The 71,418-nt window shown below is 36.4% G+C and overlaps 8 protein-coding genes across 10 annotated transcripts in view; 3 read left to right on the top strand and 5 right to left on the bottom strand.

The window, feature by feature from the left end:
* Window positions 1-1,529: 1,529 nt before the first annotated feature.
* On the bottom strand, window positions 1,530-3,172 carry LOC121235547 (geraniol 8-hydroxylase-like). Its single transcript, XM_041131892.1, has 2 exons — window positions 2,279-3,172; window positions 1,530-2,183 (listed from the first exon to the last, which is right to left on the bottom strand). The coding sequence occupies exons 1-2, from the start codon at window positions 3,170-3,172 to the stop codon at window positions 1,554-1,556; spliced, it is 1,524 nt and encodes a 507-aa protein (XP_040987826.1). The 3' UTR covers window positions 1,530-1,553.
* Window positions 3,173-18,686: 15,514 nt separating this feature from the next.
* Window positions 18,687-20,213, bottom strand: LOC121235546 (cytochrome P450 76T24-like). The gene is made up of 2 exons (XM_041131891.1): window positions 19,950-20,213; window positions 18,687-18,989 (listed from the first exon to the last, which is right to left on the bottom strand). Exons 1-2 carry the CDS (start codon window positions 20,211-20,213, stop codon window positions 18,687-18,689), a joined length of 567 nt encoding a protein of 188 aa, XP_040987825.1.
* A 12,351-nt stretch (window positions 20,214-32,564) lies between these two features.
* LOC121235811 (nudix hydrolase 14, chloroplastic) lies at window positions 32,565-35,738 on the top strand. Its single transcript, XM_041132236.1, has 7 exons — window positions 32,565-32,859; window positions 33,174-33,279; window positions 33,460-33,537; window positions 33,839-33,931; window positions 34,108-34,200; window positions 34,551-34,649; window positions 35,360-35,738. Exons 1-7 carry the CDS (start codon window positions 32,639-32,641, stop codon window positions 35,594-35,596), a joined length of 927 nt encoding a protein of 308 aa, XP_040988170.1. The 5' UTR covers window positions 32,565-32,638; the 3' UTR covers window positions 35,597-35,738.
* Window positions 35,739-36,992: 1,254 nt separating this feature from the next.
* Window positions 36,993-40,822, bottom strand: LOC121235133 (copper chaperone for superoxide dismutase, chloroplastic/cytosolic). Its single transcript, XM_041131389.1, is given in 7 exon segments — window positions 36,993-37,526; window positions 38,879-39,060; window positions 39,063-39,101; window positions 39,755-39,889; window positions 40,000-40,072; window positions 40,356-40,382; window positions 40,475-40,822. Coding segments are annotated over 7 exon segments (969 nt in total). The 5' UTR covers window positions 40,724-40,822; the 3' UTR covers window positions 36,993-37,262.
* Window positions 40,823-46,180: 5,358 nt separating this feature from the next.
* On the top strand, window positions 46,181-48,466 carry LOC121235545 (subtilisin-like protease 3). Its single transcript, XM_041131890.1, has one exon. The coding sequence runs from the start codon at window positions 46,181-46,183 to the stop codon at window positions 48,464-48,466; it is 2,286 nt and encodes a 761-aa protein (XP_040987824.1).
* Window positions 48,467-57,861: 9,395 nt separating this feature from the next.
* LOC121236010 (subtilisin-like protease 4) lies at window positions 57,862-60,160 on the top strand. The gene is given in 3 exon segments (XM_041132495.1): window positions 57,862-58,735; window positions 58,738-59,663; window positions 59,666-60,160. Coding segments are annotated over 3 exon segments (2,292 nt in total). The 3' UTR covers window positions 60,158-60,160.
* An 895-nt stretch (window positions 60,161-61,055) lies between these two features.
* Window positions 61,056-62,925, bottom strand: LOC121236009. The gene is made up of 3 exons (XM_041132494.1): window positions 62,736-62,925; window positions 61,938-62,053; window positions 61,056-61,610 (listed from the first exon to the last, which is right to left on the bottom strand). Exons 1-3 carry the CDS (start codon window positions 62,844-62,846, stop codon window positions 61,103-61,105), a joined length of 735 nt encoding a protein of 244 aa, XP_040988428.1. The 5' UTR covers window positions 62,847-62,925; the 3' UTR covers window positions 61,056-61,102.
* A 4,132-nt stretch (window positions 62,926-67,057) lies between these two features.
* The window catches only part of LOC121236008 (YTH domain-containing protein 1-like), a 5,039-nt gene continuing 678 nt past the window's right edge, over window positions 67,058-71,418 (bottom strand). Inside the window, exons 2-9 of one of the 3 annotated variants that reach the window (XM_041132491.1) lie at window positions 70,075-70,222; window positions 69,742-69,971; window positions 69,407-69,658; window positions 69,180-69,256; window positions 68,683-69,064; window positions 68,076-68,129; window positions 67,431-67,492; window positions 67,058-67,355 (exon numbers count right to left, since the gene is read on the bottom strand). In XM_041132491.1, coding sequence (XP_040988425.1) covers window positions 67,295-67,355; window positions 67,431-67,492; window positions 68,076-68,129; window positions 68,683-69,064; window positions 69,180-69,256; window positions 69,407-69,658; window positions 69,742-69,971; window positions 70,075-70,165 — 1,209 coding nt within the window. In that variant the 5' untranslated portion in view covers window positions 70,166-70,222 and the 3' untranslated portion in view covers window positions 67,058-67,294. The remainder of the gene's footprint in view (window positions 67,356-67,430; window positions 67,493-68,075; window positions 68,130-68,682; window positions 69,065-69,179; window positions 69,257-69,406; window positions 69,659-69,741; window positions 69,972-70,074; window positions 70,223-71,418) is intronic. The other 2 variants (XM_041132492.1, XM_041132490.1) reach the window with 2 other exon arrangements.

Genomic DNA, 71,418 nt, shown 5'->3' with positions numbered 1-71,418 from the left:
TCTTGAAAATGTAAACCGGTACATACCGGTTCGATCTTAAAATTTGTCTAAAATTGGATCAAACTGAACCAATTATACCCCTAACGATAACAAAGCAACTGACGTTTGCTTGAGGGGTCATCTTTCTAGAGAAATGATAGAGCCACTGAAAAAGTGTACACCTATTTTATATATATATATATATTTTTTAATTTTTTTTACTTAATGATTAAGGATGTATTTTCTAATAATTTTTTTTATTTTTTATTTTTAAAAATGTTTAAATGAGTTTAAAAAATGTTTGAAAAAAATAGGAAAAAAAAAATGACACTATTAAGTAGGCGGTGTAGAATTTTCGGTGGCCGTAACACTACTCATCTTTAATTCTATTAAGGGTGATGCATCTTTCGACATTATATGTTCGGTGGCCATATCTAATTATGTTCGATGGCCATAGCTATAATTTGTTATCCATCACCGAATGCTACTGCTCTAATTAACAAATTAAGTACTTTGTAGACAAGAAGAAAACTGCTTTTCCTCCATAGAAATGAAGCACATTAAACAGAACTTGAACAAAGCTACTCGTGTTTATTGGAGTCATATTTTCCTGATTTTTGTAACGTTTTTAGTGTTCATATTTTTTTTTTTTATAATACATATATAAAAAAAGGTAGAAGGCCATAATTGGACGTACTGATTTCTTTTATCTCATCGTGACTATAATAACATCTTATTCTCAATTTGAGTTTATATTATCTAAATATATGTGCCACATCTTAATTAATGAGATAAAAATAGAATAATAATGTGATGTATAAAATTTTCCAATCATATATAACTCAACCCAAATAAAAAACTTAAAGTTATAACAGTCCATCGAGTTTAATACATAACTTAGACTAACCAAATTAAAAGGTTCTAGAAACCCCTAGGTGGCTTATAAATACAAAGAGCTCCATCCACGTACAGCACCACGCTTTATAAAGACGCTAAAAATCCGACCTAATAATTTTAAGGTTAGAATATTGATAATTTTTATTTTATCTAAATTATTTTTAGTGAGCTTAGCGATAAATTATTAAAATTGATTAAGAGTTTTAATTGGGCTCAATAACTAGATTAGATCATATTTAATACGAGAAATATTTTAACCATAAAGAAATTACACAAAAGTAAATTCATAAACTGGTGTGGTTTGATGCAGTACATCAGATTATAAAGTTGTAAAGTAGATCTAACAGATCATGTGAAATCACGATAGTTTATGATTTTACTTTTGTGTAATTTCTTTGTATTTGTAGCAGTTCTCATTTAGTATTTAATGAGTTAGACTCATTTTAGGATTTAAAGATCGGCCATTAGAAATTTATTTCAATTTAAAATCATCACTGATTGAAGTCTTTTACAAAATCTTAGTCACTCTAATTCAACATTAAATAAACTACTAGAACATATTTTTAAATTCAATATCTCTTCTTGGACGATGACTGCTGAATGTTTAGAACATCAGTGCACTACATGTCAAGCGTGACTGTTCATAAATATGTTGATGACATGCGACTTGAAAATAATTATTCGTTAGCTTTGGCCACAACCAAGTGAGGAATGACAACCAGCGGGTTCTGCATTGCGATTCCAAATTTGGCTCTCATGTCAATCTCTTCAGATGCCATTCCATCAGGGAGCTTCCAATCGAAGAGATGAATCAGAGAAGCGAGCAACAAGCTAAGCATTCGTACCCCAAGAGCCAAACCTGGGCAAATCCGCCGCCCAGAACCAAACGGGATGAACGAGAAGTTTGTGCCCCTGAAATCCACTTCTGCAGAGCCGCCAGCCATGAACCTCTCTGGTACGAACTCTTTTGGCTTGTCCCAAAACATGGGGTCTCGGGCTGTTTCCCATGCATTCACGATCACCGGAGTGTGCTTTGGAATGGTGTATCCACAAACTTGTACATCGATCAAAGCACGATGAGTCAGTAGCATAGGTGCTGTTGGATGAAGTCGCATCGTTTCTTTCAAGACTGATTGTAGATAAGGAAGTCGTAAGATATCTTTCTCTTGAATGGTTCGACGTCCTAATCCGATTGTTTTAGCAAGTTCTTGTTTTGCCTTTGCCATTATTCCTGGATTGCGAAGCAGCTCAGCCATTGCCCATTCCACTAAAGTGGTAGTTGCACCAGTTCCTCCAATGAACATGTCCTGATAAATATATAAACAGTACGTGATGATCGATGTAAATGAAACAAATATGGATTCCACAGAGAGAGAGAGAGAGAGAGAGAGAGAGAGATCACCGTTAGCAAAATCTTGATATCCTCGCGGTTAAATTCCTTAGGGCCATGTTCTTCGCCATGGTCAAGGAGGACATCCAAAAAGTCGTTACACCTCGGTGATGCATAGGTACTGCATTTCAAACGTCGATCAATCACCTCATCAAGCAACGCATGCAATCGATCGTAAGATACCTTAATAGTCCGCCTGATGCCTTGTAGATCGAATGGCTTTAGCAAAGGGAAAAAGTCTGAAACATTAGGCTTTCCCAGAAGTTCCAATATCGTCCCAACATGCTCCTTTAGTTCTTGAATGGCAGTTGATTTTGGATCAATTAAGTCAACTGAGAACATGGTGTTGGACAACAAACTTAGCGTGGTTCCAAACGCTAACCTCCCAATATTAATGGCTTCCCCAGTTTCACTGGCTTCAACCACTTTCCGGACCAAAGTCTCCATCATTTGGTGTCGCAGGCCTTGCAGCGCCTCGAGTCTCTGTGTTGTGAACATCTGGCTATTACATATTTTTCTAAGCCTTATCCACTTTGTATCCCCCTGTAGCCATACCATTGACAGCTCGAAGTTAGCCTCCGCGGCTACAGCATCTGGCATGGCTCTCCCTAGAAATGCTTGGTCATTCTTCTGGAGGATTTCCCTCGCCATTTCTGCTGAAGAAGCAACCACCGTTGTGACGAACCCGAGTCGTACGGTCATGAGGGGGCCGTGCTTCTTGGCCAACTTGGCTAAGGACTCGTGCGGCGTATCACCGATTGCAAGGAGGTTCCCGATTATGGGAAGGCCAGTTGGGCCGGGAGGAAGCTTTCTCTTGTTGAAAAACCAGCTTCGGAGGTGAAGATGGGCCTGGCTGCATATCAAGCAGACCAAAGAGAAAAGAAGAAAAGTAGTCAAGGTCTCCATTGTTGTCGGCGTTTGAACTAAGCAATATTTTAGTCTGTAGTTTGCAGCAAATGGCATCAACAAGTCCTGTATATAAAGGGAATTCGTGCAATGATCAGTACAGGTTAGCTTTATTTATTTACATACTTTTATCACGAAAAATGACAAGACTTTAATCATTAGCTCCAAAGTCCAATGTCAAATTATTGCTACAGTACTTCTCGTTTTCCTTGCTGGAGATTTCTTTTTAATAATAATAGGATTATCGCACTACTACTATTTATTTACTATTTTTTTTATATTTGATTTTTTTTAATTTTTAATTTTATTTAATGATTAAAAAAGTAAGTATTAATAAAATTATATATTTTTTTAATTTTTTCTTAGTGATTAAAGATGTTTAAAAAATACTTAAAAAAAAAAATAATAAAAAAACTTATAGTAATCTTGAGTAGTAATAAGATAATAAGCCTCTCACTATCTTTTTATTAAAATAAATTTAAGATATAATATTAATTTCATTAAAAAATAGATAAACTATAAGATAATAATGGGTGTGTATGTATGTGTATATATATATATATACATACATCTTTTTTAATCTTAGAGGTAGTGGACGGTGGTGGTCATGTGAAAAACGATTTGTGCATGCTTCATAACTTCTGTGTAAGTTTTTATAAAAAAAAGTAGATCTTATCTTAAAAAAAAAAAAAAAAAAAAAAAAAAAAAAAAAAAAATCTTTATTAGTGAGACTTATATTTTTACAAAAGATTCATATAAAATTTTTCTATTTAAACCTTGTATTTAACTTTATTCTTATCATATTGTGCAGCTTGGTCGGTCATTGCATAGAAAAATATTTATAAAAGTGAAGGCTTGAATTAATCACAAGTCTGGGATGGATTGGCCGCCATCTAATTTAGAAGTGGTTTGGATTCGGACATGAATTAAGATGATTTATAAATAATAAAATAAAAGTTAAATTATTTATTATATTTTGTGTAGAAATTTAAAAAAATTATTTTAAATTTTAAAAAAATTAAATTATTTATTATATTTTACGTAAAAACTTAAAAAAATTGTATTGATATGATAATATAAATTGAGATGAATTGATGTGAATTTTAAATTTAAACAAGTCCCTACCTGATTGTTCTTCCCAGCTACCTCCACTCTGAGTAGGCCCTAGCCCCTATCTTAGTGCATCAACCTTGCTTGGGTGAGCACCCCAATTAGTCCGAGTGACCAGTCCTGGCTACTGATCCGCCTATCCTGCGTGTAGATATTTCGCGAATTCGCAAAGGTGGGATGCACGAATTGCATTATTTTTTCTTCCCAATTATCGAAAAGTAATGATATATACACAATAAATTATATAATATATTATACAACAATATTATAAAATAAATATATTTTTGTAAAATTATATTATTTTTATAAGATATTTTATAAAAATACTCTTCATTTAAAATATTATTATACAATATATTGTACAAAATATTATGTGTAAATCATTTTTCATTATCGAATGGGTTGCGGCATGCCCACTTGTTTAGCTTCCACCAACCTAGATATATATATATATATATATATATATATATACACACACACATAGTTATATAATATGTAATGTTAGATACAATTTTAAATGTATAAACTTCATGCACTTTTTTTAAGAAAAAATGAGATCTACGATTAAAAAAATATATATAAATTTCAGATTTACCAAATTTTTTCGAACGGGATGGACGAAACTTATACATCCTAAAACTATAGATATCATTTCTAACCTAAAAACCCTAATCGCTCCCCTTAGTTTTTCTCTCCACTCTCTGGCCACACCCCTTCCCTATCTTTCTTTATCTTCTCGTCGTCCTCCTCTTGTCTCTTCTCCAAGACTACCCACGGCCTTGTTATGGGTTTACGTGGATTTTGAATTTTTTTTTCCAATTTTGTATATTTAAATTTGTATTACTTTCTTAATGTACATTTTCTATGGATCTCAATATTTGGGTTTGAACTTGTATATTTTGTAGTTTAGATCAGTGGAAATTGGACGGTGGGCTAAAAAATCCCTTCCCATTCTGCAGGGACAAACAATTAGGCGGTTGGTTTTAAACAAAGAAGCAAGTAGAGAAAAACAGAGGAAGTTCTTGAGAAACCTCAACCCAATTGTTCACAGATTGATTATATGGTTCTGTCTTTTCATTTCACTTTAATCACATACTTATACTATTACATTGAGACTCAAAAATTCATTGATTGAAATACAACTTTCCAAAAATAGCTAACAATAACAAACACTAATAATGGTAAACTAGAAAACTGGAGAGTTACTGGAAAACATAAATTAACTTCAATACTCCTCCTTAATTTGTTTTTTCAGCAACTCCAAGCATTGATCTGAAGAATTGAAACTTGTCTCGAGGGAGTGCTTTTGTAAATATATCAGCAAGTTATTCCTCTGATTTGCAGAACTTCAATGCAATTTTTCCATTTGATTCCACATCACACAAGAAATGATATTTGATTCCAATTTAGTTCTACCATTCTAGACATGATTTTTGACAATTGCCATAGTTGATTTATTATCACAAAAAGCTTCAGTAGATCCCAATTGTTTTTCCCCCATATCTTCAGGTATCCTTCTCAACCAAATGGCTTGGTTTGCACAACCTGCAGCTGCCACATACTCGGCTTTCAACAATAGGTTGTGCCACATTACTTTCCTTTCTCGAACTCCAGGAAAACATAGCAGATCCTAGGCTAAAACAATAGCCTGAAGTGCTCCTTAAATCATCACATGAACCTGCCCCATCACAGTCTCTAAATCCCACCAGTTTTGTATTTGATGTTTTCTTATACCAAATACCAAAGCTGATAGCTCCTTGTAGGTAGCTCAGAATTCTCTTGGTTGTTCCAAGATGAATTTGACTAGGACATTGCATAAATTTTGAAAGTAAACTAGTGGCATATAGGATATCTAGTCTAGTATTACACAGATACAACAAGCTTCCCACAAGACTTCTATAGATCGGTGCATCCACTTTCTTCCCACCATTACCCTTTTTCAATTTCTCATTATGAATTAAGGGAATAGCCACTGATTTGCAACCTGCCATGTTGAATCTTCTTAAAAGATCTTCAGTGTACTTGCTCTAAGAACAAAAAATTCCCTCAGCCTTGTAACTCACTTCCATGGCTAGGAAATAATGCATATTTCTTAAGTTAATCATCTCAGATCTTGCCATCATGTCCCTTTTAAAATTTTCAATCATTTCAATGTTACTTCTTGTAAAAACCAGATCATCTACAAAGAACCCATGTAAAACACCTTCTACACTTACAATCACTTTACACGTAGTGATTCAACTATTTTCTATGTAGCACTCCTTCTACTGGCACAAGAGTTATATGCACCATTTTACCGATACAAGAACTAATAGTGAGTAGGTTATCAGATAACACTCCTCAATGAGTGAAAAAAACACAGTACAACGCAATTATATCTCTCTCAAAACGAACAAAAGTTAATGCTCAATGCGTAGAAAAGAGAGATTGAAAGTTTTAAATGAATGTTCTAAAGCTTGTAGTTGATGTGTAGTGTGATATTTTAAAGATCTCAAGTGAGCTATTTATAGACATATAAGATTTTATTTCAAATTTAAAAAGATTCACATGTCAAAAAGGAGCACCACTCACTTTTCAAAATTTTCAAATAAAAGTTTCTCCTTTTTGCAATTGTCAAAGACAACATCAATCAATTTTCAAAATTTTCAAACCAAATCTTCTACTTTACGCTTGTGACAAAATGATTATTATTTACTTTTCAAAATTTTCAAACAAAAGCAACTACCTTTTGCATATGTAAAAAAAAAATCAATCACTTTTTAAAATTTTCAAACTTATCACGCACAACACGTGAGAGATAACAATCAATCATCTTTCAAAATTTTAAAATTCAAACTTTTAATCATGTATTGCACATGTGAAATACGACAATTAATCATCTTTCAAAAGTTCAAATTTCAAATTTTTAATTTTCAAATATATTATGCATATATGAAAAATGCAATTTGATGCTTTACGAGAAAAGATTTTTTTTTAGCCGTAATCCTATTTTGAATTTTGAAAGAGATTTAAAAATTTACTCTAAGAGCTTTATTTTTAAACTTGTTCCCTTTCTTACTCATGCTTGATATGTTGGCTCCATTATGCAGACAACTTGAGACTCTTTTATGTTTGAATTCATTTGTTATCATTGAAATCTATATGTAGCTTTATAAATATATGAAACTTGAAACATTGGGTTCAATACCATGTACCCAAAGGTTTTAAATTCTCAGTGCATGTTTATGTCATACAAAGAGACCCAAAGTATTGGGATAATCCATTGAAATTTAAACCTTAGAGATTTCTAAATAATGCTTATGGTAGATTTGATTATTCTTGAAACAATTTTAAGTATTGTTTTATTTGAGTAAGGAAGAAGAGTATGTGCGAGATAATACTAGGGACAAGACACTCAATTACATCTTAACTTTATTTTTGCATTCCTTCAAGTGGAAGTTACCACAGGGTTCAGAGACTGATGTTTCATACACTTTCGGTGTCATTACCAAGAAGAAGAATCCAGAAGTTGCAATTCCAACTCCAAGATTGTCCAAATCTAGGCTTTACACAGAATAATACAATGTGAGAAATATACACAATTGCTTTTAATTCTAGTACATACATTCTCCTTCTAACCGTTGCCTTTGGTCTGTTTGTGTTCATTGTTGTCCCTTAAACCATCTGATACTCTTCTAACCCTTGCCGAGTACATTTAAGCTAGAATTTTCTCAATACAACAGCAACAAGCTCCAAATCTTGTTTTTTCACTCTTTTAATCATTTTCCCCCATGGTATAAAGAAGTTTGTCTCAATGTATACCCATTTTTTAAAATGTATACCCATTTTTTAAATGGACTCAACACATATGCCCATATATCTGTTTCATCCTCCCTTTCATATATGGAACATAAAGCATTCTCTATGACCTTCCTTCTAGAAAGGTTCTTTTTTTTTTTTTTTTTTTTGTAGGAAGAGCATTATTAATATCTTTCCACAAGAAAATCTTTCCCACATTAGATACATTTAACTCCCATATTTTCTTCTAATCCTCATTATAATTCTAAGAGTGTGATTACCAAACAGTGTACCTCTTGAAATGACATCCTCTCCATGGTGATGTTCCTATGAGGATGATGGTTGAGGAAGTGTCAAGAGACACAATCTTTTGATTTAATCAAAAGGTTGTGTCACCTGTTAATAGTTGTGCCTTTTGCCAACCATTATCTTACCAATAGTTGTGTCCCTTGTCAACTAGTGTCTCATGGCCTATAGATAGAGACCATTGGTGCACAATGAAGGCACTCAATTCCCATTTATCTATCTCCAACTTGTGGGACAAATACCCTCAAGGTAGGGGTGGGCTCCGACTCCGACGGAGTCGGAGTTGTCATTTTCGACCTCCGACTCCGACAAAAGTCGGAGCCAAATTTTCCCTCCGACTCCGACTCCGAACGTAGTCGGAGTCCGATTCCGATCGGAGGTCGGAGCTCCGACCTCCGATCGGAACTCCGACTGAAGTTCGGAGGGAGTTCCGAATGGAGGTCGGAGCTCCGACTCCGAACAAAATTTCCGAACTCAATTTCGGAAATTTTGTTCTTTTTTTATTATTATTTAAATTTTATTGTTCAATTTCGTTTCAGATAGTGAGCAACATATATATTTTTTTTAAAAGTGAACGATCTACAAATATTTGGTTTATTCAAGAGTTTTCAATAATTTAAATATTCGTTCTGATTTTGTTACTGAATTTTGATTATATCTTTAATTTATTTTATGTCCGCCTGAAATTTAGCATTAAAAGTGCTCATGACTCATGAGTTGAAAATTACATAAATTTAAAATTTTATAAAAAAGAATGATGGTACGAATTTCTATAATTCGATTAATTTCAGTTGGATAATAAATTCTAAACGTTTGAGAGAGGATGGATAAGTACTAATAGAAATTATAGAATAAAGAGTACTTATCTCACGTCTTTGCTCGGGATATAACTACATAAATATAACTATATAAATAGTTTAAAAAGTAAATAACATGTATGATATAGCCATAAGTTATATAACAGTCTCATTTATAACGTAATAACAATATGACTCAATCTTGAAATATAACTACATAAAAATTAAACACGAATTTCACTCAAATACTTTTTGTTCCATTGGTCATGCCTGAAATGAAGATAGAAAGTAGCAATCAATAGATGAAAAAAAATTGATAATAAAAAATTGAATACGGTAAAAGAATAATTTGATTCTTACCAAGAAAGGAGGTTCTCTCAACTCCATCCCAACTCTCAAGTAGCGTCCGTTCCAGACTCTCAATCATCGGTAATTATGTTAGGGTTCACAATTAGATCTATAAAATCATAAAAAGTAGAAGTTAGAAACATTAAAAATAATTAAATCATCATTTAAAAGCATATAAACTTACCCGATTCAAGCCTATAGTTCTCGGCATCAACGCCAACGGTATCTAGTCCAATAGGCGTTTCACTTATCCAATTCTGTGTACAAACGAGGGCCTCCACGGTTGACGGTGACAATGAACTCCGATAAGCATCCAACACGCGACCTCCAGTGCTAAATGCCGACTCTGAGGCAACCGTAGTTACAGGAATGGCTAGCACATATCGGGCCACATAGGAAAGGACTGGATACTTGGTGGAATTAACTTTCCACCAAGTTAATAACTGAAATACATCACTAGGTGCCTCGACAGCTTCCATAAAATATCGTTCAACCTCAGATATACAATGCATAATATTCCTTGTTGACATGAGTTGATGATACTGCTGTATAATATGATTGCCTTTAACCCCTACAGATGGGTCAGTATCACCTGAGGAAACTGTCAATCCTGTCGGCCTCGAATGTGAGGAGCTACCAACTGCGGATGAAGGCTGAGCACTAGTACTGTAGTGATGATATAAGTCATCAACATCACTTTTTAGCAATTTAATAAACTCTGCAGCCTTCACTGCCCCGAGGACGGAATTTATCCAAAATTCTAGAACGGCCAATTTAACTCGAGGGTCAAGGATCACAGCCACAAATAGCAATCTATTTATCTTCTCAATATTCCCCCAATATTTATCATATTTGATCTTCATCCTCGTAGCCATAGCAGATAACAATCCAGCAGAGTCAGTACAACTATTTTCCAACTGGAAGTGAAGCTCCAAGAGCTCGCTGAAAAATGAGTTCGCAGTCATATATTTGGATCCAGATAGCTGCATGGTTATCTCATAAAAAGTTCTTAAAAATTCAACAAAATAACTCACACTGGTCCAATCATGTGCGTCCGTCGCACCGAGCCCCCATCCTCGAATGCTTTTTGGTACTTCTGTGCCACATCTAGCATCATGTATGTAGAATTCCATCGAGTCGGAACGTCCAAGCACAGCATACTAGAACATTTAATCTTCAGATCTTCTGCTATTGCCTTAAACTTGGCAAGCCTTTGAGGGGAACCCCTCACATATCGTACAATGTTGCGGACTCGGGTTATGGAATCATGAACCTCTTTTAATCCCTCAACAACTATGAGGTTAATGATATGAGCACAGTATCGAACGTGAATAAACTCGTGGGCCCGAATGACATCATCTCTCACCGTCGTGTTCCTCTTAAACCAATCAATTGCTGTTTCATTCGCACTGGCATTGTCAACTGTAATACATAGCACTTTTCGAATTCCCCAGTCCTTTAAATAATCATCTATCTTCGCCCCAATGGATGCACCTTTATGATCCACAATTTCTTTAAAATCAATAATTTTTTTATGTAAAATCCACTCATTGTTAATGTAGTGTGCTGTGATACACATGTAGCAGACGTTCTGTATAGAAGTCCATGTGTCAGTCGTAAAAGACACTCTCTGGCCAGTGGTAATAAACATCTTTCTCATCTCCTCATTGTCCTTCGCATGCCTCTTCATACAATCTCGCATCACTGTATACCGTGATGGAATGAGAAATCGTGGCTCAACAAAATTTATAAACTTTCGAAAGCCTCTTTTCTCAACTGTGGTAAATGGCATCTCATCAGTAATTATCATCTCTGCAAGCATGTCCCTCAACATCTTCTCACTGTATTGAGGGATGACCAATTTCTTAGTCTGTGTACCATCAGTGGCTGTAGAAGTTTGGTAACTGAGGTTGGTCTGATCAGTGGCTTGCAATCCCTTCGCTATCTTATATCGTTGACAACCATTTAGATGTGCTATTAACACACTGGTACCTTGCTTATTCGAATGGCATCCACAAAGTGATCCACAGTAATGGCATCTTGCTACTGGGTTCGCAATTTCACCAGGAATTTTGGTGAAATGCTCCCATGTCCACGACCTTTTTTAAGAAGGTCGTGGTGGTTGATCTTGCTCAATGGGCATCTCCTCCTCTTCGTTGAACATATCCTCATCCTCTATATCAACTGGGAGTGGGAGTCGACTACTCGCACAAGATGTAGCTGCTCTAGATGTAGCTGCTCTAGATGTAGCTGCCCTAGATGTGGCTCTAGGGGTGGAAGTACCCACCGGTGTAGGAGTTGTAGCATTGGCATCCGCCACATCCCCTTGTGGACGATCATCTCCACTATGTCTAGGATCCATATCATAATCAATGAAGCTGAAAAAATTAAATTAGAAGCAAAAAATTAGTTTAAAAATAAACTAGGCTAGTATTATACAATAGGACATGTATTATTGTATCATAATATATTATTGTATCGATGTATTATTACATCGAGGTTCGGTTGACTTGCGCTCGACTCAGCGGAACCCATCCAAAGAGGTTCGCTCGACGTGCGCTCGACGTTCGCTCGAGCGGAACCCATCCAGAGAGGTTCGCTCGACGTGCACTCGACGTGCGCTCGAGCAGAATCCATACAGAGAGGTTCGCTCGACGTGCGCTCGACGTGACGCTCGAGCAGAACCCATCCAGAGAGGTTCGCTCGACGTGTGCTCGACGTGGCGCTCGAGCAGAATCCATCCAGAGAGGTTCACTCGACGTGCGCTCGACGTGGCGCTCGAGCAGAATCCATACAGAGAGGTTCGCTCGACGTGCACTCGACGTGGCACTCGAGCAGAACCCATCCAGAGAGGTTCGCTCGATGTGCGCTCGACATATCGCTCGAGTCAATGTTCAATACAACGTGCACTCGACTTGCGCTCGACACCTCGCTCGAGCGCAAGTCTGCAATACAATGTAAAATTCAGGGTTTTGAGCGCCGTGTTGGGACTATATTGAATATTCAATACAACCAATTCACAAGAATCACAACTGATGGCTCCAATTCATAAGAGACGTGCTTGAATTAAATTTAGGGCTCATAAATTTAGGGCTCACCGTAGGTGGAAGCTGAACAGAGGAGCAACAAGGAACTGCAGCACGGAGGAGCAACGACGAACCGCGGCACGCTGGCACTGGGACGGAAGACGCGAGAGAGAAGGGATGGTTCAGTCACTGGGACGGGAGACGCGAGAGAGAATGGAGAAGGTGGAAGAAGAACTGAAGAAGGAAGAAGAAGAACCGAAGAACTGAAGAAGAAGGGGGGGAACGTATGAACTATGAAGGAAGTCTTCCTTAGGAAGACATATGAAACGACGCCGTTCCATATTAAGTGGAACGGTGTCGTTCAATAATTTTTTTTTAAACCCAGCTGTAAAACGACGTCGTTTTACAGCTGGGTTTAAAAAAAAATTCAGAGTCGGAGTCGGAGCTACAAGGAGCTCCGACTCCGACTCCGAATGACTATTCGGAGCTACTCCGAATTCCGACAACTCTGACTCCGTCGGAGTCGGCGTCGGAGCGGAGGTCGGACGGAGTCAGAATTCTCAGAATTTTGCACACCCCTACTCATAGGAGTATCACCATATTGTCGAATTTTCATTAGATTTTTGTCCATTTTTGTTCTTCATTTTTCTACAGAGCCTAGTCATGACAGATGAGTTAATTTGGCGCATTGAGAAGACGATAGATACCCAAGTGCTTGGTTTGACAACCACACTTGCATATTATAATCACCTTCAGAAGCTTTCGAATACAAGAGAACTTTTCCAAATTGCGGTAGGAGGCCTTGAATATACTGGAAATTTTCAATCTAGTGAGTAGCTATCATTTTGAAGAAAATTTTTGGAACATTTTTATACAAACAAAAATCTTAGGAATGGTCTTAGGGTGAGCACTTAAGAAAATTTTAGTGCATGTTGATTAGCCAAATAATTGGTTGATCATTTGTAAAGTCCTTGATAAAGTGATTAGGGAAAGCCTCAGGAATAACCTGTAGAGGAAGTATTTAACGAAAATTTAGCACAGGTCAATATATGTGTTATGTATTCGGCTGAAGTCGTCAATTGTAACAGAGATATTGATTATTGATCCAATCAAGAAGAATTGATGTCGTTCACTAATTTTTTTTAGTAAAATAAAGTCACCATTTATATGTTGTCAGTGGGAGCACATATGGTGGAGGGTGTAGTCAGATAAGGTAATGACAAAAAGGTGCCCATGTAGAGGCTTGCCATGCTTTGATGCAGGTCTGCAAGAGTATATGGATGAGAGTTGAGTAATGAAAAACTTATATTGGTACCAATGTAAAATACTCAACTGGATCATCATCGTTTTGTATGATCAATGGGAGATGAAATTCTAAGGGTGTGATCAGCAAATGGTGTACCCCTTATAATGACATTCTCTCCATGGTGATGGTTCTCATATAGGTGATGGTTGAGGAAGTGTTAAGAGACAACCTTTTGATTTAGTCAAAATATTGTGTTACTTGTTAATGGTTGTGCCTTTTGCCAACCATTGTCTTACCAATAGTTGTGCCCCTTGCAAACCAGTGCCTCATGGCCTATAAATAGAGGCCATTGGTGCACAATGAAGACGCTCAATTCCCCTTTGTCCATCACCAACTTTTGAGACAAATACCCTTACGAGAGTGTCACCATTGAATTTCCATTCGGTTTTTGTCCATTTTTTGTTCTTTATTTTTCTATACTCATGGATTTTATTATACTCTGATGGACCACTCTTTATTCTTGCTCTTCTGCCTATAACAATATGATGTATTGATGATGTGGCACATTCATTCTATAACAATATGTTACATAATTAAAATTACCTATGTAATCATCAATTTTTAATTAGATGACATAGTGAGATAAGATAGAACTACTATTCGGTCTTTAACCACCACACCTATGGTCCTATATATATATATATATATTTTTTATCGAAATTGGGTGTTCTGGAATAGCATCTTAACTAATCGGGGGGTGTGCATATGTCATAGGCCTTCAACAAAGAATTTTCCGCGATGCGCATCAGGTCATTCAAAGAAAAATCTTCCAGTTCAATGACCTCTAGAGATCGTTTGCACCCAAAGAGATTTGAACCTTAGACTTAAGGAGCATACTCCCAAATCTAAAGTCTTTACCACTCAGAGCCAACCTTTAGGGATTCCTATTGTCCTATATTATTTGTCAAAAACTTGTTATATATGGGTTGTTATCCTGTACTCTAGTTCCCTGTTCCCATTAGCCGAGATCAAAAGGGGAATTAAGCTTGGTGAGGGATTTGTCCCAAAATCTAATAGGTTTCTTGAATTTTTACCGTAAAAAAGGTTTTGGACCTGGTTTATTTATGAGGGAAGATTAGATTAAAATCCAAACTACTGTTACTTTTCCTGTAAATAAGACACAGGCCAAATTGAGCTCTGACTTAAAAATTGAAAACCAAAATGAGATCAGATGGGGGATTGTGTACACACACAATGGTAACATGTGTTAAGGTGCTTTTTAATAAATTAAAGCAGTCAATGGTAGCATTATTAATGAAGCAATCACTAATGCGCTCTAGAAAATAAGAAAACTACATATAATATATTGCAAGTCTTGTGGCCATAAATGTAGAATTAATTATGGTTGCGGCAATGCCAAAGGCCTCTGGCCTATGACACATGCAATACCCACATTTCTAAAATGAAAATCATGGGTTCCATCCCTCCTTCAATGTATAAAATAATAAATAAATTATGAATAGAAGATTAGTGGTAGCATTTATTAATGTAACTTGGGGACAGTGATCAGTGGCACCAATCAATGTTTTGAATACCGTACCGGACAGCGTACCGGTCAAGGCACTGGAACGAAATATTTCGGTACCGGTACCGTTTCGGGATAGCGTTTCGGGATAACGTTTCGGGATAGTCGATCTATAAATAAATTATATATATAAATATATATAAAAATTATATTCTAAAATAATAGTCTATATATAAATAAATTATATACAAATACATATATATATAAATTATAAATAGTCTAGTCTGAATTGAGGGTTAAAAAATAAGTTTGTAGTTTAAAAAAACGAAAAAAAAAAAAAAAAAACACAGGCCGAAATATCGGCCGGTACCGGCCGAAATATAGGTCGGTACAGGCCGAAATTGAGGCCGGTATGACCGGTACCGGCCGGTACGGCTGATATTTTGGCCGGTACGGAACAGGTATAGTACCGGTACCGGCCGGACGGCCGAAACGAAAAATTTCGGCCGTACCAGCCGGTACGGTACGAAATTTAAATCTTTGGCACCAATACCATTATTAATGCTCCATGGTGCCCCTTCTAGACTCGTCTATGGCCCCAAAAGCTGCTTAATGAAGTATTGATTACATCATTAATTCTTTACAAGAAATATTTAAATTGGGATATTTGTAAATTATAAATTTTATAATTATCTATTGCCGAGTTTTGTTTTGTTTTTTTTTTTTTTTCCCTTTGTGTACTTCTTAATTATATAAGATATTTATAACTTATATTTATTGAGTAAGTATCAATTAGGATAGTTATTTCTTTTAACATCTGAATTTAAAACTTAAAATTAATCAATTTTACATGTCCTTAATTAGTTATATGATACTTTGTTGACATAATTAATATTATAAACAACATGCATGCCTTCATACGATGATTTGCACATTCAAATCTCAATCATTAGAAAATATTTTTTTAGATCTGATTTAACATTATATATGATTATTCGAAAGGATAATGTTATGGCCACTGAAAAATGTGACTTCTGCATTTTCTGCATTATATTGATAGTGCAAATTATATTTTTTTAAATATTTAAAAAGTCCACAAATTTATTAAAATAATATTTCATTATTCATTAAATAAAAGTAAAATAAAATAGAGTATCGGTCACTTTTGGGGCACTATCTTCGGTTGCCATGCAAGTATTTTCCTATTCCAAATCTACATTTCTGACTTTCTTATTGGGGCTAACCATGCATGGAGTTATATATAAGATTAATAGAGTGGAGGAGAAAAATACACTAGTCTATAAATAAGGCCCAGCCTATCAAATCTTTACTAAAGATAAAGAGGGAATAGAAAGAGATAAGAAGGAATATGAGAGAGATATTAGAGTTGTATAATGTCCGAGGATTAGAGGGAGAAGGCAGAGGGTCAGAAGAAGAAAGAAGAGTATTTACAAAAGAGAGATCTGCCAACTCATGACAGCTGGCATGTACAGTAAGGGGTAGGCAAGCCTATAAAAGGAGATGCCTAGACTGCATTAAAGGGGACTTCTGAATTGATAAAAAAGAGACTATCTGGACGAATGAATCGATGGAAATATATAGATAGGAAGAGATCCAACCTTCTCTATACAGTGAGATATGGGAATCCATGAGTGATTATAAACTGATATATAATATTGGCCAGTGGACGTAGGCATATTGTCAAATCACGTAAATCTTGTGTCGTCTCTTTTTACTTTCACAATATTTATTTTTCATTCACTGCCATCGACGTACGAAACGCTACCGTACAGTCGCACCGGAACACTGTCGGGGGCTCCAAATAATTCACATCGCATACCGAGAATGTGAAGTTACCCAGGCCTGCGAAATACGACATCAACAAATACGTTAGGTTAGATGAGCTGGTGGTAGTAGTAATATATATATATATATATATATATATATATATATATATTTATCAGACTCTTTACGGAGGATTTATCATTAAAAATATCATACGACGTTAATTGAATTATTTATCAGCTACTAGTCCCTTGGTTTTCAACTTTTTTTAAAAAATCAACCATTTCGAAAAATGACGATAATTGAATTATTTATAATTTCTTACAAAAACTAATCATTCCGTCCATCTATATATGAAAACTTAATAGCGCAAAACGTTATTTAATATATATTAGAATAAATTTGATAAAAGTAACGCTCACAATCAGATTGAAAATTTTCTTTTACTACAAAGTACTACGATTAAATTAAGTTGGAGGGAGATAGGGAGCTTGGTGCTCCACCCCTCATAATATGATAGCGGTGACACCGTGACATGCATGGGTGTCATATGACGTTAATTTCTTTTTGTTTTTTTGTTTTTTCTAGTTTTTGTATATGACGTTTGAAAATCTTTAGTACTTTTTTTTGAAGTGTTTTTTCTTTTATTGTAAAATATGATATTCGGTAGAATATCGTATTCATACAGTAACTTAATTTACAACTCATTCTATAACTATTCAGAATGAATGATAATGTTAATTTATAAAAAATACTATAAGATCTTTTTATTTGAATTTCAAGTCATACATATATAATAGTCTTCCCTTTAAAACATAGTTCTAAGATATATTTGATGTCTATAATTACTCAATTTAATTTGGCAGCGCTAATATTGCTAAATACAATTTTAATAAGGGTGTGCAAGTTTCGCATACTCATTTTTAAAAAAAGTTGAGTCTAACAAAAAAAAAAAAAAAAATTTATTTTTTCTTGTGTCCCAAATTTCTCCTTTTTTTTTTAAAAAAAGGAAGTGCACAAATTTATACACTCTAGCACTACACAAATTACTTTTTGAATACATGATAAATTTCCTTAAAAGAAAAAAGAAAGAAAAAGATTATAATAAATAATTAAGAGTTTTGCTATTCCTCATCCCCACATACCGCATCATATTTTTTTAAAAATTTTTAATTTTTTTAATTTTATTTTTCTTAAACTTATTAAATTTTTTTACTCATCATTCATATACAACACATTTGATAATAAAAAAAAAATTATTCAATAATTATTCACTAGCTATGGCCACAACCAAGTTGGGAATGACAACCAGCGGATTCTGCATTGCGATTTCAAATTTGGCTCTCATGTCAATCTCCTCAAGTGCCATTCCATCAGGGAGCTTCCAATCGAAGAGATGAATCAGAGAAGCGAGCAGCAAACTAAGCATTCGTACCCCAAGAGCCAAACCTGGGCAAATCCGCCGCCCAGAAACAAACGGAATGAACGAGAAGTTTGTGCCCCTGAAATCCACTTCTGTAGAGCCGCCAGCCATGAACCTCTCTGGTATAAACTCTCTTGGCTTGTCCCAATACATGGGGTCTCGGGCTATTGCCTATGCATTCACGATCACTGGGGTGTGCTCTGGAATGGTGTATCCACAAACTTGTACATCGATCAAAGCACGATGAGTCAGCAGCAAAGGTGCTGTTGGATGAAGCCGCATCGTTTCTTTCAAGACTGATTGTAGATAGGGAAGTGGTAAGATATCTTTCTCTTGAATGGTTCGACGTCCTAATCCGATTGTTTTAGCAAGTTCTTGTTTTGCCTTGGCCATTATTCCTGGATTGCGAAGCACCTCAGCCATTGCCCATTCCACTGTAGTGGTAGTTGCACAAGTTCCTCCAATGAACATGTCCTGATAATTTTATAAACTGTACGTGAAGATCGATGTAAATGAAATAAATATGGATTCCACAGAGAGAGAGAGAGATCACCGTTAGCAAAATCTTGATATCCTCAAGGTTAAATTCCTGAGGGCCATGTTCTTAGCCATGGTTAGGGGTGAAAATGGTCTGGTTCGGTCCGGTCTGGCGATGAATCGAATATTTTCAATCCATCATTTTTTTCGGATCAGACTGGACCGAACATCCAAAGGGACCGGACCGGACTGTCTACTCGGTCCGGCCTAATTTTTTTTATTTTTTTAAATAATTAATAAAAAAATTTATTTAAAATACTAAATTAAATTAAGTGACTTATTAATGTGGATTATGTAAGAAACTCAATAAAAAAATATTTTATATGGTCAATGATAATAAATTAGATGAAAATTATATTACTAATTTATATAATTACTATATAATTAACTAATTGATATTATATATTAGTTAATTCATAGAATATTAACAAGTGTTAATAACATATTTAAAATTTTATATTATTAATAGTGATAGGTTAGATGAATATATATATATATATAAAATATTGTTAATTTATAGAATATTAACAAGTATTAATAATATATTTAAAATTTTATATTGTTAATTTTACAATTATTATATATAAAATATATTTTTTTTTTCATTCGGTCCGGTCCACGGTCCGTCCGGAAAAATCCTAGACCGTGGACCAGACCGAAACTTTTCGGTCCTCTAAAATGTGGACCGGACCGGACCGGTCTAAGTCTCGGTCCGATCCGGTCTGGTCCGAACTGAAACGGTTGGTCCATTCAGACTGACCAGACCGTTTATCACCCCTAGCAATGGTCAAGGAGGACATCCAAAAAGTCGTTACACCTCGGTGATGCAGAGGTTCTGCATTTCAAACGTCGATCAATCACCTCATCAAGCAACGCATGCAATCGATAGTAAGATACCTTAAGAGTCTGCCTGATGCCTTGTAGATCGAATGTCTCTAGTAAAGGGAAAAAGTCTGAAACATTAGGCTTTCCGACAAGCTCCAATATCGTCCCAGCATGCTCTTTTAGTTCTTGAATGATAGTTGATTTTGGATCAATTAAGTCAACTGAGAACATGGTGTCGGACAACAAACTTAGCGTGGTTCCAAACGCTAACCTCCCAATATTAATGGCTTCTCCAGCTTCACTGGCTTCAACCACTTTCCCGGCTAAAGTCTCCATCATTTGGTGTCACAGGCCTTGCAGCGCCTTAAGTCTCTGTGTTGTGAACATCTGGCTATTACATATTTTTCTAAGCCTTATCCACTTTGTATCCCCTGTAGCCATACCATTGACAGCTCGAAGTTAGCCTTCGCGGCTACCGCATCTGGCATGGCTCCCCCTAGAAACGCTTGGTCATTCTTCTGGAGGATTTCCATCTCCATTTCTGCCGAAGAAGCAACCACCGTTGTGACGAACCCGAGTCGTACGGTCATGAGGGGGTCGTGCTTCTCGGCGAGGCCGACTCAATAGGTTTTAAGGTCCAAGGCGATAAGTTAAAACAGAATATTTTTCTTGTATCAAATTAATTAAGTTATATCTAAATATATTTTTATTTAAAAATTATTCTTCTTGCTTTTTGAGATGCAAAATTACTAATTAAATTTTTATATTCAAGTTCTTCTAATATCTCCTTCTCAATTGATAATATAGCTAGTCCATTTAATCTTTCCTATGACATTGTTGACCTTAAATAAGATTTTATCAATTTTAATTTTGAAAAACTTCATTTTGCATAAGCAACAATAATAGATATTGTCAATAAAATTTTGTAAGCGATACATGCATTTGGAAAAGAATCAAGTTTTTTTATATAATTTAATATATTAATAGGAATGCTTTCTACTACTGGTAAAAAATTTTTAAAAACTTTTAGTTCAGAAAATAAATCTAAACCATCAATATCATATTTCAAAAAACTTTCAAGATTAAGACAATTTTTTTGCAAACTACCATCGTCAAGTGATTTTAATTTATTGATATCAAATAGAAAACCAAAAATATTTTCATATATTTGAAATTGTTCAAACCTGTTTTGAATTGAAGAAATTGCTTGATCTACTATAAATAAGAAATAATTAATTCTAAAAGATTTTTCAGCAGATTGTATTATCTCTTCATTGACATTTTCATCAAACTGTTTTTTTCTATGAATTATTTGTTTTGCTCTAAATACAGGTTCTATTTCCATACTAATTGCAATCTCTTTCGATGAAATCATAGCAGATTTAAATCCATTTTCTCTATAATCTTGAAAAAAAGAAAAAAAGACTTTTTAACTGATCAATGGCAACATCTATATGCATATCTTTAGATTATAAACTTTTACTTACAGTATTGACCGCAAATAATATATCATACCATATGGTCATGCCTAATATGAATTCAAAGTTCTCAATTTCATATGCTACTAAACAATTAGCTTCACTTTTTGTTTTAGGATCTTCAGTTATTTTTGCTAGTTGCAATAAAGCTTATCTTATTTGTGGAGTTTGAAATTTTATTACTTTGATACTTTCAATTCGACTTTCCCAACGTGTTTGTGAGAGTAGCTTAAGAGTTAAAATTGACACATTATCTTGTAAAATTTTCTATCGCTTTGTTGATAAATAAAATAAAGAATAAATACGTTGGACTATTCCAAAAAATGATATAGCTTTAGGACAAGAATTAGCCATGTCACATATAACAAGATTAAAATTATGACAACCACATGGCGTGTAAAATGTTTTGGGGTTTATATCAAGCAATCTTCTTTGCACCCTTGCTCTTTTCCTTTCATATTAGACTCATTATCATAACTTTGTCCTCGAACATTATTAATATCAAGTTCAAGACTTTTTATTGCATCTAATAATTCATTGAGAATACATTTTTCACTTGTATCATCTACTTTAATAAATTCTAAAAGATGTTCATCTATTTTTATTGGGCTTGTTGAAATATTAACACATCTTAGTATGAGAGGCATTTGTTCTTGATAACTTGCATCTGGGGTACAATCAAGTATAATTGAAAAATATTTTGCTTCCTTTATTTTTTTAATAATATGGTTTTTAATTTCAATTGTTAGTAAGTGTATTAATTCATTTTGTATATTATGCTCGAGATAATGATTATGAATTTCATCATCTTGAATACGTCGAATGTGTTCTTGCATTACTGGATCAAACTCAAAATCATTTCAATTAGACTTAAAAAATTTCCATTATTTTCTTGGTTTATTTTTTCATTTTGTCCTCGAAATGGTAAATTATTTTTACCAAGGGATTTTACTACAGCAACAATTCTCAATAACACTTTTTTCCAATGATATTTTTCTTTGTTAATTTTTTCTTGGACTTTTTTGTCAATTGTTTTATTTCTTAACAATCTCATTTCTAAATCAAGCCAAGCAGTAATGTTAGTAATATGCTCATTGGTTGTTTCATGGCTTTTAAGCTTAGCACTAAAATTTTTCCAGTCATCTGTTTATTCATTAGCTAGTTGGCTTATACTAAGTTTTGAATTAAACAACTTGCAACAAAAGTAGAATACTCTATTTAAGTCTTTTGAATACACTAGCCATTTTCTATCATGTTTCTCCCCATTTGATAAGTTTCATATATAATATGTAGTAAAAAAATGTCTAGAGTTCTCATCCTTAGGAAAGTTTATATCGCTATATCTAATTAGACCCTTTTCTACTAATAAATCTCTTAATTTTGTATCAACATATTTTCATTGAGCTAGGTCATAAATATTTGAAGGAATAGAATCAGATATGTCCTTAGTATTTTTATTTTCTTCTATACTTTTCCCAAATTCTCCATCAATAATTATAGCAGTACATGGTTGAGCACTATCCTCAGATCCTTTTTGTTGGGTTTGTTGTGTTGTTTCATTATCTCCATATCTCTTTTGTTGTATTTCTTGATTTATTTTGTCATCTTGTGATCCTATTTGGTGTGTTTCTTGATCATCTACAAATGTTTCGCCTAAATTTTCTACTATATTCTATTTATTGGTAGTAACAAATTTATTTAAAGATCCTTTTTGAGATTCAATCAATTTTTCTATTCTTTTCTTCTTTTTTTTTTTTTTAAGTTTTTCATATCCAGATACATATTTTCTATTAGACATATTTTCTAGTAGAAAAGAAGTAGAAAAGAATAATATCCACTATATAAAATCTTACTATGGTTATGAATATTCTAGAAAAAATAAATATTAATATAAAACAATATAACCTGATTTAGCAAACGAGATCCACTTTTATATAACAAATGACCTTCACTTTTACATAAAATTGTTAATCTGCACAATAAAATAAAATATCTTAATGTTACTATCCAAAATCAACAAATAAATTATAGACTAGAAAAAATAAAAAGAAAAAGAAAAAGAATTATAATTATAATTTGAAAAATAATTCATAGGTGCCCTGGCCAAAGATTTAAATTTCATACCGTACCGGCCGGTACGGCCGAAATTTTTCGTTTCGGCCGTCCGGCCGGTACAGGTACTATACCTGTTCCGTACCGGCCAAAATACCGGCCGTACTGGCCGGTACCGGTCATACCGGCCTCAATTTCGGCCTGTACCGGCCTATATTTCGGCCGGTACCGGCCGATATTTCAGCCTGTGTTTTTTTTTTTTTTTTCGTTTTTTCAAACTACAAACTTATTTTTTAACCCTCAATTCAGACTAGACTATTTATAATTTATATATATATGTATTTGTATATAATTTATTTATATATAGACTATTATTTTAGAATATAATTTTTATATATATTTATATATATAATTTATTTATAGATCGACTATCCCGAAACGTTATCCCGAAACGCTATCCCGAAACAGTACCGGTACCGAAATATTTCGTTCCAGTGCCTTGACCGGTACGCTGTCCGGTACGGTATTCAAAACATTGGCCCTGGCCCATGGGCCATGCAAATTGTGAAGCATCGATTAATTGAAGGAAAAAAAAAAAACCAAGGGACATGGTCCCATGGATGTTTTGGAAAATTCTTCCAAACAGTAGCGTTGACGTGACTATTTTATTGCCACATACCTTCACAGACTCACAGTTCACTGCATATATAATATATATATATAAAACAAATGTTCACTTTATATACAAACGTGAAACGACAGCTTAAGACTTAGATTAATTCTCGATTTAGGCTTTCAGCTTCACTTACCTTTCAAAACACAGGCTACACAGCACATTTGCTCAACGTTTGACGGTGCGATTGGAGACAATGGAGAGGCTGCCAGTGCATACGAGCAAGATAGGCATGGATGCAAGAGAGATATTAGAGAATGGAGAGTGAAATACAAAAGGTATGAAATAAGATTTGTTGATTTCAAGTATAAAAGCAGAGTTTTTGAGATGTTTCGTTGGATTTTTGGATTTCGTAGAGGTAGATTGAAACCATTAAATTACAGTCATTATTGTGAGTTTTGGCTTTCCAAAGGGAAGTTGCAGCGTTTGTAATTCAATAGAAATTTATATTTTGTTTTTATAATTATTAGCATTTTTTTTTTTACCGTTAGCTTGTTTATTTTAGACATGAGTTTTTAATTTCTTTGTTTAGTATAGATAATTTTTTTAAAATTTTTTTACTTAATTAGTTTTTTAGTATTTTTTTTAGGCCGTCTTTTACCATGGGGCTTTAGGTAACCGCCTAACTCGTCTTATGGGAGAGCCGACCTTAGTCTTCAAGTCTTCAAATCTTCAAGTGGAGTTGTGAGTTGAGCTAGTCCAGCACAACGGATATTAGTGGATTTCAACAGGAACGCGTACAATGGTAAAACACTTTTTCTTGTTCAATTTTCATGATTTCTTGGGAATATGTTGACAAAATCTGTTAGTAGGAACAATATTGTACATTGGTTAAGTTTATTGCCCAGAAATGCATATGTTTTGTGTGTATTGGAAACCCAGCTCTATGTCATGTGTTTATGCCGTAGAAATGCAAATTCATGTGCGAATGAAATTCATGTTTCTGTCTATAAAAAAAAAAAAAAAAAAAAGCACATAATATTGCAAGTTTCTGAAATGCATAAGTCTTGGTCGCTGCATAATATTGCAAGTTTCTGAAAAAAACACATAATTCATGTTTTTTTAATGTTTATGGTTTTCTTTTTTATTTTATTTTTCTCATATGACTAAAACAATTTTTCCCAGGGAGCGATTGTTCAACATACCAGAGGTTATCTCCCATGATAAATAAATACATCATTACGAGTGATCTTTGTGACTGCTAATTAAGCATGAAGAACTTTGCCACTTGAACATATGATAATCTAAGCTGCCAATAAAAAATTTACACATTGTAATTTGAGATCATTTCCAATTTTGAGACTCAATATGCAATAAATATTGGTGAGTTTATATGGTTTTTGTACTTGCTTAGGGAAACAAAAAATTAGAAAACAAAATGGTTTTTGTACCTTTTTGTTGACGGATTCCCTTATCTCCTACATCATTTTCTCATGTACTTTTCATTTACATTTTACTTTTTCTCAGAGGAAGAAAGAATGAAAGAAAAGATATGAGGCTTGAAACTTGACACAAGCAGGAAAATAGGGGTTGCTTTAAGGTCCAGAAAATGTTTTAAAGAAGAGAGAGAAGAAAAACAGAGTTTGTGGTATATATTTCTACCAACTTTAGTTCAGAGTTTTTAGTTTAAGCTAGGCCATGAAAGGGACCATGGCATGCAGTATCTATAGTCCTGGTTAATTTCTAAAGATTGGTCTCCATTGACCATATGTCTACAGCTTGTTAGAACCAAAGAGATGTTGATGTTGCTTGTTAGGTTTTTTAGCAATATGGCACAGTTAGTTTGAGCAAATGTTTCTTTTCTATATACAAGAAACATTTGCTTGGACCATAAAAGTAACTATAAAAATAATAATATACACCATTTTGTTAATCATCAACAGCTAACCTGTTTGAGATAGCTCAATTTTTTACAGTAGTGGAACCCAGCATCGGGAAACAGTGATTGGAAGCCAAGGAAGTGTAATAATCGTAACTTTTCACTTTTCAATTTCAGTTTTGCACTTTCTACTTTCTGAAATTTTCACTGAAAATATTATGCATACCAAATCTTTACAGATGCAATTTGGGTTGGATGGATCACAACCTGAGAAGCATGGATTGGATAGATCACATCTGAATTAATTGATATGAGCGAATGAGCATTTATATGTAAATGTCAAATTAGTGAATGTTATTACAATCGTTGTTAAAAGCGTTGGTTACAACATTGTTGGATGGACAAAAGCGTTGTTACAAGCGTCTTGTGGTTTTGGATGGTCAAAAGCGTTGTTACAACATTTATATGTTGAGTATGGTCTTGTATGGTCAAAACAGATATGTACAACATTTATTTATGCTAGGTATGGTTTTGTATGGTCAATCTCAATATCTGCATGCTGCGTATGAAGAATAATATGCAACTTTTTTGGGTCATATTCATTGGAATGTTCAGATGCTATCTTTTTAAGAAAATTATACAGGACAGGAATTAAGCAATAAGTTGTTGTACAGTTTGAATGCCCAAAACCATAGCCTCCATTGATTATACAAAACTGTTATTTTACAACAAGCACTTGTTTGTCATGCCCCAGAGGCAAAATGCCACAAAAAAATCTCCAACTATTACATCACACTCACTAAACAGCCAAAATGACTTCTAATACTTAAATTACACATTCAGACTAACCAACAACAAACAAAGTCACTAAGTAACAACAAACAACAACTACAAAAGCTCAAGACACCAAGAGAAGCATGCGTGAATGTCTTATTCCAGCTTTTTGCTCAAGAAGCATCAATTCCTTCTTCAGAAACTTCTCATCTCAACCACCTTGCTAATAGAAATTCACTGCAGGCAGAAATTTGCTGCTGAAGACACTTTGCACTCATTTTAAGGCATGCTTTGAAAACACTTTCTCCAATCATGCACATAATATAGTTAATGCAGAATTTGATATGTTCAAAAAGAAAAAGAGGAAAAAAAGAGAGGCAAATGATAGACTTCATTAGGTGCTCACATCTTCAAGAATCAATCAAGCCAGCAATATTGCCTCCTCTATCCCAAATGGTGTTACCAAGCATATCCAAAGCTTGAACATTAAGAACTGAATAAGTACTCTTCAAAATGGTTGAAAAAGTAGAAACAATTGAATCCATGCTGTGACCAAGCACAAGGAAAGAATAAGTGCTACATTTAGAAACTAACACAAGGTGTTGGACACAACACTCAGAAAAACCATGCAGAGTAAGACAATGACGAAAATGGTTAGAAACAAATTTGTTAAGCTAAAAGGGAAAGCAGATAATTCAGCACTTCTCACAGGTAAAAGTACCACACTTGTTCAATGTTTGCATCTACAAACATGACCTTTTCATTTTCAAGGCAAAGTTTAATGTGAGGCTTCAACAATCAAAGGGAATAAACAAAAATATGGATCTGATATAAGAACAAAAAAAAGAAAATAGTAACCAAACAACTAACCACCATTTCTGTACCTCAAAAATCTTTTGCATCTGTTTTGCAGGAACATCCTTAATTATATCTTGCTGCTTCCTAGACCCATGAGTACGCATGATATAAGAAGGTAAGAACAAGTGCCCACCCTTGTCATACCTGGAGGGAGTTTCAAAAGATTTTTAAAATAAGAATCTGACAAAAATATATATATTAATGTAGTCGGCTACGACCATTTTTCCTTTACATTCCAAGTCAGTTATTATATTCTAAGAATAAAAACTCGACTTTTCGAATTATAGATGCATGGAAAAGATGAGAACTAAGCAAAGCATGTTTGCCTTGCAGCCACCCAAACCATACTCAACAACAGGCCTCTCTACAGAAAATCTTTTTATTTATTTATTTATTTATTTTTTTTTTTTTAAGTAAGCCTCTCTAGAGGAAATCCCAACATTAATACCACTTATTCTATCTATATCATACCCTTTGCATTTTTTTGGAGGCACCAACATGGGCACATAAAGAATCAACATATGCTTAACCTGCATAAAAAGTCACACCAAAAAATAATTAAGTAGCAGGAGTTAAAAGTATTGAGATATCTATAATTCACATTGCATAGTTGCAATCTATATAGACTTATCAATCCAATAATTCATAATATGCAACCCAAATGGGTAAGATTACGATTAGACATAGCATTTTTGTTTTCCATGTAGAACCAAAGAACTACAATATATTTAATTGACTTTATAATAACATTAATTTAGAGTGCACCAAACAGGTAGTATCAACGCAATATTGTGAGCAATATTGTGACTCACAGTTTTATCAAGCCCTATAAAGACTAGAGGCTCGCATTCTATAACTCCATAATTCTTCACAAAGTTTTGCCTACAAGGACCAAGGAATGATTCAGAACTACAATTGTGTACACATGCATACATAAATATACATGGATATTGACAAAGAGTCATCAATCCAGGCAAATACATAGCTGAGAAATGGCCAACCGATTGACTGTATAAGGTGATCAAATTGAGATGCATTTGCTCCAGTCCTATAAGGCAATTCACTGATAAATGCTCACCGTGGGTTTTTTATTATAGCTTCATATTTATGCCTGAAAGCAGGTCGAATGTCAGAAGGACCATCTGCTGACTGGTTAAGAGGAGGTTGTACATAAGCCGATTCGGTTAATAATCTATTAATAGACACCCCAGCTGCAAAATTGCACTTGATTAATATTAGTTTCTGAATCTGCAAAATAATCAAAAGTAAATGGTAAAACTTGGTAAGTTAGCCAAGAGCAGCAAACCTTAGCCTGTGTATTTTGACTCCAGGACTTGATTTCTTCTTTCTTCAATAGCTTTTGCACCTGCTTCAGTCTTCTCTTTCTAACTAAACTATTTACATGTTTCATAAGTATTTCCTTCTCCTTTCGCAGACCCTCTTCAGTGCCAGTTCCAATGTTCTTGCTCCGGTAATTCTTAGTTTTCTCCAAGAAACTGTGAATTCTAACTTGAAAGAAGCAGAAGATGAAGGGAGAGATGGCTTATGTGGGAGACGAGAGTGAGGCCGTGGTGGAATCGGTTCTGTGGGAGACGAAACTGAGGCTGCTGTGGAATCGTCTTCGGCTCAGGATAGACATGCTGAGGGAAGGACGTGCTGTCGAGGGCCCGGAGGGGGAGGGACACCACATCGAGGAAGGGAGGCTGCGCTTCGTGTGAAAGAAACACAGAGAGGGAGGGAATTGGGGAGGGAAACCGAGGAGACGAAAAACTGAGGAACAAGAAGAAGCGGTTTTCATTTTTGAACGAAACGGTGCATTAAGAAAACTTCTGGGTGCAGTACTAATTCAAGGCCTCCCCCACGCACGACTTAATGAAACGGAACGTTGCACTTAATAAAACGATTTCGTTTCATCCCTCTCCCAAATGAGCACTGCTATGACTCCATCCCTCCCTCCCCCAAATTCCCCTTGGCAAGGCACTGCTCGAAGGTGGGCTCTCTCTCTCTCTCTCTCTCAAATCTGTTTCACATCAAAGTTAATTTTTGCCCAAGTTTTCATTCTTGGTTTTCATTTCTTCATTGACTTCAAAACCCACTTGGCTTTTCGCAGTTTCTTGAAAGCCAGTTCATGTTTAGCATCGAAATCGCCAAGCTTACGTTCATCAGAACGATCGCAGCTCGAATCAGACCAGAACTCGCCAGAGTTTTTAATCCCATATGGTATTTCTTCTTTCTGATTTTGATTTCAGAGGGTAAATTTTCTCGTTAAAATCCTTTTTGTATTTTCTCCCATCTAGTATTTCTTCTATCTGGTATTTCTTCTATTTTCTCCCTTCTGGGTTCTCTCCCAAATCATTCAAAGCTCCTGAATTTGGGTGCGGAAGACTGGGTGTGGATTGGCTATTACACTCTTTTTCAAAGTTGGAAGACTACTTCATAGAGAACAAATAGCATAGCACAAGAGCACTGCTACGTACGCCCAGAATTATTCTAATCACAATGCCTATAAATCTGCCAAATAAAATAAATCTAAAAAAAAGTTGATTAAAAACACTTGGTTTGTTCAGAGGGTTTACGTTGTGGCTGCTGAAGATGGTGGAGGAGAAGTTGACGTCGACAGTGGCGGACGGTAGGGGTGCTACCTCCCGCATGGGGCGGGGGGTGGGGTTTTCACGGTGGGCGGGGTGCGGGGCGGACTACTTAAAAAAAAACACTAATTTATTTTATTTAAAAATTATTTATAAGTGTAAAAGTAATTAAAAATACATTTTTAGATCTAAATTATAAATTTAAATTTTGTAAATATGATTATATTTTCAAAACTATGTCATTTTTAAATTTGTTAGTGCATATTTTATGTAAATTGTAGTGTATTAGTTTTTAAATTTATCAATACATATTTTGTGAACAAGTCTAACAAATTGTAATATATATTTACATATACACAATTTGTAAAATATAAATATATAATATATATTTATGTTTATATATCTGTATAATATATATATATATATATATAAATGGGGGAGGGGCGGGGTTGGGCCCTTCCCGTCACCCGCCCCCGCTAGGGGCCCTAGATGGGGCGGGGGGCCCCCCCGCATGGGCGGAGCGGGGTTGCCCGCCCGGCCATGTGGAGGCAGAGCGGAAGCGAGGCAGTCTAGCGGGGGCAGGGGCGGGGCCCCACTACCCACCCCTAGCGGATGAAGATCGAAGGTGGTTGATGGCCTTGGAGTAGACTCTGTGAATGGAGGCATCTGAGATTGCTATTGGGAGGGATAATTGTTAGATTGCTATTGGGAGGGATAATTGTTAGAGGGAATTTACTGAAAGGGGCAGTTTTGATATTTTACCATAATTTGAGAGTTAATTTACTGAAAACCCCATTCGTCCGCACGCAGTCCTCCCAACGGGGACTGTACCTAGCAGTGTTCGCATTAAACTGAGGAACGGGCAACAAGCGATTTTTATTTTGAATGAAACGGTGCGTTTTATTTTTTCCATGTCTGCACTGTTTACGCAGCGACTGTATGGGTCAATTGTATGATTTCTAAAAAGAGTAATGATACATACAATCCTGGAGTGTGTAAGCGTCGTGCAGTCGTTTTGAAAAATAGTAGGGTCCACTATTAAAAAATTAGTTTTCTTCTCATGTGGGTCTCATATTTATTCACTTTTTTTAAAGTGATTGCGTGGTACTTATACACTCACAACTACAAGTATCATTTTTCAATCATATAACATGCATGTGTTTCGTATTCTTTTAAAAAAATAATAAATAAAAAATTATATTAGAATAGTAATTTTTTAATAATAAATTGAACTCCTTTTATAAAAAAATATACAATATTTATGTAATTGTATCTAATATTACTCTTCTTTTTTATAAATAATTTTATTAAAAAATCGAAAAAACTATAAAATAATTGGTGAAAAATAGCCATCAATGTGTCTATCTCATGGAAAAATTCCATTTATCATCCCCACAAATCAAGTACTACATTTTTTTTTTCTCTTGTCAAATGTGTTATATATAGATGATAAGTAGAAGAATTCAATAAGTTTAAGAAGAATTCAACAAAACAAAAAAAATTTAAAAATTTTGAAAAATTAAAAAAAATATAATGTGTAATGTATAGAGATGATGAGTAGCAACACTCAACTCCACGAAGGCCTAGGACCCAAGTGGATGTTTTTCAGATATTTTTTATTTTGTAATTGAAAAAACGTGTTTCTAACATTTAGCTTCTAACCTTTTAAAATTATCCGGTTTGTTCTAATTTCTAGTTTTATTTCTTAGGTTTCTTTTTAATTATATTTGCAGGCAAAATGATAGCATGACTCTTAAATGTTTCCACTTATACATTTTTTTTTTAATTTTTATTTTTCTTAATAATTAAATAAGTGACTATTAATAAATTTATATTTTTTTTTATATTTTCTTAATGGTTCAAATGTTTAACAAATTATTTAAAGGAAAAAGAAAAAAATCCATTTGCAATTTTGCACTGATGTGCACATTTAGGTTTAGTGTGCACCTTAGTATTGTCCTAATTGCAGTATTAAAATGTGTAAATCACATGCACTATCTTGATAAAAGTAGATAAACTTGAGATTTATATGAAAAAAATATTTTTTTAATAATAGATCTTATCTTTTTCAAAGAAAATATGCAATACTTGCATATTATAAGACTATATTTAGCATTACTTTTAAAATTTGTACATATCATAACTCTAAGGGATTGGCCCAAGTGATGAAGGTCTTGATCTTGGGGTATCACTCCCTTCAAAATCTAAGGTTCAATACCTCATAAGTGCAAATAATCATTTAGAATAATACTTCTTATTGAAAAGCTAACAATTTAACTAGTTTTATATAAAAAAAATTTTGAAAATACGGTGTACTGCATCAAGATTTACTCTATAGAGATCGAAAGACCCTACCTCGGAGAGGTTTCCGACGTAAAAAAATAAAACTGTACACATCATTACTTTTTTACTTAATTATGATAGAGCCCGTTTGGGTGGAAGTGGTACCTGCGTCCAAACAACCCCTAACTCAAAAAAGGAATAGCTGTCCAGGTGCAGAGAACCATTCCCAGAACAGAATGGCGCATTTTCTTCAGGCTTCCGTGCCTCTCCACACTCTCTCCAAAAGACTCTCGCTTTCCACACCCCTTGCTCTGCTCCACACTCGATGTACGAGATCCCTCTTTTGCAAAATGTCGGCCGAGTCGGCCCCCCTGACTCACTCCATCACCCTTCCGAGTCGACCCCGTGAACCCGTAAAGATTGTAGCCGCACCTGGCATCTCCAATTCTGAGTTCAGGCGAGTTACATTTATTTGTAATTGACTAACTACCGTGAAAAATTATGGTTAGTTTCAGTTTGTTGCCAACGAATTCCAAGTAAAAGTAGCTGTGTCTGTGTAGATGTGGGGGGGTGTTGGTCTAAAACTATATATATATATATATATATATATATATATATATATATATATATATATTTTCCAGGAATATGGTAAACATAACATATTCCAAAATCACTTTATGGGCTAAAAATACTTTCAGATAGGTTCCAACAAACGGACCCGTGATTCTCACCGGGACTTTGTTGCTATTAAGAAGCTTCCTAATGGTGCAGGAATGCTATTAATTCCTTCTTGTTCAAGCAATGGTTGAAGAACCTGCAAACTGAAACCGGAATTTTAGGCGACCATTCCCTGTCGCTGAAATGTGTGCTTATCCAGGTAGCTATCTCATACCTATGGATGCAAGCAGTATTCATGTATTTTTCCTAATGTTTTTGTCTGTTCCAGTATTAATTCAATTGAATCATCATTTGGGGTGTTTTATTATTTTGGCCTGTATCGATATAATAGTCATAATGATTGTATTCAGTATTTATGATGTTTTCTTGTCGGTAACAGGGAGTCGATATGTTTGGAGAGCGCGTTGGTTTTCTCAAATTCAAAGCTGACGTTTTGGATAAGGAGACAGGAAAAAAGGTATTTCATATCCATGCTCTGCTTCTGAATCGAAGTTGAATCGGATTCATTTTGTATTCTGGACATTTTAACTATGTTCAATTTGTGTTTTTTGTACCTCTTGTTTTATCCCAGCTATGTCCAACAGAATAGCCTTACTAATGTTATGGTAATTCTTGATTTTTTTTTTTTTCTTTTTGCTGATAGATGAACTTGAGACCTCATATACCTTGGAAGATATGTATCTCATTTGTTGTCTCGTTCTCCATCCAACGCATCCAATGCTATCCTTTTGTTTCTGTTTGTACTAAAATGTTTTTAGGTTCCAGGTATTGTATTTGCACGAGGTCCAGCAGTAGCCATACTGATCCTCTTGGAGTCGGAGGGTGAAACTTATGCCGTGCTTACCAAACAGGTTAGCTTTATCTGTGTGTGTGCACGTGTTAAGCTTGATGTACGCCAGTGTTCTGTCTGAAACTTTACCCGAATTTATTGAAAACATAAATATTATTATGCATTTGGCACTGATTTAAGATAATGACCATACTGCTACTTTCTCCAGACCTAATTGAAAGTTCTTACGTGTCAAAGGTTAGGGTCCCTGTTGGGAGGCTTATTTTGGAATTGCCTGCTGGAATGTTGGATGATGACAAGGGTGATTTTGTTGGCACTGCAGCTCGGGAGGTCTGTCTGTCTCTCTCAAAAATGATTTAATATATGTATGTGTGTTTCTATGCATCTATCTTATCCCTTTTTCTGTGCCTTTCATTTCTAGCAGACCAATATGTATGTGACACAGATCTTGTTTAGTAAACTTTTAATATGGTAAGAATTGTGAATGCGCATGTAGGAGGCAGCAACGTAGGAGGTAGTGAGACTGACTGAAATTGCAGGAATAGGTTGACTTTCTTTGATGTCTTTATGAGAGTGAAAGTAGTTTTGTATAATATGAGATTGCTTCACCTCGTGGTGCTTAAACGTCTATCAAAGTTGTGCTAAAAATGGACATAGTTTTGCTCTTTTTATTATGACAGGTTGAGGAGGAGACTGGTATACACTTAAATCTAGAAGACATGGTTGATCTCACAGCCTTCCTGGAACCATCCACTGGATGCAGAGTCTTTCCTTCCCCGGTATGTTAGCGGTGGTCGTTGTTCTGGTTTACCTTTTGATTGTTTCACACTTGGGTTTGAAGAATTAGTGCACAAAGAAACTTTTATTTCAAGATTCAGGTATGAAAGCAGTGTCATTGAAGGCACTTACCATAAACAAAGAGTGCATCTCTTTTCCATGATTTCTTTCTTCTTTTCACCTTTTATGTTTAGGTGTATCTTCTTACGTCATGTGTACTTGAGTAGTAGCCCACCTGATGATGAGAAATTCTATGAATCAATTAAGTTCTCGTTCAACTTCCGAAGAAGCTTAGTATGGGAAGTGCATTTCTCATTAAGGAAAATCATGCTAGTCAGAATCATCTGGTCTAAATGAATTATTATTTGTAACATTAACTACATTAATAGTAAGTGAGTTCTTAAGTTGTGTGATTTTCGTTTCCTATAGCGAGAGCAGTTAATACCAAGGACAAATTCATAAATAAAGAATAGGAATAGCAGTGCATGTTAGGATTTAGGAGCATGTTGTTCCAGGTTAATATTATTTGCAGTGGGTCAGATATGTATTGTCTGCAAGTGGCTGGGATCAGGCAAGTGTGCGATTTAAAAAATGAGAACTCAGGATTAACTATCCATCGAATCATCTGAATCCTTTTCAATAAAATCATCTGAATCCTCTTCTTCCCCTCTCTAGTTCAGTTTATCATTTTCCGTTGCTTTTTTATGCCTAGGGTGGATGTGATGAAGAAATTAGCCTCTTTCTGTACCGGGGGTGTGTGGGCAAAGAGATTATCATGCAACTTCAAGGAAAACAAGCTGGTCTTCGTGAACATGGTGAGCTGATTGAGGTTTGTGTCGTTCCCTATAAAAAACTCTGGCGCATGACACCTGATTCAAAGGTTCTAATGGCCGTTGCTCTTTATGAAATGGCCATGAGAGAAGGGTTACTTCCACAATCAAAGGCCTAAACTGCAACTTTTCAACCACAAGGCGCTCTTCGTGGACTGTTTATGGAAGCATGGCACTAGTCATTCTATATTCTGAATGAATTCTCCATGCGTATTAAACTTCAAGTACAAACTAATAAAAAGTCAGAATTCATTTGTCAAATGATGATCATTTTACTTGGATTACCTAGATGGAGTTATCTTCATGGGTGTCAGAGCCCAGACTTGTTGAAGAACACTGAAAAGCAGGCTTCATTGGGTTTCTTGGAAATCTTAATCTTCATTTTAGTCCTATATCGGGATTTTATTAATTGGATGGATGCATACATAGAATGGCAACTAATATATTTTTTCAGCGGTTCGTTTTTCTCCATTGGGTTCGGTTAAGAATATATGGTTGTTATCTTACTAGCTGCTTATCATCGGACATGGTCGTACATGAGCATCGATGCTATCGACCTCTTGTTTCTATTTGAACTATAATCTCCTTGTGTTCCGGGTTGGAATGCCAACGAACTCATTTGAAGAATAACTTTATGTAATCAACAGTCTCCAACTTTCAATGATAATGGTTTTCTTTTCAGGTAAGTTTGAATAAATAAACTCTTATGGCTCAAGTGGTAAAGGTCTTGGTATTGGTGGTATACTCCCTCCAGGTTAAAGTTCAAATCTTTTTAGGTGTAAACAATTTTTAGGGGTGATCGGATTGGGAGAATTTTTTCTTGAATTATCCGAGGTGAACTTGTGGAAAACTTCGTGCTGAATGTCTGTGCACCTCTGGGATTAATTGACTTTGTTCTCGCATACCTAGTGTCAATAAAAAAAATGTTGAATATAGAGATGCCAAAAGGAGATCATCTCACCGGTGAAAATCTTTTATAAAGATACCAAAGTTTAGTGAGTTAATGATAGGTAACGATAAGAAATAAATCAAAATTAGAATTAATTACGCACAACATAAGATTTACATGATTCAACACTAAGATTTACGTGGTTCAACAATTAATCTAGTCCGTTTTGACTCTTAATCCGACCCAATATTCTAATTAGGATTTACCATATATTTTATTAAATCAAATTCTTGGCTGCCATATTGTATCTTTGATTATCATCTAAATAAATCTTGTATAGTGTATGGTTGATTCTAATTTTGCTTTACTTTTTTTTTTTCCTTTTATTGTTTCTAACATTAAGAACTACGGTTGAGTAGGATGGCTCATTCAGAGCAGGGTATTCTTAAAAACAAATTCAACATGAGCAATGCTCTCTTTATTCAGCAAATGCCGTAGAGCTCACAAAAGCCAATACCGCCGTGACAGAGAGGTGGTGGCATTTATTCAGCAAATAATTATACAAAGAGTAGTACTATTTGAAAGACAGTCTACTCAGCAAAATCGTGTAGATCTAGAGGGAGGGGGGGCGAGGGAATGACAAGCTTTATAGAAGAATAAGCCAAGTAAATGAACTTTGGATCCGAGCACTAGACGCAACTTTGCCCTATCCTACACCACAATAAGCATGCTGCATTGACAACAATGGCAAGTTCAGTAGCTTGTTTACATTTTGATTGAACCCTAAATAATATCGTCTATTAGATAGCATGCTGTCTTTATTGCGTACAATCTCTTGAAAAACGATCGTGAAAACTACAATTTCTTCACCAGGTGGGTCTCGGGCACCTATGATATCAAACCTTGCTGATAGCGAAATCTTTGTCACTTGATTCCCATATGGTGGTTCCATCACAAGTGCAAAGCTTTTTGTAGTTCTCACCAACCCCTGCACTTCTAGCAATGACAGCAGCTGTAATACCTGGATCTGATTTATCTTCACTTCCATATATCACTAAAGATCGCCCAATGAGATCAGCAATCCTCAGCTTCTCTCTGACGCCTGAGAAGAATGCATTGCCTTTCTCATCAGCCTCTAATGTTCCCAGGTCACCAAGTGGCTGAATATAACATGCAACTTAAATTAGAAATGCCGTCATGTGATGATTGTAAAGAGCGATTTTGTTGTGATTATTAAGTTGGGCACTGGGTTTTATCATATTTGGTAGTTGAGGATGTAAATTTTCTTTTGTGGAAAGTTTGGGTCATGGATTCACAATCTATCTCATATTTCGAAGTTGCAGGCTTCTCTCCCCCTCCCCCTCTCCCATCTTATATTTGGTTGTGGTTAGAAACGGGCTATTTAGGAATTCCCAAATTTTTGGAAGGCCATCTATGACAGGTGTAGATGTAGTTTCCCAAACACTCTTAAGCAAATCCAGTTCACTTGTATCAGGATAGATAGATATGTTTCCCAAAGATATAGTTGAATATCAATATAAATTATCATTATGAGAGCATTAGTAGTGGCTTAGCCATTCTTTGGCCAAATTTTGACTAGGAAATTCACTTTTTCAAATTTAGCTTGCCACTTTTCAACACCACCAAATAACAAACTCTCTAAATCTATCACTATTCTATTCAATATTGATTTTGGCATTTCATTTATTTTAATTTTAATGGTAATTGAAATATTTATTCTTTATTAAAAAAGTGCACATTAATTTTCTAACGTTTATATTATTCCAACTAATATAATTTTTTAACTGTCTTTTTTAACTGCTGTCAATACTATATATGCTCTGACTTCAAGCATATGTGTGGCCTTCCCAAACTGTTAATGACATCTAAATAAACATCCCTTCGATGTATTAGAAGAACAAGCGAAGTTTTATTTTGAAAAGTCAAAAAAGAAGTAAATATTTACTTTTGTTGGTGTTATCTTCCCTTTCCTATATTGCACTCTGCACCACCAAGTTTGGATATACCAAGCTGCTGGTAGTAGTATAGTATTCCTGTAGCCCATTGTCAGCAAAAAGGCAAAACATAGCTAAATATCTACTCGCAGCCTTATATTCACCAAATAAGGAACTTCGCGCGCTGTGCCTCCTACAAGCGGGGAGATTATTTTAAGGCCAAAAAATAATTTAGCCAGCCAAGACGATGATGGACAAATTTATTATAGATTTAGCTAGTTTGATGTAGATGGTTTTTAAGCAAACTAGCTAAAGTTTGGCCAAAATTTAACAATGCCTAGTTCACTACTAGTGCTCTGATACATCTAAGAAATCAGTAAACTGACATAAACACAAAGATCACAATTTAATCATCATCAACTGCAGAGAGATTATTGTACCCTTTCGATAGCATTCATTAAGCTATATGTTTACACTAACCTAGCAACGCTATCAGTTAAACTCAATACTAACTCAGTAATTTAAGGCTGGTATGGTGAGAGAGAGAGAGAGCAAACCTCTTCTGAATTCCTTCCATTTATTGGATTAAACACTTTTCCAGTGCTTGCGGCACCTCTTGTCAGATCTCCAAATTCATTAATGGACCAACCATGTTTTCCAGGAGATAACCCACTAAAAGCGGCTTCAACCCTAGCCAATTCCATATTCACCTGAGCCAAGCGAGCCACGCCAAAAATCTCGGACCTTTGAATTCCGCAACAGCAGCAGAGATAAAAAAATCTGTAGAGCAAGAGCAATCAAGAAGAAACTTTAACCATTTCTTGACTTGAGAACAAACCAAAGTCATGACAAAGAGAAATCAAATACTATCAACTGTCGTAGTTTCCTACTTTCTAGTGTGCAGTAGATATTTCCTTTGTATACTTCCTATGTACTTGGCATGTGCCTATTCTTGCTAATAAAATTCTTATTAATTATAAAAAAAACTGTGAAGAGCAAGCTATTCTGCAAATGTTGGAATAAGTAATTCTACAGATCAGCCACTGTAGACACCCTACACCTATAGCTTTTTCTTAGAGTGTGAGGGTGTTTTTCATAGGGTATGGAGTGTTTTTCATAGGGTGTGGGGTGGTGAATAGTGGTTGATGAGAAAAATTTTTCATGTTGAAATACTGAACTTAAAAGTGTGATTTTAGTCGCTTTGAGAATAAAACCATAAACCAACACAGGAAAAAAAGCTACCAGTCACTTAGTGTTCATGAAAATCGCTTCCAATTTGGAAGTTTAAAAGAAAACAAGGTAGGCATTTAGTAGGAGCACAATGACTCATGACATATAAACGATAAAAGAAAAAAGAAGAAGAATAACACCGATGTATTCATATCAATGATAAAAACAGATTTTGTAAAACAACCAGAATAAGAATGAGCCACCTTCAGGCACCCCTTGCCCAATTAATCGGGCTTTTCGACCCGTCTGCTCTAAAGCTTCAGTCATGGTCTTCACAGGCGTTGAACCAAGAATCCTCACTACTTGATTGCTTAAGTCCACCTCAACATTTTTTACCCCTAGATTAATTCACCAGAAGATCATAAAACATATCTTTTTGTCATAAACCAGAAAAAAGGGAGGAAAAAAAGAACCACGTATGAAATAAATACCAGCATATATCACTTACCACTAACAGTCTGTAACTTATTCTTCACTGCGTCGACACAACCCTCACATTTCATATCCACCATGTACTCCGTCTGATACCAAACCAATACCCAAGTCTAAGACTTCGCTAAATAATCCAACACAGTCACTGAATTTCCATCACTAACAAGTATTTTCATATAAAACAAATGTAGCTCAAACATTTGATTCGGCTGATGAAAACCCAATCTCGACAATCCTAAAAAAAACCAACCTTAATAACCATCTCAATCCCCAAGAAATTGCAAAAGACTTGATAGAATAACAGGGGTAAGATGGGATTTAAATGAAAGAAGGGAGAATCAGATTGATTGTAAAGTGGAAACTGAAGCTTACCAGTAGCTCTGGTAAGGTATCATCGCCCTGAGATTAAAAAATAAAGAAATTTAAAAATCTGATGAAAGCCTAGCTAATATTAAAGTAAAGGAAGAAATGGGCTGCAAAGAAGAGAGAACCTGAGAGGTGGGCTTGTGATGAGAAGCTGGGGCGTCCATGTGGAGAGCCGAGGGCGGATGAGCGAAAGCCTTGACGAGACCAAATCGAGTTGGGGTTTGATTACGTGCGGGGGAGAGGAAGGTGATGTTTATGGGTTTCTGGGACACTGAAGATTGGGAGGAAGAGAGAGAGGAGAGAGCAAAGGCTGCAGGGAGTGCAGTGGCAGCTACGGCAGTGCTTGTTATGGCCACCGACCTGAGAAATGCCATTCTTTTATCTCAGATTTTTGTTTTACACTTTGACTTCCCTGTCCTTCATTTAGTTAGGTTTCCCGTCTCCTCTCCTTTTTTCCAGATCTTACCTGCAGCCTGACATACATTCACTTTAAACATGAGCCTCACGTACATTCACATAAAAATATATCATTTTATTTTTTAACTACATAATAAAAATAATTTCAAATATATTTATAAATAAAATAAAATAAAAAAATAAAATAAGATATTTTTAAATAGATATACAAAATGTAAAACTTATGAGTAGCATCGCTCAAATATTTAATATCTGATTAATGCGACTATTACTTTATTAAAAATAATTTCAATTTTATATGATTATTATTTTTTATTTAAAAATTAAAGCAGAGTTATAAAATAATTATAAATTTATTATTTTCATATTTTTTCTAAAGAATAAAATTTTCTTTGTTTTTATTTCCCTTACACTTTAAAGAAGATTTCTACAATAACAAAAATATAAAAATAATATCTTTCATTTTAAATTTTGTACTCTCAACTTTTTTTCATATATTTCCAATGAGGATATAACTCTTATATGACTAATTATATTATAATTCTCAAGGAAAATGAATACAAAACTTCAAAGTGGAACAAAGCAATTTGTTTTTTCAAATAGCATTATGAAAAATAAAAATAAAAGAAACCAAGCTTTTTTACAAGGGCTTGCAAAGGAAGCTAAGGTATTAATTTTCTCATGTTTTGTGCATGCTAGTTTTCTTCCTTTCCCTTTCCTTATTTTGTTCGAGTTAAATTATAAGCTTCTAAATACAATAAACCAGAATCATTTCCTCCTTTTTCTGGCAGACCTGAAGCCTTTCAAAACAAGTTAAAATTAAGGAGCATATATCAAAATTAGTTGTCTTAATTAATCACATTTTCTGCCCTTAAAAGCCCAATTAATACTTGTGTAGCTAGTCATATCCAACTGTTTCAGATAAGCATAACGTTCGAAGCCTCGTAGCTGTTCATTTTCACGTATTTTAAATGAAGGAAAGGGAGGAGCTACCCTAACTTGTAGGATTGAAGGCCTGCCAAGAGCTCAAGTAGGATTTAAGCGGAGGGGTGAAAATCGACGCAGACCAAGGGAGGAGATTTGCATGGAACAACTGATTGTACCGACTGTGGGAAGGAGAAATATCAGCCGTATCGACTCCGGTTGTTCTCGATCGGTTCTCGATCCCCCTAGCCGCGAGGTTCATCTGAAAGAGTAGAGAGAGAAAATGTTGCATAAGAGAGAGAGAGAGAGAGAGAGAGAAACTGAGAAATCAGAAAAGAAAAGGAGAAGAAGACGAGTTCAAATCAAAATGACATCGTTTGGTTTAAAATCAAATGGTATCGTTTCACTCATATTTTTTTTTAATATGTTATGTATAAAAAGATGCCGTTTGGTTTAAGACCAAACAATGTTGTTTCACTTTCTTTTTCTTTTTCTTTATTTTTTTTTTTTTTTGTATACTTAAAGTCTAAAACGACGTCGTTTCACCTAAATTTAAGTGGAACGACATTGTTTTAACTACGATATATATAAAAATATATATTTCTTTAATTGGCTGGTTCGACAGCTTGATCAAACCAGAATCGAACCGGCCAATGTCGGTTTTAAGGAATTTCTACTATCGGCCGACCGGTTCTCTGCCAGTTCTGTGCTCTGCAGTTGGTCTGTGTTGGTGCCAGCTGGTTTCTTCGATTGTTGTTCAACCCTATGTAAGAGTATTAATGGAGAAAGGGAAAATTGTCAGATATAAGATTTAGGATCTGTTTGAGAATAAAATTGTTCTTAGATATTTTCAAATTTCTTCATTAATATTCACAAATTATTCACAAACTATGTACTACTATTTCTTTATTATTTTTAGTATCCAAGCAAAGTCTTAATTGGACATAAAGTAAAGATGAGACATAAAAGTCAATAACAAGATATAAAACTGGAGTACAAGACATGAAGCAAAGAGAATAAACTTGAAGAGAGGGAAAAGGGAACAAATGTTGGTGCAAAGGTGCTGCAAAAGAAAAAAATAGTGAGAGAAAGAGTTTGCTTCAAGATGCATTATAATGTCGCTTTCTTTAAGACAACATTTGCCCCAAGATACAATGAAGTTCAGAACAAGTTTATTTGTTTAACTGCGTTATACACACACAAAATTAGATCTAAATACTCTCAAATTTTACTATTTAACCTAGAGATTAGAAATATATTATCTGGAGAATGAACAAATCCTAATAACAAATTTCGAAGAACTAAAAACTTTTGGAAGCGATAATTTCGAAATTACCTTTTAGGATTATTCAATTCGTAGGCCAACCAATAGGTCTATTTATATATAGTGGTATATACTGGACCTCGCCGATGAGGAAGCCCATGCATTTCAACTCTTTGCCATCTTAGCCATGGACATCCTTTGGTTCACTAGAAATCAGGTCATCCATAATTCTATAACCCCAGCCATAGATTTGTATCTTTCCAAAGTCCACAATACCCTGCAAGGACCATAAACAAGCCTGGAGGTCTAAACAACATCAGGAAGAGGCACTCTCAATGTATGGACATCTTTCCAGAGGTTTTCATTTTGTATCTTTTGATGTGGCTGTCCGAAATAATGGTAGTGTAGCAGCTGCAATCTACAGCAGCTCTACTTGCCATTCAAGAAGCACAAAACAGAAACATGAAAGAGCTCTACATCCAAGGTTATTCCAAGCAAGTAGTACAAGCAACTATCAATGCAAAGTAATCATCTAGCTGGACAATGCATTCCATCATCAGATACATCAAGCACATTCAGTTTTGATGAGTGGCAAATAACGAAAGTTCATCGATCAAAAAATCGATGTGCGCATAATATTGCACAATGGGTTGCTTCCAATCATCTCTATGGAAGCATACCCTTTATTAGTATTCCACAATGTTTGTTAAATTTTTATAGTGGAACGACCCTCCTTTATTTTCTATTTAATTCCTTTGTAACTCTCTAAAAGTTAGTTTGTATGTTCTTATTTGAACGACTCTTGCTTAGAAGAAAAAATAATAGGTCTATTTATAGATGACTAAAGATGCGAACCAAAATCGGTTCCGAATTCGTATATATATTGCACCTGCTGCCAAACAACACACGTGGACTTAGTCCAACAGTAATGCAGAGCGCGTCCACGAACCAGTCGGAACTGGTTCGAGTCCCAGTCTACTCGTCCTTGGGAATAAATTTTAGATCAATTTCCTGGGAGCTTGGGCTGGCTAGGCGTTGTGCTTTGCACCTTGGGCTTGCTGGGCTGCATGCCTCAAGCCCGTGTGGAGGCCCTTCCTATCAATAATTCGTTAAAACCCATCTCTTAACATAAGAGTGATTCGAAGTTTCGAACCCTTGTCCTATATGGACCCAATTTATTATAACCAACGTTTCCATAAATTTTCTCTTTCCAAAATAACTCATGACTTTCAAAATATAATTTAATAATAAATATAATATATATTATTTTGAAAATATTTCCAACAATAAAAAAAAAAAAAAATGATCTGCTTCCTTTGGGGCTAGGATCAATATAGGGAAGGAAAAAGAAGTCCAAGAGGGTGGCTCGATCATTTTCATCTCTATGGGATTGATTGTAGAGAGCATAGTGATAATGAAGATCTTGTATTTAATTACTTTTAAGTGGATTTTACACTCAAGACGTAAGTCTCAATGTAGAATCACATAAATTTTGTCTTTATTTTCAATCATTTATCATTAATGAAGTCATGAAAGAGCATTAATTACAAATATACTGCCACAAAATACCACATAAACAAAAAAAGAAAGGATCATCCAACCTTATTATTGAAGTCGAAAAATGGATAAACAAGTTTCATTGATAGTTTCGTTTGAGATTTTTTGTAAATCCAAACTTTCTTTTAATACATGTTATTTTTTTTTAACAAAAGGGAGAATTATCAGTAAATTTAGAAGTAAGGTCCTCCTTGTAGGATCAAATATCGACCGTTTCTCTCTCCAGGCAATTTCCTCCCAACTAAAAACAAAAGATCCAATCTTCTCCTCCCGGGGGGAGGGGGGTAGAGTTTTGGCTCCTCCCTCCTCTTGTCTACCGTTTCTCAGTTTTTATTGTGTTTTCTAGTTTTTTTTTTCGATTTTTATTGTGTTTTCTGTCTATAGTAAGGAGAAGCTCCGATCTCTTGCTTTCCAGCCCCCCACGACTGTTATGCACCCCACTGCATGACTCCCATGCCGCCAATACTTCAAATGGTTGAAGCAAAATGTCGAATGGAGCAGCGTGTGCTTCACACGCGCGGCTCAACTCCCGCGTGAAATCCGCGTGCCGCCGTATTGAGGAGTACCTGTTGCCACCACGGGTGGCATCCTCAGGGCCAACAACCCCGGATGCTTCAGATCGGACCAACCTCCACTTTCCTAGAGTGGCGCGTGTTCTTTATGCGCCTCCATAGTCCTTGGCGTTCATCCACTAGCGATTTGACACATTTATTGTTTGCTATCTTCCAATGTTTCCGCTTTTCCTAACCAATGATCGTAGGAAAGAGGTAGTGAAAGCCTCCTACATTCAATTTGGACCAACGAAATACAACACAACTCACTTCACTGCGATTCTTAGTCGTAGTATTACAATCCCTTTTATCGAACTATATCAAAATCGCTTCAAGCAACTTCCCCTTATGAGGCATGGGTGGGGGGTCAAGTCTTTTGGCCCTAGATTCCTCTTTTTTTTTTTTCTTGTACTATATTTGCTGGTTTGGAATGAATGTTGGGACGTTACACACTGTTGACTATTATATGTTATAACTGTTAAATATATTTATAATATGTTTGCTTAAAACAAAATCCTTGTAGAAAAAAAAAATGAGTCTAGGCTGCCGCCTAGCAATGACCAATAGGTGTGCTGCTAATTTATATTTTTTTTTCTTTTTTTTTTCATATTTTTTTAACATATTTAAATATTTAAAAAAATAAAAAAATACATCAATACACTAAAAATTACTTCTTTAATAATTAAGTAAAAAAAATTTAAATATATATACAGTAAAATAAGGGACAAACTTAGGATTGTCTAAAAAAAAATTACCATCACGAGTACGTGCACACCATCGAGCTGTCGGCAGCTACCAGAGCATCAGTTGGATCGCCTCCAAAGCTAAAATGCACGTGAAATAGCATAGGGTCCATCGCCTTCTCGTACTAAACGAAATGAACTGGCCCTCGTTATTTGAGAAATCTGCACCTGAAATTCTAATGCAAAACCTATCATTGCTCTTTGCCAAGTCCCAAAAAACCGGTATCGGAAGATCCAATGACGACTCTGCTACTTGAATTAATGCCGGCGCCCGTGCCCAACATCCCCTCTCTTTCTTTCCTGATCTCTATCTATATATATTTGTGCATGGGGTTGAACTGACACAAAACACTAGCACTTAATTCTTCTGCAAACATGGAGAACAAGTGTGGGGTGTTGCTAAAAATGGTCGTCATTTCTCTTCTTAGTCTCTTTTTCATGCTTCATCTCTCTCCAACTATGGCTCAAGAAGAATCTCTAAAGACCATCGAGATAGATGAAAATCAAAGCAGCTTACCGACATACATAGTTCACGTTAAAAGGCCAGAGGGTAGAATTACTTTGCAATCAGAAGAGTTGGATAGCTGGTACGAATCTTTCTTGCCTTCCACCAGCGAAAGCTCGAACGAGCAACCACGCATGGTGTATTCGTTCCGAAATGTGGTCACCGGTTTTGCAGCAAAATTGACAGAAGAGGAAGTGAAAGCCATGGAGAAGATGGATGGTTTCATTTCAGCACGGCCAGAAAGGATTCTGTCCTTACATACAACTCACACTCCTGCCTTCTTGGGGTTGCACCAGGGGTTGGGAGTTTGGAAAGATTCGAATTTGGGGAAGGGTGCGATAATTGGAGTTTTGGACACTGGGATACTGCCGGATCATCCTTCATTTAGTGATGAAGGAGTGCCTTCTCCCCCTGCTAAATGGAAAGGCAAGTGTGAATTCAATGCGGCGGCGTGCAATAACAAACTAATTGGCGCAAGAAGTTTCCAAAATGGAAGAAAAGTGGTTATACCGCCATTTGACGACGCAGGGCATGGCACCCACACGGCAAGCACTGCAGCGGGAAATTTTGTTAAAGGTGCCAACGTTTTTGGGAGTGCTAATGGTATTGCGGTTGGCATGGCGCCCTTTGCTCACTTGGCAATCTACAAAGTATGTTCCGCAGGCGGAGGTTGTGCCGAGAGTGACATATTGGCTGCGATGGACACTGCCGTTGAGGATGGTGTGGATGTGCTTTCCCTCTCTCTTGGTGGAGGCTCTTCTCCTTTCCATGCCGACGGGATTGCATTGGGTGCATTTGGTGCGATCCAAAAGGGAATTTTTGTAAGCTGTTCTGCTGGGAATGGCGGTCCCTTTTATGGTTCTTTATCGAACGAGGCCCCATGGATTCTCACAGTTGGAGCGAGCACCATTGACAGAAGCTTTACGGCAACAGCAAAACTTGGAAACGGGGATCAATATGATGGCGAATCCCTATTCCAGCCTAAAGATTTCAATTCAACATTATTGCCTCTTGTTTATGCAGGCGCAAATGGTAACATGTCATCTGCTTTCTGTGCCCCGGGATCCTTGAATGACATTGATGTGAGAAGAAAAGTAGTGTTGTGTAAGAGAGGAGGGGGGATTGGAAGAACTGAAAAAGGCCAAGTAGTTGCACTTGCTGGTGGAGCCGCCATGATTCTCATGGACCTAGAGATCAATGGCTTTACTACCCCAGCTGATCCTCACGTACTTCCTGCAACATTGGTGAACTATTCTGCGGGTTTGAAAATCCTAGCCTACATAAACTCAACCTCCGCACCAACAGCCACAATCTTGTTTAAAGGAACTGTAATTGGAGGCTCATCTGCTCCCATTGTTGCCTCCTTTTCTTCCAGAGGCCCAAGCGAAGAAAGCCCTGGAATCTTGAAACCAGACATCATTGGACCCGGCGTAAACATTCTAGCTGCATGGCCAGTTCCTGTGGACAATAACACGTATTCAAAATCAACATTTAACGTCATTTCCGGCACCTCAATGTCTTGCCCTCACCTCAGTGGCATTGCAGCTTTGCTCAAGAGCTCCCACCCCAGCTGGTCACCTGCTGCCATCAAGTCAGCAATCATGACCACCGCTGATGTGCTAAACCTTGGAGGAAAGCCCATTTTCGACCAAAGGCTTCTTCCTGCTGACATCTTTGCTACCGGTGCAGGCCATGTTAACCCAACAAAAGCAAACAACCCGGGGCTTGTTTACGACACCAAACCTGAGGATTACATTCCATATTTATGCGGTTTGAACTACACTGACATACAGGTAGAGCTCATTGTGCAACGCGCGGTGAACTGCTCGCAAGTAGAAATCATAGCGGAAGCAGAGTTAAACTATCCTTCATTTTCAATCGTACTGGGATCCAGCACTCAGGATTACACGCGGACGGTGACAAACGTTGGCCTGGCTAATTCCACTTATACTCTGGATCTTCTTGTACCTCAAGGGATAGGTATGAGTGTAAATCCTAACAGGCTTACATTCACAGAGGCGAACCAGAAGGTGACTTATTCAGTGGAATTCATCCCACAAAGTGGCAGCATCGGCAAGCCATTTTCTCAGGGATACCTGAGATGGGTTTCTGATCGTTACTCAGTTACAAGCCCAATAACTATCATTTTTAAATGATCATCGGAGCCTCAATATCTTGGAGCACAAGAAGTTGGCAATAAGAATGATGGGTGAAGGAACAAATAACAAATAAATTTCCGCTCTGAGGGGTGTCATGCATTAACATCCTTCAAGTTCAAATCATTTCAAACTCCGCAACCACCTTACCGGCCCATTGTTTCTCGAGATGTAACCCATATATATCAATCTTTGTCATTTTTGTTTTGGTCAATCGTTTCCCATATCATTGTGATTGTGTGATGTCAAACCATCCTTCTGAATTATAGAACAAGCTGTCTTTTCCTGTATATGTAGAATAAACTAGTTTACTGTCAAGAAGACGGAGTGATTCGGTATCTTAAACTTTTCTACTAAAAAGTCATCATTGTCTGAATTATTATGGTCTGCCGATCATTAAAACTCAGATAATAATGACTTTTAGTAGAAGTTCTCCGAAACCGAATCAGTTAGTATTCATGACATTGAATTAGAGCACATGACTAGAGCACTAATAAGGGAATTTATTAATCTGTTCCACCTAAAGCACTTATGGATGTGGAATCCATTCGAGGACCTTGGCAGCTGTATAGGCGGTGCTTCGGGAGACAGTACAGAGCGAGAGAGAGGGTCATCTTTCCTGTTTCGTTAACGTTGGGGTGTTCCAAATTTTGGCACCGGCAGCACTCACCAGATTTTATAAAAGTAAACATATCGTGGCTTGATGAGAGACGTTATATTTACGATTTAACGTTTTACATTATGTCACGTTAATTTGTAACTTTAGTTTTATAAAATCTTTATATATAGACCAACTTTCTTTCACATTTTGGTAGATCTTCGAAACTATTCGAAGTAATAACATAAAAAGACTGAGCGCTTTATAAAAAATACTAACCGGTGAATAGATATGAAAATTCTGCAAACCCAAGATTGCCTAATTCTAGCTGTTGCCTACTTTTAACAAGTGGCAATTGCATAATCTTCTGTCTTTATGATCATGTTGTTGTTCTTATTCTCATGAAAACAGCTTAGACAAACATGTTACTCTTATTTGAGCAGAGAGCTACTTTAAGAATGGTGACTTTGGCCAAGTCCAACGTCCTTTGACATATCACAGGAGTTACCTAGCTAGCTATTTACATAGATCGAAGTTGGGTAAAGATATGAACCAAGCAATAGTATTTGTAAACCCAATTCGAAGGAACCTAAGAAATATCTCATGCAAACATTAAAATGAACTAAAACAAAAACACTTAATGTATGAGTGATGAAGGCACAGTTTTTTCAGTTCTCCCAAAGTAACTAGGCTTTAAGAACTTTTGAGGAGTGCATGGCTGTTGCCGGGGTCGCCTTGGGTGCCCCGGCTCCTCCACGATCGCACTCAGATCCTATGCTGACATGATGGCGCAGATGCCTCAACCTATCCCTAAGGTGGAGGTGCCCCTCGTATGTCTCCTTTAAGAAGGAGGAAATTGAGCGTTTTGCACAGCCCTTCAAGTTCTCGATGGTCTTGAAGTTTTTGTGCAGACGGCCTTCATTGGACAATATCAGAGCGTTTTGTCGACATCGGTGGGGGTTGGTTGCTCAGCCAATGGTCTCGGCTATGGTCAATCCCAGATCCGTCTTTGTCAGGTTGTCTAATGAAGATGATTTCCTTAAAGGTTTTTCCAGATAGGCTTGTGAGATAGACGGTGTGTCATACCGTGTCTTCAAATGGAGGCCAGACTATGTTGAAGATCAAGAACCATCCTTGGTGCCGGTATGGATTTTTTTGCCTGGCCTCTCACCAAATTATTACCACGAATCGTTCTTGAAAAATATAACTTTACCTCTTGGGCATTACATTCGTCGAGACAATTGCACTTGGTGTGCTACAAAAACTGATGGAGCTCGGGTTTGTATCATGATGGATATTTCTAAGGCTTCAGTAGAATAGTTTTGGATTGGTGTTCCAAACCAATCTTCGAGCTGGCTGTAACCCGTGGTTTATGAGACCCTTCCAGCTTTTTGCTCTTACTACCGCATGCAAGTGCATAACATGAAAACATGCAATCAAGTGGAGAAAAATGACCAAAGAGAGGAAGGTAAGACACAAAAGACTTGGGTTAGGAAGGAAACAAAGAAGGTAGTGGAGGTAAAAATTAATCTAGAGGCCGGTCCTAGCAATCAAGAGCTTCAGAAGGATTCAACCATGGCTGGAAATAAAGAAGAAAAAGAACCAGTAATAGAGGAACAACAAACGGTGTTAGTATCGGATGGAAAGCCTTACCTAGCAAGAAAGTCTCAAATGGAAAAGTTAGTCTCAAATGGAAAAGTCAGTGTTTCTGACAAGAAGTGCAGCATGATTTTGGGTGAAGTGGTAGAAAGCCTAACCTCGAACGCAATTGCAGACGTCTCTGCAGTTAGTAGCCTTTTGCAAGATGGCGTTGTAGAAGTGACCTCTTCGAGTGAATTAAAATTGGGTGGGCCATATGCATGTATGTCAAACGCTTAAGCCACCGACCTACTCGGGGACCAAGTGCAGGAACCACATGCACGTGTGTCAGAAAGCCACTGAGATACCTCAAGAATTTCATTCAAATTTGCAGCCAAGGCTTTGGATGGGGACCACAGCGGAAAACAGAAAGGGGAATGGGCCCTTATCTGCAGGACAGGCCAGTGCCGAGTATGGGGGAGCTTATAGTGATCAAGTGGTTCAGAATGTAGATGTTGAAATTGCTAATGAAAAGGAATTGCCCGGTGATCTCCAAGCCGATCCAGAACCTGATTGTGACAGACTTATGGAAGATATTAGAAAAAAATATTGTACCAACTCAGAGGGACCAAGTCTAGTAAGTGGAAAGATTCAGAAAATGAGCTCGACAAGGGCGGCAATTCGCCCCTCAAAATTTAATTTATGATTAGCCCCATTATTTTTTGGAATATTAAGGGTATAGGCACTTCTTAGGTGCGATTGAAAAAAATTATAAAAAGATATAGGCCCAATGTTTTAGCAGTGGCTGAACCTTTTCTGCTTGAGGCAAAAATACTTGACTATTTGGACCGGTTTAGTTGTGATTCCTTTGTCACTAATGAAGCTCACGGTAGGAAATTTTGGCTATTGTGGAACTCGGTTGTATTTGTTCAATGGATGGAAGGGTCTAATCAATATGTTACTATGAGAGTTGAGGAGAATGACCATGTTTTTCTTCTCACCATTGTTTATGCTAAGTGCAACCAAAATGAAAGGAAAACCCTTTGGGAGAATCTTGAAGCTACTCGTCATGGTACTCTTCCGTGGATTCTTTGTGGAGATTTTAACATCATAAAAAATGACTCGGAACACAGAGACGGTTGCCCTCGCCTGTTTGTAGCTATGGAAGACTTTAGCTTGTGCATTCAGAATTGTGGATTACTAGACATGAAGACCAAAAGACAAAACATGACTTGGTGCAACAGCCAAGGTTGATTGGCTCATAGCTGGGCGGTTAGATCGTTGTTTGATTGATTTTAATGCTCTTAATTGTTTCTCAGGTGTTGCCTCGTACTACCTCTGATCACTCCCCTTTAGTTATTCAAATGGATGAGGATCCTTTCAAGTATGGGCCTAGCCCCTTTCATTTTCAGTTTATGTAGACTGATCATATAGATTTCCTTCGCTTTGTGGAGGGGGTGTGGAAGCAAGAGGGATCTGGGTCTGGGCTTATTAACCTATCGTTTAAATTAAAAAGGCTGAAGGTGGCTTTTAAGGACTGGAATCAACGGGTCTTTGGTAGGACTAACCTGATCATTAAAGAATTAGAGAGCATATTGATAATCTGGAAAGTCGTCTTCAAATTTGTTTCAATGATGAGGATGATAACAACCTTGTAGCGTCTAAGTTGGAGTTATTAACCTGGATGGGTAGAGAGGACACTCACCTGTCTCATATGGCCAAGAAAATTTGGCTAAAAGATAGGGATCAAAACTCTAAATTCTATCATGCCTATCTAAATGCCAAAAATCACAAGGAGATGAGACTAGTTGATGGTTCCTCTTTAGATTCACCTTTTGATATTCACTAGGCTGCTGCTGACTATTTTAAAAATTTCTTGGGTCAGAGTAATCATTGTGACTTGCCTAATTTGAGTGAGTTGATCTTCCCAGTTATTTCTGAAGAGGAGAATTTGGCTATTTGCCGAGTCCCCTCTCTTGAGGATGTTAAGGATACTCTCTTTAGCATTCTCATTGATAGTAGCCTGGGCCCGAATGGTTTTGGCTCGGGTTTCTTTAGAGTGTGTGGGACTTGGTTAAAAAGGACATTTTGGATATTATTACTGATTTCTTTCATAATAAATCACTCCCCAGATTTTACACTGCATGCTATATTGTTTTAATCCCTAAGGTTGATAATCCTTCTGGTTTTGATACGTTTAGGCCTATTCGTCTCTACTCTGTGATTTATAAGATTTGTGAGAAGATTAGTGGGTCGTCTGACGACTTTGCTTTCTAAACTGATTTCCCAAGAGTAAGGGGTTCATTTCGGGTCGCAGTATTTTTGAGAATTTAGCCTCACCCAGGAGATGGTCCACTCTATTCGTAAAAATACTAATGGAGGCAATGTCTTGGTTAAGCTTGACATGTCTATAGCTTATGATAGAGTTGAATGAAAATTTTTACTCCATGTCTTGACTAACTTTGGTTTTTCACCTCATGTCTGTGAATTAATTAAGGCCTACATATCTTCTCCTTGATACTCCATAATGATGAATGGTACCTCTTTGGGTTTTTTTAAAGGTGAGAAAGGCTTAAGGCAAGGTGACCTTCTTTCTCCTTATTTGTTTATCATCATGCAAGAGGTGTTATCCCGACTCCTCAAACATTATTTTGAGAATGGTAAAATTGGTCAATTTTCTCAAGCCAGAGGTACCCCTCTTATCTTTCACCTTATGTATGCGGATGATATTGTTATCTTTGTTAATGGTGGTAAAAAATCTCTGAGTAACTTGATGAAGGTCTTGAACCTTCACGGAGCTTGGACGGGTCAAGTTCTCAACAAAGATAAAAGTGCTATTTATTTCTCCAAGAAAATTCTTTTCCCTAGAAAGCTTTCTATCCTTCGCGTGACTGGTTTTTCTGATGGCTCTTTCCCATTTAAGTACTTGAGTGTGCCTATAATGGTGGAGAGACTTAAGGTTTGTCATTTTGGTGATTTGATTGGGAATGTTAAAAAGAAAATTGCGGGTTAGAAAATGAAAATGCTCTCGATAGGTGGGAGAACTATTCTCCTGCGTCATGTCTTATCTAGTATGGCTGCCCATCTTCTTGCTGTGTTGGATGTTCCTAAAGTTGTTCTCATGGTGCTAAATAAGCTCCTAAGCTCTTTCTTTTGGGGCGATTATGATGGAAAGGCTAATAGGAAGTGGGTTTCTTGGAAGCATATTTGTAAACCTATTGATGAAGGCGGATTGGGTATTAGGGATTTTGAGGATATTCAGAAAACTCTTCATATGAAATTTGCTTGGCGCCTCATGCAGGGCCATTCTTTATGGGCGGATTTCTTTAGAGGCAAGTACGTTAGGAACAATCATTTATCTCTCTTGGTGCCTAACAAGGGGACCAGGTTCTGGAGATTTGTCGTCCGCAATATCCCGAAAGTTTTAAATGGTTCTAAATGGATTGTGAAATAAGGTAATATTTCGTTCTGGTACAATAACTGGGAGGATGATGGCCCTTTCAGTCGCCACTTCCCTGTGATTGAGCAACCTCTGTTGAAAGTTAAGGAGTGCCAGATTGATAATGGGTGGGACATTCATCTATTGGAAAGACTTGTGGGTTATCAGAAAAGCTTTTGATCTGTATCAGTTTTTGGCACGAAGGAAGGAAGGGAGTGATGCTTTAATTTGGCTAAAGGATAAGGGTGGTATCTTTAACACTAAAAGTGCTTAAGATTTTTTCAAGGTTAGGGCTCCTCTTTTATCTTGGACTCAATGGACCTGGCATGCTAACCTTCCTAAGAAAAATTCTATTATGATGTGGAAGGCCACTAATAACTGATTAAGCGTTGATGACAAGGTCAAAATGGTTGGTATTCCTATTGGCTCTAAGTGTAATTGTTGCTCTATGGGTCATACTGAAGACTTGAATCGTGTGCTTTGTACTAGTGATTTTGCCAGACACATTTGGCGTTTGGCTGCTATTCAGCTAGGTGGGCATATGGGAGTTTTTCAAACATGGCAAGAACAAACGAACTTTTGGTTTCGCCGTGCGGGCAAGTCTTCCCAACTGAGGATAAGTTTTGGACTTCTCCCATCTATAGTCTCTTGGAAACTGTGGGATTGGCACTATAAAGCCAGATATGAAGGCAGAGCAGAGAGTGTTGATTCGGTTTGGAAGGCTATTAAAATATGGAACTGATCATGAAAGTGTCTACAATTTCTAACAAGGATGTTGCTATCTTACACAGATTAGAAATCCCGGTCGTACCTCCCAGAACCAAGAAAGTTCGGGTAGTGAGATGGACTCGGCCTCCCCAGGGCTAGGTCAAACTTAATATTGATGGGAGTAGTTTTGACAATCCTAGGCCTTCAGGAGTTAGGGGTGTTATACGTGATGATTGTGAGAGATTACTTGCAGCCTACTCTGTGTTCTTGGACCAGGGCTCTAATAATTTTGTTGAGATGCGCAGCTTGCTGGAAGGGGTTCGTAGATGCTTCCACTTGGGTTTTGTTCGAGTTAAAATTGAGACTGATTCTCAATTGCTGGTTAATTGGATCACCAAGGGTGGTTGTAATATCTAGTATTTAGAAGAGTTTTGGGACGAGTTACATGGTTATCTTAACTGTTTGGATTATAGAATGCATCATGTTTTTCGCGAAGGTAATGTCGTCGCTGACTTCTTTGCTAAAATGGGAGCTGAGGGTTTAAATTCAGACTGGTCTGGTGAGCTGCCTAGTCGCCTTAGAGGTCTTCTCCGCATGGACAGAATTGGTTTACCTTATTTGCGGATATCGTAAAGGTTTTCCTTGGTAAGTGGTTTATGGTTTTACTGTCTTATTTATTCCCAATTGTATGTGTTTTTTTTTCTCTCTCTTGCAAGTTCATTTTCTTGTCTAGGTCTGTTACTTTGCTTCGACCTGTACTGTTTTGGTATTTTTGTTTCTTGGTTGCCTGGGTTTTGGTATCTTGAGTACTTGTATCCCCTAAGTGTCATGTTGTAACTACGGTTTTCCTCCGCCACAAGTGAGGGCAATCAATAAAATTAGGGTACTGTCCCTTTCTTAAAAAAAAAAAAAGAAAAACACTTAAGAAATATGTCGTTGAGAACTAACTCAGTTTGGATATACAAACCTTCTTATCTCATCCCATCTCATCTTATCTCATCATTACAATTTTTTCAAATTTTCATACAAAAACATAATAAACAATTCAACTTTTTCAAATCCTAAAATAAAAATAATACGAAAAAATATATTCTAACAATATTTTATTCAACTACTATTCAAAACATCTCATCTCATCTCATCTCATCTGAACTTTCTGTCCAAACCCAACCGTAGGATTTCCTGATCTGATAACTAATGGTCCATTTTAGACCAAAGACAGGAAAATAATGCTAATAAATTTAAAATGGGAGCATGCACGCTTTCTTACAAGAACTAGAAATAACTTTCTCCTAAGAAAAATTATACGGGCCTAGCTTTATTGGGGGTTATGTTTAGATTAAGCATTCTATTTGTTTTATATATATATATATATATATATATATATAAATCATATACATATTGGAATTGACAATGATAGGCATTAGGTTATGCTTACAACCGGATCATGTTGCATTTGACCATTTCTTTTCCTTTTTTCAATTATATCTTGTGTTTTTATATATTTTTTATGAATCTTTTAACACTTGGCTTGGCTCATTTGAATATCATCTTTATGCTCGAAGTATTCTCTTAAGATAATAATTTGGACCACCTAATTAGAAATTTTTAAAAGTCATGTATCAATCATATTCATGTCTGATCTCTCGTAAAGTATATATTTAGGCTTCGTTTGAATAATAAGATGAGATGAGATGGATCTATGAATAATAGTGATATATTTAAATTAAGATGAAATGAGTTACTTTGTAAAAGTATTAAAGAGTAGTGCTACTATTCCCCATCAATTTGCCCACTTGGTGTACTTCAAGTGCAAATTGTACTTTTTTTATACTTTTTATTTCAAATATATTTTAAAAATTTAAAATATATATATATATATCAATACACTAATTTTTAAAAAATTAAAAAAAAATGTCAATACATTAATAGTCATTTTTTTAATCAGTAAGCAAAAAAAAAATTTTAAAAATTAAATATATATACGGTCAAAATGAGTAGACAAAATGAACGAGCATACTAACATTATGCTTTAAATAAACCCATCATAGACTCGCGAAAAGGTACGATCAAAAGGCTAATGTTTGATTACCGGTACTGAGCACTCAACCAGGTTTACGTGCATATAAAGAAAATCAATCATTAAGGAGAAGATACTTTCAAATGAGGAAGGGACATCCGTGAGCATGCATATATATAGGGACCTTTCTCTCGAGGACTCAACCAAGTCATGGATTTCGAGCCCTTGAAGGCTTGAAGCTGTTGAGTGGTCTCCTTCTCTGTGCGCGATTACGATCTCGGTCTCTTCATTTGTGTGAGTTGGATCTAATTTGACTATTCGTTTGATTGTGAAAATAGTTGATCTGGCGTGATTGTTTGGCTCTCAAAAAAGTATTTTAGGGCTTATTATACCATGTGAACGATTCAAGTGCCACACCGTATAAGGTTGGGTGCATGCAGACGAGATGTACATGAATGCATGCAGTAGGCGGGGCGAGGGCGAAGCCGGAGAGTGATGCTTAAGTTGCATTAATCTAAATACTAATTATTCTTTTTCGAAAAAGAAAATCTCAATGCTGAGGCATTGTGAAATATTATAAAGGCTTCCCATCCCATGTGTAATCTTTCTTATGCTTGTCATTACTTTGCTGCAAACGGCATATTGCAGCAAATGATTTCACAACCTGATCAAATCATGAATTACACATCAACCCTGGACTTCGTTTTCAACTCGCCGAATTACATGGAGCCACTGTTTAAGTTGTCCATTACGACTGAGTCAGCCTGCTATTTTAAGAAAAGACAAGCTTGGGCAAAAAAAAATGAAAGCTCGGTAGGACAATGAGTATCCTCTAAACAAATACAGCTGCCGTCTTCAGGATAATAGGAATCACTAAAGTAAATTCCCTACGTGCCGGACCATATCACATAGCTCCAACGGCAATGTTTTTATTCCGGAACAGGCCAGCTTATGCGGAAATGCCGACCCCTCTCACTCTACAATTCTCTTATATAAATCAGTATGGAAACCACTTGAACTCACACAAAAATCTCTTACCTCTCCTCACTTTCATGCAGAAAGGTGTATTGTCACAAAACATGGCAGCTATACCTTTCGTTTCTCTTCTTTTCGTGTTTAACTTCTACTACGAGTTTGCTTTCGGAAGTGCACTTTCATCTGTCACCAAAAGTTCCGAGATGAGAAATTTACAAACTTACATTGTCCATGTAAAGCAACCAGAGGGTAGAGTTTTTTCCCAGTTAGAAGATCAGGAGAGCTGGTACCATTCTTTTATGCCAAATATTACCGTCGCAAGTAATTCGGATGAGCAGCCACGCATGCTGTATTCATACCAGAATGTTATCCGGGGTTTTGCAGCGAGACTGACCCAGGAGGAAGTGAGAGCTATGGAGGAGAAGGACGGTTTTGTGTCAGCGCGTCCTGAGAGGATGTTACGTCTACAAACAACACATACACCAAGCTTCTTAGGGTTGCACCAGCAAACGGGATTCTGGAAAGAATCAAACTTTGGAAAGGGGGTGATTATTGGGGTATTGGACGGTGGAATTTTGCCTTCTCATCCTTCGTTTAGTGATGCAGGAATGCAGCCACCTCCAGCCAAATGGAAAGGGAGGTGTGAGTTCAACGTTACAGACTGTAACAACAAACTCATTGGTGCAAGGACATTCAATGTTGCAGCCAAAGCCATGAAAGGAAAAGATGAGCCACCAATCGATGTAGACGGGCACGGTACCCACACTGCAAGCACTGCTGCTGGCGGTTTTGTAAAGAATGCCGTTGTGCTAGGAAATGCCAAGGGCACAGCGGTTGGAATGGCCCCTTATGCCCACTTGGCAATTTACAAAGTGTGCTTTGGAGATATATTGGATGATTGTCCCGAGAGCGATATACTGGCTGGGCTTGATGCAGCTGTTGGAGATGGCGTCGCTCCCTGGGCTCAGACTCTGTTCCATTTTTCGAGGACAGTGTTGCAATCGGCTCATTTGCAGCGATCCAAAAAGGAATATTTGTAAGCTGTGCAGCCGGGAATTCTGGCCCTTTCAACAGCACGTTATCTAATGAAGCCCCTTGGATACTCACAGTCGGAGCAACCAACATTGACAGAAGCATTGCGTCGACAGCAAAGCTTGGAAATAGAGAAGAACTCGATGGTGAATCCCTCTTCCAGCCTGGTGACTTCCCCTCAACACCATTGCCTCTTGTTTATGCTGGCGTTAATGGTAAACCAGAGTCTGCACTATGTGGTGAGGGATCCTTGAAAGATATCAATGTCAAAGGCAAAGTAGTTTTATGCGAGCGAGGAGGGGGGATAGGAAGAATCGCTAAGGGAGAGGAAGTTAAAAATGCAGGGGGTGCCGCCATGATTCTCATGAATGAAGAAACTGATGGCTTTAGTACCTCGGCTGATGCTCATGTTCTTCCCGCAACACATGTCAGCTTTGCTGCTGGACTAAAGATCAAAGCCTACATAAACTCTACAGAAACTCCAACAGCATCTATCTTATTCAAAGGAACTCTCATTGGAAGCTCAGTATCCCCATTCGTTGCTTCTTTCTCTTCAAGAGGACCCAACCTAGCAAGCCCAGGCATTCTGAAACCAGACATTATCGGACCAGGTGTGAGCATTCTAGCAGCCTGGCCCTTCTCTCTTGACGATGATACAAACTCAAAACTCAATTTCAACATCATGTCTGGCACATCAATGGCATGCCCTCATCTTAGCGGCATTGCAGCTTTGCTCAAGAGCTCACATCCTCATTGGTCACCAGCTGCTATTAAATCTGCTATAATGACTTCTGCTGATACACAAAATCTTGAAGGCAAACCAATTTTTGATCAAACACTTCAGCCTGTGCAGATGTCTTTGCCATAGGTGCAGGCCATGTCAATCCATCAAGAGCAAATGAACCAGGATTAATCTATGATATTCAACCAGACGATTATATACCATATCTATGTGGTCTGGGATACAAAGACCAGGAGGTTGGAATCCTTGTGCACAGACCAATAAAGTGCTCAGACGTATCAAGTATCCCTGAAGGAGAGCTAAACTACCCTTCATTTTCTGTTACACTGGGATCGTCTCAGACATTTACCAGGACCGTGACAAATGTTGGTGAGGCAATATCATCTTATGCAGTCACTGTGGTTGCACCAGAAGGAGTTCATGTGAGTGTCAAGCCCAATAAGCTCTACTTCTCACGGGTGAACCAGAAAGTGAAATATTCAGTAACATTCAGCCTCACAGTGCCAGGTACCAAAATGGGTGAATATGGGCAAGGTTTTATAAAATGGGATTCTGCCAAACACTGCGTTAGAAGTCCAATTTCTGTTAGGTTTGAGTAGTGCATGTAGAGATTGTATGCAAGCAATGTCTTGTATTGTCATCATCAAAAAATCCCGGTACTGTGTGATTGAACATCTGTGCCATCATATTTGTACTGGTTGAATTTAATAATTATCATAGATTGTTTGAATATGATCATCTAAAAAACTGAACTCTACTTCCATTGTTAGCAAATGAGCATAAAGAAGAATTTCCAGTGGATGATGTACGGAACTTAATAATTCTACAGTGAAAAAAAAAATATTACTGCCAGATGAAAAAGAATCCTACAATCAGGAGAACAGGAGAAGAATGTTGCATAAGGTAGGCGGAGAAGACGATAGCACTAGAACCTACAAGAGATCAGCTTAATACAGTGCAAAACAACCTGAAATACATAGGTCCAACATAATTTCTTTCTCCTAATATCCACTTGCAGTTACAGTGGATTATTGTGTTATGGGGGGTACTCCAATGGCCCTATAAAACTTGGTGAAAGAAACTCAGAAACTTGGTTTTCACATTGATTTATACCGTTCTGATCACAATATTCAGATGTTTCACTATTGTGGTACGCCAGTCATACAATCAGGTCCACAGAGGCCAATTAGTAAGGCATAGAAGGAAACATACTGAATATATAAACAGCTTCACTACTATTAAAAGCAAAACCTGATAACTTGGTAATTAAAAACCAAAACCTGTTTTTGATCTATTGTAACGATGATAGAAAAAAAACTGGGGAAAAATGATTTCCATTGTTTATTGATGGCCCCATGCGGATTAAACTATCACATGCATTGAGAACCTAAGGAATGAAGTTTTCTATGCCATTCTAATAACATAAATTCAGCACACAAGGAGAGGGGAATACGGCGGTAACAGTTTCTAATCCTTGATCACACAGTTTCTACAAAATTTAATGCTTCAGGATAGAGAGATCAATTGCATTGCTTGTCATCGCATCAGCCAAAACCAGGAGGCACATCAGGGTCCTCATCACTACCATCACATGGCTGCTTCTGCTCCAATTCTGCAGGAAAGCCAGGTGGCACACCAAGATCAACGTATTCTGGCTCCAAGACAACCTTTGGGTGGTGTGTATCTTCCTCCGGTGCTTCAACAGGTTCTCTTTTGTGAGGCATTGGAGGCTGAAGCTCCTGTCTGTGTTGCTCCTCATTCTTGTTGTTCTGATGGTTATTGAGGAGAGAAAAACCTGGAGGTTCTTTTGGCTCACTATCAGAAAACATGTCATCAGCTTCACTAGCTGAGGCTGCAATGGAACGGTTATTTTCAGCTTCCTTCTGCTTTGGCATCATGCCATGGGTGGATGATTCACCCCCTTCTATCCATTTTGGGTTTAATAATTTGTTATAAACAGATTGTACAGTTTCTGTAATTTCATTTTTCATGCCATCACCTGATCTAATTGTTTCCCACAAACCATCAGATATCCGGCTCATTACTTTATTCCTGAGACAGCATAATGAGTCATCAGATTTCATTTGAGTCTTTTACTATATATCCTTATTGTCCCTGTCCCAAAATAACAACCCAATTAAAGAGTTTTAACAGAAAGCACATTAATTAGAACTGTAGATTCAATCCTCAAAATTATTAAACCAACTTGCGTCAATATTGGATATAGATTTCACTATCCATTTTTTATTCGTAAATATGCATAATTAATTAATCTCTTTAAAGTTAAACACGAATCCGTGGTTTGTAAGAATTGTTTTTAGAGAGGAAAATAACAATTAAAAACCAAAAAAAATTTTTTGAGAAAAATTAGAAACTTACCCAACGTCATCATATATGGCATCAGATAATTGTCTGGGTTTCATATTCTCAGCACCTGCACGATTAAGTGCTGCTGACTGCTTCACTGTCAAAATAATCTCATTCCGCAACTCCTCCTGCGTTTACTCTCCTTGGTCAGCATTACAGACACTGGAAAAGGGGTTTTAAAAATTAAAATGAACATAACATACACACACACATTAATTAAAAAAGACGAGCTGAGCTATCTTCCCATCCATGAAAACAATTCGATATGCTTCAAAAAACCATATGCCAACCAACGAGACTTTAAAATTTTCATTTGTACATTCTTTTCAGGATATGTTAGAATCAAAGCAACGAAGTCTACTGAGATTTGAACGCAGAGACTCCCCGGCTATTCGATTTTGGTTCAGAAGTTGAATATATTTACATGTTCTTCGCTTTGAAATTAGATAAATTCCGTGGAAAATGGACGAAATTGAGATTTCAATGTAACCTTGAATCAGAGATTCGGAATAGGGATAATTTCAGCGTAATTTTCCCAAATATAAAGCTAACTCGAATTCATACAGAAAAAAAAAAATTAACAAGAAAATAAATCTTCCTCCTTTTCAAACACTCCAACGGATTAAAAACCAACTGCTTTCAAGAAAAATTTTCGGCATTGTTTCGGCTTTAATCACTCTAATCTATCCAACTTTCTAAGCAGGACGGAAGAGATTTTTTATTTTCCTTTAAAATAAAGAAAATTGCTTCCAAGCTTCAAATTTGCAGGAACAGAAAAAGATGAAGATGAATGAGAAGGAGGAGACTGACGTTGTCCCTGAGCTTGCGAATGATTTTGAGGCGGAGTTTGTCGAAGTCGCCGTCGTCCTTGAGTTTCGCTATGACCTCGTCTTTGCCAATGATCTTGGGACTGATCTCCATCGCTTCCTCTGCGTCAGAGAGAGAATGCTTCTAAAGGGGAAATCTTCACAATCACACTGCGAAGCCCCGAGTAGGTCAGTATTAACAAAAAAGCTATTTGCACTCGGAGGGTACCTCCCGAGTACACGTCTAACCACGTGTAAAAATAAAACGGTGCGTTTTGTTCATATTCAGCAACCTCTCATCTTCTTCTCCTTTTCTTTGCATCTTCTTCGAATTTTCTTCTCATGGAACACAGTACTTCGGCTTCGGGAGCAAGCTTCCCCACAGAAGACCACGAAGACGCACCTGGGATGGAATCTTTTGCATCTCAGACAGATTCCCAGAAGAAAACGAAGACCTTTGATTCCTTGTATCCGCAGCTTTTTTCTGATCCTTTTACCCAAATAGTGTTGTAAAAATGAAAGAACAAGGCAACCACAAAAGCTTTTGGTTCAAAATAGAAGAAAAAACATTTATGTCATGATTGGAGGAGGAGGATGAGGATCTGGTGTGTTGTAAGTCTCGATAGCATTTAGAGCAAAGGTTCATTAATCGGTGGCCCTCAGAAGTCCAAGCCTAGCAGAGGTTCATTAGTCAGTGGCCCTTAGAAGTCAAAGCATGGCATCTGTGCTCTTCGGCCATTTTTCTTTTTCGTGCTTCACTCTTTCGAGCTCTATTTATATCTGAAAACCAAAAAGACGCGACTTTAACAATCGGATCAGATCCTTGAAAATAAAAATTATAAACGGATCTGAAAAATTAAAAACCTCAGCGCTCTAAGTGAAGAAAACATGAAAATTTATACAATTGAGGAAGCCGTTTGGAAGCTGAGAAATATATAGAGAAGGAAGGAAGCAGCGGCGAAAAGGAAGGAAGAGAAAGGTATGTGGTCGTCATTGTGGGTAGGAGAAAAAGCGTACAAGCTGGGTTTACACAGAGAAAAAGCACAAGCACAAAGTTACTGACGTGCCTAGGGATGCCTGTGGGGAAGACGAAGAAATGGAAGTCTGGGGAAACAGTTTCGTTACAGGAACCCAGCGTTGGGTACCTGTTACGGAATCGGATTAATCCCACGTCAATCGATATTATTTAAATTATTGAAAAATAAAAATAAAAACCGAAGTCATTTTCCCGGATTTCTATTTCTTTGTCTTCCTCACAGGCATGAGGCATGTCAGTAACTTTGTAATTGTACTTTTTCTTTGTGTAAACTTACTTTGTACGCTTTTTCTCCTATCCACGACTACAGACCTCTCTCTTCCTTCTTTTTCGCCGTTGCTTCCTTCCTTCTCTATATGTTTCTCAACTTCCAAATAGCTTCCTCAATTATATAAATTTTCATATTTCCTTCATTTAGAGTGTTGAAGTTTTTAATTTTTTAGATCTGTTTATAATTTTTATTTTCAAGGATCTGATCTAATTGTTAAAGTCGAGTCTTTTTTATTTTCATATACAAATAGAGCTCGAAAGAGTGAAGCACAAAAAAGAGAAATAGCCAAAGAGCACAGATGCTAGGCTTTGACTTCTAAGGGCCACCGACAAATGAACCTCTGCTCTAAATGCTATCGAGACTTACAGCACACCAGATCCTCATCCTCCTCCTCCAATCATGACATAAATGTGTTTTCTCCTATTTTGAACCAAAAGTTTTTGTGGTTGTCTTGTTCTTTCATTTTTACAATACTACTTGGATAAAAGGATCAGAAAAAAGCTGTGAATACAAAGAATCAAAGGTCCTTTATCTTCGTTTTTTTATGGAAATCTATCTGAGATGCAGAAGATTCAATCCCATGTGCATCTTCATGGTCTTCTGTGGGAAAGCTTGCTTCCGAAGCCGAAGTGTTGCGTTCCGTGAGAAGAAATACGAAAAAGATGGAAAGAAGAAAATGAGAAGAAGATGAGAGGTTGTTGAATATGAACGAAACGCACCATTTTATTTTTACACGTGGTTAGGCATGTACGCGGGAGGTACCACTTTTGAGTGCAAAGAGTTTTTTTGATTTGTCATTTAGAATAATAAAATATTTATCCTTTCTACAGCTTTTTATTTCTTTATAAAAATTCAAGTTTTCGTATTATAATATTAAAAAATATGAGGAGCTACTATTTATCCTTAAATCATTTTTTATAAATATTTTATTCTAACAAATAAAACAAATTCTTCTTCCAATTATCTACATTTTCTCTCATACTCATATTTGACAATTTGTTATAGTTTTAAGTAATACTTTTAAAAATAATTTAAATAATTACAAAAATGTAAAAAAAAATATGATTTTACAAATGTTACCGTACCCGCAAAAAAGTAATTTAAATTTTTGTTTAAAATATTACTAGAGAGTAATAATTCAAAGCATAAGAAAAAATATAAAATTGTGAGTAGTTAAGTTTGTAAATAGAAGTGAGAGAAAAAAGTAATAAAGAAATAATAAAAAAATATTATTTTAATAGAATAGAGAAATAATAGGAAATGAGATGTATGAGGTTTTTAAAAAATGAGTAAAATTTAGGAAAAAGTTTTAGGAAGTGTGATTTTTAGTCAAATTTTAGAAAAATTTATTGGGAATTCAATGTAAATGCTTTTACAAAGGAAATACCTTCGTTGATGAAGAGATTTGGCGGATATGCCCGAGTTGAAGAAGAAATTTGGGAGAGATGAATGGCGTTGAGGAAGAGCTTTGGGGGAGATGAATACGTTGAGGAAGAGATGAGGGAGATGAATGCGTTGAGCATGAAGAGATTTGGGAGAGATGGACTGCGAAGTTTTCTTTCTTGAAGAAAGATGTTCTTTTGTTTTTTTTTTTTAATATATCTGACTTTCCACGTAGGCAATCGGGACACCATCGGTACGCAACGTCACTTGCACCTAGAAGAACTGTTTTCCTTATATTAGACTTCAATTTCGTAAGATACTATCAATTGATTATAATAATCAAGCGTTAGCACCCTAAATTTATAAAAAATTATATTCTCAACTCATCTTGATGAATATCACATTTAATAAAATATCAAATTTTATTATTTAAATTATATGTCTAGTATTATCTAAATTTATTTTATGTTTCCCTAGTCTAAATAAAACCTGGTTATGCTACGTAACGTTAATAGAGCTGTAAATGAATTAGTTTGTACGATTGCTTGCCCAATATTCACTCGGCTAAACTCAAATCAAGCCGACTCGTGAAAAAAAAAAAAAAACTCAATCATGAAAGTAGAAACCTGCTCGATTAGTAAATGACATATACTCGATTAAACTTGACTCGACTCAGTTAAGGCTTGCTCGTTCATGCTCGACTAGGCTTGTTAGATCGACTTGATTAGAGCTCGTCCAGACATCATTGAATATATATATATATAAGTTATTTATATATATTAGTATTCTTATACACATACATATATATGCTTCTATACATATTAAATTTAATAACATAAGCATAGTTACCTTTATAATTAAATATTTATTATATATTTTAGTTATAGTATATATTTTATAATGTGTAATAGTTATCATATAGAACTTGGTAGTTTCATTATTATTTTTCTTTTTTATCAGTCAGTAGTTTCATAGAACTTGGTAGTTTCATTATATACTACAATGTATAACCATATAAGAAATGTATTCATAAAAATGTTTATAGTTCAATATAAGGTTTACATATTAATTATAAAAATTTCATTAGATTTAATATTTTGTTTTGTAATTCGTTATTTTTAATTATTAAATTCATTTAAAAAATATATATAAGAGTACAAACAAAACTCGAGTAATAACTCGACGAGTTCTGAACTCAAAACTCAAATTATTTGAATCCAGCTCGACTCGATAATCCAAAAACTCAACTCGACTCAGATCTATTATAGCCCTACACTAACATACGTACAATCAGATTCTCTCTATTTCCCCACCCCAAAACTTGCTAATTTTGGTCCCTTTTTTTTCTTCCTTTGAAAATTTGTCAGTTTATTATTTTTAGGAGCATCTGTCAGAATTATTTGATTGGTTGCCTCTTCTGATAGAATTCTTAACCTCAAAGTTGTGGGGTTGGATATTGGTAACGCGCAAAAATCTTGATCTTATTCTCATTGCAAGCAACACAGCTTTTTAAGTTTATGATTTCACATTTCCAGATTCCACTACCTACAATCACGTATGCCCAACCAACTATATGGAATCGAATAATCAAATCTACCCAACTACCACCTATCAGAAGGAAGCAAATCAAAGGATGTAAGGCCAATGCTGCATCAATTTATGTACAAGTTGGCAACATTCCCCGGTAGAGTCCGGTATTGAGATTTTGATGCTATGGCACAATTGTGTACAACGTAACAAGATATTGAGTCCCGGGGATAAGAATAAATAACTTCAATCGGTCATTGCTTAGCAGGAAACGGCGAAACTCCTGAAAACAGCAACACCATCCCAAGAAAGAAACAAAACAAACCTCTTTTCCATATCAAGGAAACTATAATTTTTGGGACGAACAATGAGTCCTCTTTCGCCGGTCAGCTTTAGAGCCCGAATTCCTGCAGAACGTTTCGTCAGGTAAAACAAATAGAAATTTGTGATGTTACAGGTCGGGTTTTCATAAATAAACTCACAGATTTTCGTCCTGATTTTTGCTTCTAGATGATTCCTGCATTTTCCCAGATGGTCCAGCCACCTGTCAAAGAGCGGTAACGGCTCAGTTTAGGAGTGTATTTGAACACAAAGATGCTCCACCCACCTGTCCTGCATCTTCTTAGATTTCTAAATAGTCACAACAATAGAATGAGCCAAGAAAACTTTTTCATGCGATTGGAACAACTCCAGTGGCCATTATCTAGTCCCTGCTCACATCGTGAATTAGAACATCCAATTGATGGGCCTCAACAGATCTCTTTGTTTTATAATCAGATGGTGGGTGGACTGTCACTGATCAGATCTATTAGTTTAAAAATCACGTGGCAGGTGGACTGATCATAAGCAAGGCTTAGTTGATCACTAGTGGCGTGATACTTATCCACAATAATCATCAAAATCCTCCAAAACCGAAACAACGAAGGGCAGAAGTTACAAATTGGGACACTGAGATTATCCACAATTATAATAGCGGGGACAAAGTCTGCAGGTCAAGATGATATATCGTGCTCAAAATATGCATCATTTCACGAAAGATACAATAGTCTAAAAATAAAACAAAATGAACACCAACTTAGAAAGATGAGAAAAAAATGAGTGAAATGTTGTTGGATAAGCATACTGACAGGGAGGCATAACTGTGTACTGCTTCTGCTACGCTCCAGATATTCTTCATAAGACTGCCATAACAAACAAGGAAAACAAAATAAAAAAATTCCATTCTTAATGGCTCAGGCAGCAGTATGCCAGTCTGGCTTCATTAATAGCCTAGTCCCAATTCACAAAGATGTTAAAAGAGATAAGAAGTGCAACATAAGAAACAGAGTAACAAAGGGATTTATCTTTTTTCCTTCTAGTGAAAATAAAGCCACTATTTGAGGGAGAGACCCTTCTCCAAAAAAAAACCTTGACCATCAAACTTCACAAGGAAAAACAATGAACAAGTTCATGATGACTTCTTCAATCATTTTTTTTTTTTTTTTTTTTTGTGCGAGGGAGGAGCTCGTGGGAGAGAGGGACAGAAAGAGAGAGGGTTACTTAAGACTTTATAATTTCGTAGTCATAGAGAAAATCATTCCATAAAATTGTAAGGAAATGTTCACATAAAAGATACCCTTGAGATGTTCAATAAAAATGCATGTATGTGTGTGTGTGTGAGACAGAGACAGAGACAGAGACAGAGACACAGGTGATGCCAAACAGAACAAAGAAACCAAACTAGGACACTAATACCAGTTCAAGAAGATCATCCTCAGTCAGGGTACAAGCAAATGGACTTTCTGCATACAAACCCCAAACATCAAAATGAGGAGACATATCCATTTCTGCTTGTGAATTAGAAATTTCTCCACTATTGCAAGAACGTTTCATCCTTTCAACTTTTGATGCACCAGCAGTGATTGAAAGATTTCTAGGAAAAGTAACCCCTGTAGAAATCTGGTTTGCTAAATGAAATCTATTCGCCTCAGCCTGATGTGGATACAGCGGCGAAGGATAAAGAATGGGTGTTCTTGACGATGACATATGCATCGGAGGCACATTATACTCTTCATCCCCTAAAGAACATGGAGACTCTACACAAAGCCTTTTTGAAGGAAGATCACTCCTGTAACGACTGCTCCAGCATAAAGCAATAATAAGCAATAAGTTATCGGTTAGGAATTGGTCAGAAGTCTTTTTTATTTTTCTCAACATAGCATGTCGACCATTCAGCTTCTTGAGAGACATACCTACTTGGAGAGTCATCCACATCACTCTTACCATCAAGGAGCTCACAAAGCGCTTCTCCAATATCCAGAGATAACTCCTGGAGAGAATACATGACTCAAAGTCATTTTCTTAAACTGGATTTAATGTATAAACCCTCCCTTCCAACCAGCCCACCCCCACACCCCCCACCCCCTTAAAAAAAATACAGAAAAAGAAGGAAAAAGAAAGCACTTAATAAAAAGGACACCTGGCAATCCCTGCTAATTTTGACAGGTTTGTATTCATTCAATGGATTCTTGAGATGAAGAGTCTTTTGAAAAGGTAAATCATTTAAACACAGCCATTTGACTTTAAAGCTGCGCCCCCAGGGATTGCCTTTGCTACTTCCTTGACTCCAAACGTTGTCTCGCCTCCACCCAACAGAAGACATCATTTGCGCATATCCTTGGAAGAAACCACTCATGTTTACACTAAATATAAGAATTACTTTACCAGAGTTCTGCAATAAAACCATATGCTTTGTATATAAAGCAAAAATAATTGCGAAAGCAGAGCAAAAAATTAGAGTAAGAGGGATCTTACATGAAAGGCTTCTTCTAGAATAGGTTCGTTCATGACTTGGGTAGCCCAAATTCCTTTCTCAATTGACAGTTGGATGTTATGATGGTTCAAACTCTTAATGATGAAGTATCTCGTATTGTACAATTTACCCTTTCTGTCAGTAGTGGAAATTCCCAGTGGATAATAAGAGTTCCCTGCTTTATCTGCCCTTGATGGATAGCTAACCTCATTAGCTTTGTAACTAGAGCTCTCTGACATAAAAATTTCAGATTATTCCTATATTAAACATTCATATTTCAATGAGAATTTACAAGAGGATTAAATATACTAGGATTAACTTGCATCAATTATTACCAGGGTCATCTGAATTTCCCATGTCTTGTTTCCATTCAGTTACCGATGAATCAACAACAGATGCATTTTCTTTTGCAGTATCAGAAGACATGTCCCTACAGATGAATCAACTACCACGTTATGAAGCATCAGTATATCGAAGATACAGCTGGATGGTAGAAAAGTCAACACTAAGGTATCTGGCGAAGAAACAAATAGCAATATTATCTATACATTAAATGATACAGAGTATCAAAATTCTATAGAATGTTTTACTGAATCCCGAGGACAACAACTGAGTGCAAAACAAAGATAAGCAATACCAAGAATTGGTAATAATTCACAAGAATAAATGAAGATATATAAGAAATGTCAAATCACCTTCCAAACCTAGTAGAAACTACAATGGCACAACTGCCATTTTTACACATAAGCATTCTTCTAATGATTCCTTTAGCAATTGATAATAAATGCTAGCAACTTATGAACCAACTATTAGTACTTTCACCACTACTATCACAAAGGCGAGAAGTTCAAAACTCCCAAGTAATAACTCAACTACAGAACACCAAGGGAAGGAGGATTCAAGGCTTTGGCGAGCACTTAATCTTTGTGCTAAATCTACCACAACCTACTCTATACAGAGCTTCCCATTCACCAAAAAAATTATGCACCAAATTTATTAAAAATTCTTGCGAAATCCCTTGAATATCTTGGATGACACATATTCCAGAAGCACAACTCATTGCTCACAAATAACAACCATCAAAGCAAATACTTTTTTTTTATAGGTCCATCAAAGCAAATAAATAGGAAATGCATATATTAACAAGAAGTTCAACAAATAGATTCAAGCACAAAACTGAAACTAATAGAGAACAAAATCATTACATCACTACATCTTGTCGTACTATTTACAAATACCAGCTCTCCATTAACAGTCTCCAGAGTTTGACCGCCTTAGGCATTTTCAAAGCGTTGGCAAGGGCCCAATTCAAACTAAACCACTTATAAGTGGTTCAAAATGTGTAAAACATCACCCATCACCTCTTGAACCTACTCCAACCTCCCACCATGCATTAAAACAGATAGTCCTGATTGGTGGCCATAGCTTTTCAGTCGCAAGTAATAAAGGCGAAAAATTATGCTTAGCCCTTTCCCAGTAATCCATCAACGTTTGATAATTAATTGTAATCATCCATTGACTTGTAAAACTTCTGCAAGAGCCTAATCTATAATTTATCCACACCCTACACTATGCTACACTATGCCATTTAATCCACACCCTCTCTAGCATAGTAATCAATTATACCAGTTCTTTTTTCAAGAACGCCACAATTCAAACACCACGCATATTTCATAAAA

The sequence above is a fragment of the Juglans microcarpa x Juglans regia genome, chromosome 6D (genome assembly GCF_004785595.1).
Source record: "Juglans microcarpa x Juglans regia isolate MS1-56 chromosome 6D, Jm3101_v1.0, whole genome shotgun sequence".
NCBI classification, from domain to species: domain Eukaryota; kingdom Viridiplantae; phylum Streptophyta; class Magnoliopsida; order Fagales; family Juglandaceae; genus Juglans; species Juglans microcarpa x Juglans regia.
Note: the sequence above shows the minus strand (reverse complement) of the source record. Positions and strands in the feature narration are given on the sequence as shown.

What these genes read in the sequence shown, in the direction of transcription:
- LOC121235547 (XM_041131892.1), bottom strand. Translation starts at nt 3,172, where the DNA reads ATGGAGACCTTGACTACTTTTCTTCTTTTCTCTTTGGTCTGCTTGATA. An exon ending in ATATCAAGATTTTGCTAACG is followed by an intron (nt 2,184 to 2,278) that starts GTGATCTCTCTC and finishes TATATTTATCAG; the next exon opens with GACATGTTCATTGGAGGAAC.
- LOC121235546 (XM_041131891.1), bottom strand. Translation starts at nt 20,213, where the DNA reads ATGGAGACTTTAGCCGGGAAAGTGGTTGAAGCCAGTGAAGCTGGAGAA. An exon ending in GCATCAGGCAGACTCTTAAG is followed by an intron (nt 18,990 to 19,949) that starts GTATCTTACTAT and finishes TAAAATTATCAG; the next exon opens with GACATGTTCATTGGAGGAAC.
- LOC121235811 (XM_041132236.1), top strand. Translation starts at nt 32,639, where the DNA reads ATGGCGCATTTTCTTCAGGCTTCCGTGCCTCTCCACACTCTCTCCAAA. An exon ending in ATAAGGAGACAGGAAAAAAG is followed by an intron (nt 33,538 to 33,838) that starts GTATTTCATATC and finishes AAATGTTTTTAG; the next exon opens with GTTCCAGGTATTGTATTTGC. An exon ending in TTGGCACTGCAGCTCGGGAG is followed by an intron (nt 34,201 to 34,550) that starts GTCTGTCTGTCT and finishes TTATTATGACAG; the next exon opens with GTTGAGGAGGAGACTGGTAT.
- LOC121235545 (XM_041131890.1), top strand. Translation starts at nt 46,181, where the DNA reads ATGGAGAACAAGTGTGGGGTGTTGCTAAAAATGGTCGTCATTTCTCTT.
- LOC121236009 (XM_041132494.1), bottom strand. Translation starts at nt 62,846, where the DNA reads ATGGAGATCAGTCCCAAGATCATTGGCAAAGACGAGGTCATAGCGAAA. An exon ending in TTCGCAAGCTCAGGGACAAC is followed by an intron (nt 62,054 to 62,735) that starts GTCAGTCTCCTC and finishes GAGTAAACGCAG; the next exon opens with GAGGAGTTGCGGAATGAGAT. An exon ending in GCCATATATGATGACGTTGG is followed by an intron (nt 61,611 to 61,937) that starts GTAAGTTTCTAA and finishes ATGCTGTCTCAG; the next exon opens with GAATAAAGTAATGAGCCGGA.